This window comes from Macaca nemestrina, chromosome 7, assembly GCF_043159975.1.
Source record: "Macaca nemestrina isolate mMacNem1 chromosome 7, mMacNem.hap1, whole genome shotgun sequence".
Classification (NCBI taxonomy): Eukaryota; Metazoa; Chordata; class Mammalia; order Primates; family Cercopithecidae; genus Macaca; species Macaca nemestrina.
The window spans coordinates 131,715,638-131,785,775 of NC_092131.1; the positions used below are offsets into that span (position 1 = coordinate 131,715,638).

Genomic DNA, 70,138 nt, shown 5'->3' on the forward strand with positions numbered 1-70,138 from the left:
TTTTGAGCTGAGCTCAAGCGCCACCCTTCCAGGAAGTCTTTCCAGAACCGTCCTTCTCACAACTGTTCTTCCCTACTTCATACTTTATAGGCTTATTTCTTGTGGCTTGTCTTCTCAGAAATGCTATGAATTCCACTGTGGTGGCCGACAGATCTCTCTCTGCCTCTATCCTCTCCCACCTCACCCCAGGGTTAGCTCTGAATTGCCCCTCCCCATTCCTTCCTTCCCGCCTCCTGCACGCTCCAAGGGTCCTTGGGCTGCAGGGATGCCCAAGGTCATCTGAGGACCCTGATAAAGTATGGGATTCCCAGAGAGGGAGAGGAAGGCCCAGTGACCTCAGGAGGGCCTTCTTGAGAGCCCAGAGGAGAGGAGTTGGGTATTCCCACCTGGGCGTGGCTGTGCCTATGCAGAATAAGGTTAGGGCTGCTGCCTGGCTTGCTCCCACCAGGGCTTCCTAGCCTCTCCAGGCACACAGAAAATATTGGAGGAGTTGAATCACCCAGATAGTTGTGTGTTATCATCATGGCCACCACAGCTAACTGTTATCGATCACTTAATGTGCCAGGTTCTGTACTAAGTACACCACATGCATTATCTCCATTGATTCTCAGGACAATTCTCTCAGGTACTGGATTGTTATCTCCACTTTACAGATGAGGAAATGGAGGCTTAGCAAGATTAAATAAGTACCCCAAGGTCACATAACTTGAATCAGTCAGAGAATGGTAAGATGGAGTTGGGAGACCCTGGAAAGTTCTCTCCCTCTACTAGCCTCTGTTGCCTTCCCTGAGATGAGGTGGCTGCAGGATGAGCTCCCTCTGGGACCCTCTGGGGCCCTCCAGGTTCCTGTGGTCCCTCTTGCAGCCCTGGCCTGCATTCTCAGGAAAGCCAAGCTTGTAGATACAGCAGGGCATAGTAGTTAAGGGCAGGGACACTGATGCCCAAATGCCTGGGTCCATCGGTCACTGACGTGATCCTGGGCACATCATTGTACCTCTGTGTATCCATTTCGCCATCTGTAAAATGGGGGTGATACTCATGGCACCCACTTCATTTCTTGTGTGAGTATTAAATGTGTTCATATTTGTCAAGTGCTTAGAATAGCACTGCACACAGCTTGAGCACTATGTAAGAGTTTGTTAAATAAATAAAAATTTCCCTTCCTTTTGCTCTGTGTTGAGGTCCTTGCTTGTGGAGGAAGGTCTGGAATGCCTGGTGAGTGGAGGGGTGGGGTAGGGGGGACAGAATTACTCTAGTGATGAAGACAAAGCCCAAGAATCAGAGGAGCCTTATAGAATCAACCGAGGGAGCGGGGCATGGTGAGGGAGATTTCTGTCCTCTCTGAGCAGTTCCAACAAGAGGCTTCCAAAAATCAAAGCCAGTGGAAAGGATGACATGGAAAGGTTTGCAACCCCACACATGGCACTGTGATCAGTTCCTCAAATAGGTGACCACAGCCTAGTGGCTGGCCTGAGCCATACCCTTTAATTCCTAAGAAAAGGGGTAAAACATATATTAACTCAGCTAAAGTGTTTGACGAATATTTTAAAAGAATCAGAGAAGTGGCTCCTCAGACTGGCAGACAGTCGCTCACCAGCCACCTTGCACCCCAAATGAGGGGCTGGGGGCTGGGGAGCCGCTGCTCTGTAAATCCAGGCCGGGCTTTCTGTCTCACCCGGGTGACTTTTTTTTTTTTTTTTTTTTAAATGTGCCAGGAATTCCTCTCCCACGTGGGGTGGACTCCGAGGTACTCAATTAAGCAGCCAATGAGAAGTCAGCTCTCCGGTAGCAAATGACCCTGACACTTCTTGTAACATAAACAGTTGAAACGTTTCCAATTAGAACTGGAGACAGAGACGTTTGAACTCTTTCTGTCGACTCCCCTCCTTCTTTAAAATAATTGTCAAGCCTTTGGACGGGGTGTTGTATACATGTTTTTTATTTTCTTTTCTCTTTCTACAGCATAAAAGACATGCATTTTTCTCCTTGTTTTTCCTAATTTGTGGGGTGGCATGTGGGGGGTGGGGGGGAAGGGGAGATATTGGTGGTAAGCTTAAAGGGATGTTGGCCTGGTTCCTTACCTCCCTGCCCCCTTCCTGCTCAGGGTTCGGGCAGCCGGTGAGAGCGGGGAGCGATGCTGGGTGAGGAGTGAGTGGGAGCTACAGGCAGGAGAGGCCTGTACTCCTAAAACCAGGCTCTCAGTAAGGGCTGGGAATGAATGAATGAATGAATGAATGAATGAATGAATGAATGTCTTTTCTTCAGCAAAAACTCTCACGTATCCAGCTTGCGCAAGCAAAGGGGTCGCTGAGGTTGACCATTAAACTGGATTCGAATCCTGACCCTCTGCCCAGCTCGGGGCAAATGACTGAGCTTTCTCAGCCTCTCTTTTTTGCTCTATAAAATGGGGTCCCCAGCCAAACCGCTTCCCTCGGGAGTGAGGTAAGGGAGAGGAGAGCGCTGCCTGGGTAGCAGTGCCCTGCCTTGTACCCAGTGAGCACTCAAGCGCTGTTCTTCCCGACTGCGTAGAGTGGTTCTACCGCCCGGCTCTGCGGAGGAGGCGGCGCTCTGCAAAACCGCGTCGGGGACACTCAGCCGCGAACTCCTCCAGCGTGCCGGGCTCGGCGCTGGCGCTGGGGCTCACAGGTGAACTCGACGTGGGTCTGCCGTGCGGGAGCGCTCTGGCTTGTGTGGTCACCGGGGACGTGGACATCGGGGCAGGAGGGACACCCGGGCCAGAGACAGAGCTGCTGTGGTTTTCTGTGTGTACACAGTCCTCTAAGACCCGACCTGGGGGCCCCGGGGCTTCTCAGCCCCCTGCGGGCGGGCGCCGTCGGAGCCAGTTCAGAGGGAGACTGAGAGGGAGGCCCGGCGAGGCGCCGCGTCCCTGGCATCTTAAAGGCATTGTGTTTAATAAATTTAAGCGAGACGCACACCCGCTCTCAGCCCCCTCTCCTCTCGGCTCCCAAATCGAGACCTGCTCTAGGACCCCCAGTTTACGGGGTCTTAAAACCCCCTCTACTTTGAGTGGCAGCTTCAAAGAGCTCTCTTTAAAGTTCGCCCCATCCCCCGCCCCCACGTCCCCTTTTACAGGCCACCCTTCCTCCACCACTCCTTCTAGACTTCTGGAGGACGACGACAACAAAACACTAAATGCAAGTTTAAAGGGGGGAGCGGGGAGTCTTCAGGCTTCCTCCAGAACGTGGGCTGTAGAAGTGACCTGTTTCGGCGTGCGCAGGAGTCGCAACAACGTAGAGTTTGGGTTTTCTTTTTCTTTCTTTTTTTTTTCCCTCTTTTCTTTTCCTTTTTTTTTTTTTTTTTTTTTGTTTGTGTGTGTGTGTGTTTTTACCTTTTATTATTTAAATTGATACGTTTCATTACTAGGGAGAAAAATAAAATATTCCTTTGATACACAAAATCAAATTGATATTTAGCCTCTGCTTACTTTTTTATGCATGGCTCCTTTATACCACATGGTAGTGACAGATTGTTTGAGCTGGAAGGAAAAGCCATTCAAAGCTAATTAAGCAGCCATTCCAAGCACTATTTGCAAGCGGGAGGCTCAGAAGCCTCGGCATTTGTCAGCGCTCCCCCACCCCGCGTGGTTTTGACTGACAGCTCTGGCCGCGGACTGACAAGGCCCAGCAACTTCGCCAATCAGCAACGAAGAGCCCCTTCGGCGGTCCGTGATTGGTGACGCGCACCTTGCTCGGAGGCGTGGTCGGCGTCCCCCACGTGGGGCTGGAGCGAGAAAGGGGCGGGGCGGGTAAGAAGCGGGTGCGCCCACCCGTGACGTAAGGGGGAGGGCAGAGAAGGGGGAGGGGGAAAGGAAGCTCCTAAGAGGAGCCATTTTGTGTCTAATGAATGCTGCGGCCAGATGCTCGCATCTGTCGAGCCGTGCTTCTCCCTCTTTCGTCTTCGGTGCGCGCCGAAACACGATTTATGTTTTTATTTAGGAGAATAAATAAATGAAGAAGGGAGCGCAGTTCGGGGCTGGCGGCCGGAGTGGGCGCGGGGAGGTTCAGTTCTGAGGCGGGTGCTCACGTGTAACTCCCCGCGCTCCGGCCTCCGGGCGCCCGCTAGCTCTCAGCTCCTCATTAACATGCAAAAGCTAACCTCCGGCTCCTAATGAGGGGAGAATATAGATCCAGGGGCGCGCGGTCGCCTCGCGCGCGCCCGCCGCGGGCCCCGGGGTGCGTGCGGGCTCGCGGACTTGCCGGGGAGGGCCCCGGGGGTCCCGCCTTGGCAGCCCACCGGGCCGTGCGCGCTTCGAGGGCCACTCCCTGCTTGCTCGTCTGCCCCGCCGTAACCCCGAGCGCGGGAGGGCGAGGCCATCGGTTTGCGGGCAAGCTGGCCCGGGAGTCGAGTGGCCTGTGCGACCAAGCGGGGAGTCCGGGGGGCGCGGGGCAGGGGTGGGCGAGGCGCGAGTGGGGGAGCGTCCGCGCCCCCCGGGGTGCCCAGGCTGGCGACCTAGACACCTACAGGCTTCCGCCAACGCCGTGACGCTGCCGGGAGCAGGCTGAGCAAACCAGGTGGGAACTCGGAGTTCCCGGGCCTCGGCCGAGCAGGGTCCCGACCCCTTCTCCAACCCCCTCAGCCTGGGGATGCAGTGAGGAGCCCGAGCGGCGAGGCTACGGCGAGGGTGAAGTTGTCCCCACCGGGAAGGCGCCCCGAATGGGGCCAGCCGTGGCTGAGCCTGTTGTCCAGGGGCAGCCAGGCCCTTCCATCTGCGCTGCCCGCCAAGCCAGAGTCCCTCAGACTTCTCGCAGGCAGCCGCCGCACATCAAAGGAGATGTTTATTTGGCTTTCTGAAAAGAAGGGCGAGTGAACAAAGGAGAGCTGGGGGCTATGGGGGGGAGGCGGGCAGAAGAAGGGGTGAAGAAAAGGGGACATCCTCAGTTACAAGCAAATTTTTAAAGGTCGGAGGCAACTTTAGGAGCCACCATTTTATCAGTCCTAAATCTTTTGAAGTGAAAACATTAAAGTGACAAAGTGATTCTGTTTGTTTTATAGTATCTAATTGGGCTGCTTTGCAGACCTAATGAGATTAGAGGGAGGAATCGTTCGCCGCCGCTGCAGAATAAACTGATACATTACTACCAGCCACAGGTTTTGAAGATTGTACAGCCTGTCTTATTTTCTTTTGTTGTTATTCCTCTGTCTTCCCTCTTTCCTCCTCCCGCCAAATAATTATTTGCTAGTAGATCGTGGGAAAAAAAAAAGAGGAGGAAAAAAACTCTAGCAGCCCAGGACTATAATATATATCTATTTATTATATGTCTTTCGGTTAATTCCTGATCTGAGGAGCGCTGTTTTTCACTCCCATGCGAAAGTCACCAGCGGGTAGGGCCTGATTGCTACTTTTCATGCATAGTTTTAGACACAAGAGGGCATTGTGACGTCGCGCCCAGCGGCACCCAGTAGTAGGCCGAGTCCCGCAGCCCCACGTGGGGGCCCCGCGCTCCCATTGGCCAGCGCCGGACGAAGCTGCCACATTATTTTGTTACTTTTCAGTCCCTATTTGGAACTGCTCTCGCGGCAGTTCAGACCTCGTGCTCGTCCCCCTCGCCTGTCTGTGTGTGGTATCCGTAGGTCCGGGGCACTTTTTTTTGGTGTGTGTGTGTGTGTGTGTGTGCGCGCGTGTGTGTGTTGGGTGTGTGTGTTTTGGGGGTTTGTCGGGGCGCGGAGAGGAGAGCCGGGCCTAGGGAAAGGAAGGAAGCCGCAGAGCTCCCCGGTCTCGGGCTGCGTCTCCCTTCCAGCGCTCTCCTGCTTGTGCGCTCCAAGGCGGCAGCGGCGGTGGCGCCGAGCGCTCCTCGCTGGGGACGCGGCGCTCAAGCTGGGAGCAGCGAGAACCCTTTGCGGAGGCTTCCCGTACCCGCTGGAGTTAGGATGCCAGGGCGTTTGATTTGCACCTACTGAGCCCGGAGTTCCTCCCCGGCCCTGGGAAGGGCTTGCAGCAGCAGCGGCGGCGGCGGCGGCGGCAGCGTCAGTAGCAGACTGAACAGCAGGCTCTCCTCTCCGAGGGGGGGCGTCGAAGCGCCCGCGCCGGGCTCCCGCCCTCACCCTCCGGCGCTCCTGCGGCCCCAAGCCACCACCTCGTAGCCCGCCTCCTTCCTCTTCTCGCAGCGAGCCCCAGGCCCGGCCGCCTCTAGGATCGGACCCGCGCGTCTCGGATGCTTGGGGCTGCCCCGGCGCGCCCCCCTACAGGCGCGACGCGCTGACTGACCCAGAGGGGGCCCGAGCTCGCCCCAGGAGGGGCCCCCGGCCTCGGGACCCCGCGCCGGACCTGCCGGGGTGCCGACGATGTCCGCGCAGTCCCGGGCACTGACGCGCTCGACGCAGCCCAGGGAGGGCGGCCGGCCGCTGCCCGCCGAGCCCTAGGCGCACAAAGCCCGCGCCCGCCGCCCGGCCCCGGCGCCCGCCGACGACTTTGCCGCCTGCTCCGCGGCTCTTTGTCTCCACTTGGGGCGGGCGCCCGACTCTGGGATTTCGCTGCGAGAACGAGCTGGGGGGGCCGGGGGCGAGCTCTCGGTTTCCCGGCCGCCCCCCGCTCGGGCTCGGCTCCCCCCTCCCCCGCACCTCCCCGGCCCGGGCTCTCGGCGCTTCCACGCTCTCGGAATCACGACCCCTCCCTGCCATGTATCCGCAGGGCAGACATCCGGTGAGTAATTGCAACTCGGTTTATTTAAGCATCTATCATGGCAGGGTAAACGAGGCAGTTTATCTGGCACCTCCATTTTGCTTGTTGCTACCTTTATGGTGTGTGTTTGTGCGTGTGCTCTCACACAAAGGGGATGCGGCCGGGGGGCGCCGTTGAGAGAGGAGGTTAATTCCGCGCGAGTGGCGCGGGGGGCTGCCTGTGTTCCAGGGGGAGCTGTTCACGCGGTCCCCGGCCCAGCTCTTAAGTCTCCCAACTCACCCGGCTTGTCTCCCGCCCCCGCCTTACTGGGGAGAGGGAGGCCCTTGGTGAAAGGCATGGGAGCCCCGCTGCCGACTGGGAGAGATGGGGCGCCCCCCCTCCTCCCTGTCGGAGAGCTGAGAAACTTGCTGGGAAGGTTCTGGGCTGAGGGTGGCCTCTCTGGTTGGGCGCCGTCGGGGAGGGGCCGGGGCCGCGGCCGCTCTGAGAGCCGTCTCATGCCCCTGCCCCCTCCCCTGTCTTGTCTTCGCGGGCTCCAGGCTCCCCATCAACCCGGGCAGCCGGGATTTAAATTCACGGTGGCTGAGTCTTGTGACAGGATCAAAGACGAATTCCAGTTCCTGCAAGCTCAGTATCACAGGTAAGGCCGGTGGGGGCCGCCCCGGGGCGGGCGGGGAGGGGCGGCCCCTGCGCGGCTCCTGCCATCCCCCGCGGGGACGGAGGGGGCTCCTGACCCAGGGGCGGCGGGGCAGCCCGGGCCTCCGCCTTTTGTTTCCCCTTTCCGAGCGCGCCGCCTTAACCCTTTATTGCCCGCAGCCGCCCGGCTCCCAGCGCCGCCTGTGGGATCCCCGAATGAGGGTCTAGGTCGCGGCGAGCAGATTCACTCCGGGTTCTGGGTGTGGGGAGCCAGCGTCAGGTTCCTGCTCCCCTGCGGCCGTGATAAGTCCTCTGACTGGGCCGCGGGAAGTTTCGAATTGTTTCACATCCCCCTCCCCACGGTGGGGACCCAAATCCCCCCGTGTCCCCTGGCTGTGGGATAAGAGGGCGCCCCCGGAGGGTGTCAGGGAAGTGGAAAAGTGGCTCCCGAGGCCCTTGGGTCGGGGCCTCAGAGGAGGCTGCCCAGGCGCCAGGCCTGAGCCGGCTTTTTCTGCCCTCGCAGCCTCAAAGTGGAGTACGACAAGCTGGCAAACGAGAAGACGGAGATGCAGCGCCATTATGTGATGGTGAGATGCGGCAGTGGGCCTGGGGGGCAGTGGGGGCGCCGACCCCGGCCGGGGGCGCGGCGTGTATCTGGGGAGATGAGCGCCAGGTCCCCACCACCGCCCAGCCGCAGGGCGGCCTTAGTAGAGGGCATAATCTGGTCTTGCCCTCCCCTTCCCCAGCTTCCATTGCCGGGGCCACTTGGAGGAGGGTGAGTGAGGGGAGGGACAGAAAGAGAAACCCCGATTCCAGGCCGGCGACTTCTGTACTATCTTTGTGTGCCTTTAATTTGTGTTTTGAAAGTTGCTCAGGGGCCGATTGCCATTGCCCTATCTTGGCTAGTAAGATAGGATTGGACCAGCCCATGTGAAATTAGGATTGCTAAAAATCTCTCTTAGTGACCTCCTGGGAGTGTTTAGAAACTTTTCTGCTTTGCAGCTGGGATCTAGCCAGAGGGGGACAGAAGCCCTCCTTCCCCAGGATGTTGTGAGGAGTGGAGAGGCCTTATAAAGCCCTCTGCTTTCACTCCCCTCCTCAGGGATCCCCCAGCTGGGTATCTTGTCCACGCTGGGGCAGTAGGCAGACTGTCTTCCTTTTGCCCAGTGTCCGTTTCAGCAAGTTTTAATCTTCATTTGTGAGAGGGCACGGCTGCCTGCACTGCTTTCCACATAAGAGGCCTTCGACACAGTGCTAAATAACTCTCAGAGGACAAGAGGGTCCCAGTGTACACACGATTCCCTGTTGAACCTGAACCTTGTATAAACAGGATATAGGGCACATGTGGTGCTTGTGGGAGGGAGGACCCAGCTCCCCTTACTACCACATATATAACGTTCTGTTGAGATGAGAGGAACACTCACCCTTGTCAGCTCTTAAACCGCTCTGTAAGCTGGCTTTGGGGTTTGATTTAAACTTCTTTAGCAAATGTATTGTAAAAGTATGACTTGGGCAAAACCTTTCCAAGAAAAAACTGATTTTCAAAAATGATCAGATTTCTGTGTTGTCTGTTAATAGCCATTCTTTTTACTTTTAGTACTATGAGATGTCCTATGGCTTGAACATTGAAATGCACAAGCAGGTAAGTGCTTTTCTCTTTTGAAAAATATATTTCATTTTTTAAAAACTTACATATGTGGACGTCTTATGTTCTCTCTTGTTTGAAAATGAGCCTGGTTCTTCTATTCCTCCCCCTTCTCCTTGAAGAGTGAATGGATCAAGTCCTTGAAATGCAGGGTCTGAGGCTTTGCTGATTTTTTTTTTAGACACGTTGAGCTTTTAGCATTCGAGCTTGTGAAATTAGTCCTGGTCTTGGATCCTGGTGGAGGATAAAGGACCAAAGGGAAAGTTGTACCTCCAGGATCTGCTTTACAAACTCCTGAAAGCCCAGAGGTGGCTGGCTGCTTTTATCTGTTTTAATGTAAAATTCTCAAGAGGAAATACAGGAGGATTTTTTTTTTCTTTCTCTCTTTTTTTTCTTTTTGCAAAAATGTGATGTTCTGCGTTGATAAGATTAAACTTCAAGAGCCTTAAAAGCCAGGCTGAGCTGTCGAAATTTAAGGGAATGAAGCTGCTAACTGCTTAAAAATATAAAGCCAGAATGAAATACAACTTTAATGCCTTGCATTGACAAGGTGGTTTTTTCATCTCTGTCTTGATTTGAAGGCAGCCGAATTCCCATTTTACAGAGAAGGAAGCTGAAGCTCCTGGGTGAAGTAACTTGCCCAGGGGCAGCCTAGCCAGGACTTTTGAGATGGCTGGGGGTTGAGCTCAGCTTTGAAATCCTGAAGTCAAACCAGTTTAGCTAGTGTGGTGTCGTTTGATGGATATGTAAACTACCTGGTATTGTCACTCTTCTAATAACAGTATACCTCAAACCGAGCAAATACAAACACCCTTTATCTCAGTGCATATCAGTAACTAGTCCCGGTGCTAGGCTGGGCTGTGGGAGAGGCCTGTTTGTGTATTTGTGTTCTGAGGAAAGGCTGCCTATAATTTGGCTTGGCCAACGATTAGAGTTGACTTGGCACGTATAAATGGAGCAGGCAGGCCGGTTGTTCTTTTTAACAATTGGTGTTCATGAAATCTCAGAAGACTGTTGACTCATTCTAGCCTTTGGTGACCGTGACTTGAATGGATTTTCTGCTGTAAATTAACAGTCGTTTACAAGGTTTCAATTTTGCTCTTTAAGGAGGCAGGACCCAGGGCAGGTGAGAAGGGCAGGTGACCCTGGAAAGTGGGCAGATTCCTACCCACTTGAGTGGCTTCCTGTAGAGCCTTTGGGATCTGTAGTTTCCTTTCCCCTCCTGGAGGGAGCCCCAGTGTTGGGTGAAGGGAAGCCAGAAAGGGGCCTGAGTTTATTGAGCAATGTGTGGGAAGCCAACTTGTGGCTTCCTGAGGGATTAGTTAGTCCCTTAGGAAGGCATATGAAGGCTACCATGTTTTTACTTCTTGACACACAGAAATAATAAACAGACAGGGCTTTATACGTAAAGATATTTCTCCTCGGGAAAATAGAATCGAGACAGGTTCTGCGACTGGAACGGGCCAGGTCCCGGAAGAATGCTTGAAATGGAACTGGGGTCCCAGGTGTTTCAAGGACCTTGGGGTGTATGCAGGGTGCCACTTCCTCCCTTTGTCTACCCCGCTCTTTTTTTTTCTCAACGCTTAGTATCTTGGGTGTGTTTAAAGAAGGTAATTGCACCCAGGTTTAAAATTTATAGCAGCAGTTATTGTAAGAGCTTGGTAATTAAGGTGTAATGTCTCGTTGCATGTTGAGGTCTGCATGGGTGGTGTTCCGCATGTCTGTGAATGGATGGTGCTTTGGCACTAAGAAATCCACCTTGGCTCGCAGCAGATCTGTTCTGTGAGTCCTGGGGATGCTGTGAACGCAGGAAGAGTTAAATATCTTAACGCATTTGATGGTGGGGTTTATATAAAGAGCAGCTGTGTACATCTGGGATTTCTGGCCATTCCCCAAACAAGGTTCTTAAGGGGAGAATGCCTGGGGTTTGGCTACGTTGTCTCATTTAATCCTCTCAACTGCCGGTGGTGGAAAGAGGGATTCTTTGCCCCCTTTTTATAGGTGAGGAAACTGAGGCTTCAGGGAGGCCAGGAAGTCAGAGCTGGGACTCAAATCCAGCCCTCTGGCTTTCCCACTGGGCACTTTACCTTGCTTGCCACTCACCTTTGCCCTCTAGCCTGAGTTCCCAGCCTGAACATGTGTGCTCTGAATGCAGTGGCTTCTCAAGCTTATGGCAATCTCTGAGTTGGGTGAAATCACCCTGTGGCTGTGGAGGAACAAAGAGGCAAGGAGGTGAAGAAACCTGTGCCATGAAATGCAACCCTAACCTAATGGAGTTGGCCACTCCCTAGGTTTGCAAGGGTTCTGGAGAAGAAAGCCCTGCCACTAATTGTAGTGTGGGTCTTGGGTGCATTTGGCGAATGGTGGTTAGGCCTGAGCAAACAAGTTTATCAGCTGACCTGTTTAGCGGTTGACTGGTGTTTTATCTGCACACACAATCAAGTGACTGGAGTGCTTGAATTATTCATGCAGTGTCCTGCCCTCTAGACTTGACTGTTCGTGTGATTACATCTGCCTGGAACAAACAGGCTGGATTCTTCATCTTTAAGCTGGGGTGGGGGTGCGGACTGTCTGTACTTTTATATAATAGATGATCTACAGAGCTAGCACCTTGGGAAGTGTGGCAGTCCTCAGCCTGCGTGCGCATACGCTCACACGCACTCCACCATCACCACCACATATTTTTTTAAAAACTCTCCTTTGCTGGCTCTATGGGAAATGCCAATTAGCTGGGAACCTCGAGTCCTGCCAGATGGGCCCGGGTATTGACAGAGGGCAGCTGATGAGGTGCGTCCAGCCCATTTTTATTTTACTGAGAGGTTAAACTCACTGTGGCTGGCTCCTTCTCTGGCTGTTTCTCTGTCTCTCTCTTTTTCCAAGCTGTCAAAATCCCAGAGAAGTAATAAATGGTTTCTCCTCCTACTCTTCTGCCTCCCTCCCTAATTACGGTAAAGCAAAGATTACAGGATCACAGGCCTGGCCCGGGACTTCAAGAGGTCACCCACCTCCACCAAGCCCCCTGCTTTCCGTCCAAATGTCGAGGGTGGTTCAGAGAGGCTGGGGAGGCAGTGATGACTGACTGGCTCATCAGTTGCCATCTTGTTTGTGCAGAGGCTTTCCAGTGTCAGCCACAAATAACAAAGCCAGCTTAGAACCAGGGGCCCCAGAGCGACTGCCATGCGTTGGATTTGAGGCACTGATGCTCTGAGAAGCTGGGTCAGGCAGCCTTTTCACCCACTGTTGGTGAGCACTGATGTTTTGAAAGTGGACTTGAGCCATTTTGATTTTGGGGCAGTGTTGTGCCAACACGATACAGTCACCTTTTTTTCTGTAAACTGAACAACCTTTCCTGTAAGTTTCTTTTTGAATCTTGGAACTGGAAGAGCCCTTTGGGTTCTCATGCAAACTTTTCAAGTTACAGATGAGGAAACGGAGGCCCAGAGAAGGGAAGCTGATGTATCCAGTCATACAGTCCCACGTTAGTGGTAAAGCTGCTACCGCTGCTTCCCTTCCAGCCCGGGACTCTTTTCTGTCAGACTCAAGAAATGAAGAGTGCTCCTTTTCTAATGTACTCTGTGTCTTTAATTACTATTGCTTCTTTCTGCGTTATTATCCAAACAGGCTAAGACTACAAACCTGGCCCCACCAGAGTCCAAAGTGCCCCATTTCGGGTTGTATAATCATATCGCCGAACCCTTATTGTCCACAGTCCTGTTTTGAATTGCCAGCTATTTGCACAACTAATGATTTGATGTGTGTAATAATAATACATAATGCATAACTAGCAATCCCAGAGGAAAGATTCATTGACAGAGAAGGGAGGTACAACCTGTGAACTTTTTACCCTAGCCATGGGGTGCCATAAACACAGAGCTGAGGTGGGAAATGGAAAATCCCCATTTGTCACTCCCCTCCCCTCCCCGCTCTGGATCTTCTCATCTAAAGGATAAGGGGCTCGGCTGGAAGATCTTGAGGCACACAGAAGTTCTGTGACCACGGTGAAGGTGCAAGGTACAGGTGGCCAGAGGGAGCTACCAGGTGATGAGGTTACAAAAGACTCTGCCAAGGAGTTGAGCCTGTCTTGGTAGGGGAATGTGGGACCACTTGCAAAGTAGAAGGGGTCAAAGGTCCTTAGACTAGGGAAGTGCCTATTTGTGTGGCATCTGAGTTGAACTGTGAAATTTTTTTTTCTTTTTTGCCAGAGTTCTATGCCCTGGTATCCATCTGACTTTTCCTGCCATATTGATCTTCCCTGGAACAGACTGTAATCACGAGTCCTCTCACTGAGGGGGTGCCTGCCTCGCTCAGCTTTGGGGTCTGGGGGCTCCAAGCTCCCTGCATGCTGTCTAGCTAGAGGGAGGCTGCCCAACCCCTCAAGACTGCCTTTGGACCCCTTTTCTCTAGTTGCCAGTGGGAGTGGTAGAGTGGCGGTTTCAGTGCTTTTGGGGTCTTTTCCTTCTTGTGCATTTGTCATTGAAATGACCCTGGGAGATGAGCAAATGACCCCTTGTCCTTACTTTACAAATCAAGGGGTGGGAACCTGGCTCCTAATTCAGGACTCATTCTCTGAACTCTTTTGGACCAGGAGCCCACGGCAGACGGCAGCGTTCCTCCTTTGCTTGAACTCCTCCTTCCCACCTTGCAGAGGAAGGCTCTAGGCTGTTTGTTTCTATTTTGTTGAAGGAGGAGTCCCTCAAGGAATAAATCTCCCTTTGCTTTCTCCGTGGGAGAAAGTCCTTCTATCTCATTGTACAAAATACTGGGACACCAGGGGCAAAAAGGTGACAAAGACCTAACCTCGGCAGTGTTTTCCCCTGTGATCTGGCACTCATTCCTCATCTCATTTTTGTAGGTACGAAAGAAGCCCCTCTGCTGAGGGCTCTATAGCACTTAGTATATAATAGGTGCTCACTAGACATCTTGGTTTTTCTTCAAAATTTCCTCAGGTTATCTGAGAATAGAGTTGCGATTCCCTGAACTCTGAGTAGGAAGTGGGGATTTTAGCTGTGGGCTGGCCGCCTGCTCTGCAGGCTTCCTCCTATGGCCCGGCATCCAGTTTCTTCATCAGTGAAATGAGGGGGTTGGATTCATTCCCAAAGCAGTTATTAGGGGCCTGGGATATGCTGGGTGTGGGCAGAGGTTGGTTACACAGCCGAATAAGACACCATTCCCTCTGCGGGGGAGTCGGATGTCTAAATAAGTAATTGCAATGCAGTGAGGTAAGTGCTAGTGTGGCCCGAGTGTCACAGGAGGAGCACCCAGCACAGAACAGCTTATTCTTCCTGGGAGGGGAGAGTGGGGTGAGAGCGGACTTCACTGAGGGCTTTACTTGAGGCAAGTCTTAAAGGGAGGGTTTATGAGGCAGAAGTCGGCAGCGGAGGCCCCTCCAGGGTGGCAACAGCTCGTGGCAAGGCAGTGAGATATGTTCTGGAAGCCACACGTCTTTGGAATGATGTGGGGCGGGGACTGCACTTGGGAAGTGAGGCGAGGTGGTGACATTTTGCAGCAGAGTGATCTCCAAGGCCCCTCTGCCCTTGCAGTCGCGGCTCCCAACTCCGTGGCTCCCTCCATCCCTGCATGGCTGGCTCTCCAGGGCTGGCCTGAGTCCATCTGCCTCGGGGTGGGGGCGGGGGCCCGCTCTGGGCCGTCTGTGGCCTGCCCTGCCTGCTTTCCTACCGTAATGCGCTGCTTTGAACTTTATTCCCCAAAGTGGCATTGTCTCCTTTCTCATATTGGTAATTCTGTAATGACTGGTTATGACCCGCCCCCTCCCCCATATTTAATTCTCATCAGCCCAGCTCTCCACTTTGCTATTAATGATAGCAGCCAGCAAAATAGCTTTCAACATGCCATTGACAGTCTGGTTTAAGAGAGCACTTGAAGTAGTGCTAGACAGCTGAAAGCACCCATAATTGTGTACCAGAGTGAGAACTGCGTGCTCAAGGGCCTTGTTTTTATATGCTTAAAGGGACAATATCTTGTTTTCAACAAATGCTCTCTGAGACGCACAGCCAAGATACTTTCTTCCTTTTTTTCCTTTCTTCTTTTGACTTTCTCTTCTCTTTCAAAATACATAGTTTAAAAAAATTCTTTATAAAATAATTGTTCCCTTCAAGTTGGGGTTAAGGAGAAACTTAAGGAAGGGGGAAATGTCCTGCCGCCATGTAAGCGGGGAATATTTGGTGGATTTGTTGTTTTGAAGCATCGTCCTTTGCAGGCAGCAAACTGTGGGTCAGGCTTGCCCTACTGAGAGTCCTTAGGACCTTGTGTTTCTCGAGGTAATGGGGGAGTCTGAATTCACATCAGCATTGATTTTGAATTCTTTTGTTTGCTAAGGATGTTGCACAATCAGTGGGCTGCGGAGCTGTCACTGTGAATGTTTAGGCAGAGGCCACCTTCTGGGGGAGGGCTGGAGGAGAGGGGTCACCTTGTTGGAGAGTCAGGGCAGGACTGCTAAGGAATTAGATTCTAGGAGGCTGTTCACTGCAGAGTTGATGGCCCAAGAGGCCCATCTGGAAATCAACAGGGTGGGTAGGACAGGGACTTCTATTCTTAAGTAGAGGTTCATACCAGGCTTGGAGGGTTAACCAAGGGGCCCGTCTAGTCCACCCCGAAGATTTTATCTGAGAACAAATACCTTTCTCCCCTTCACACCAGCCGACTTCATTATTGCTTTGAAGATGCAGACCTTTGGAAGAGGTTTCCTTTGCCTCTCTGTCACCAAAGCCTCCCATTGCCGATGTGTCCTGTGAAGGGAGAAGAGAGAAGCAAGTTCCCATCTGTGGGGCCTGAGAGGCCAGAGAAACCCTGTTAGGGCCTGGAGTCCATGTTGTCCTGTTCTCTCTCAGGCTGGCTGCTGTTGGTAAAGGGTAGGAGCATGGATGGGCTTGGCTGGTGTCTTAGGTGGTTCCTTCCATCACCGTGTGAATGATAGGATCCAGTGTTCTGGCTGCTGCCACCACCAAACAATCCCAGGGGAAGTACTTTCCTGAGGACAAACTGTTTGAAAAATTTGATCTTCCAGGTATTATAGATTATAATGAAACCCCTTAGAATTTCTGTAGCACTTGATTGCAAAGCAGATTTGACATTTTCATCTTAGCAGCTAAAATAATGGGTATTTGGGTCCAGGACAGACAGACATAGGATAAAAGCATCAGAGCATACCCTGAAAGCTTGGAATGTGAAGATGGCCTGGGTACTAGAGGGCTATGTTCTCAAATTGGGGTGGGGGAGGTGAGGCCTGTGCTGTGACAGGACTGTGAGTTTCATGAGGGACAGGACCATTTTGTATTTTTCACTAAGGGCCCTGAACCCTGAGCAGTGCTTGGCCCATACTGGATATACAGTGTGCATTTTGTGGGGACTTGAGGAGGGAAGGTAATATTCCAGCTCAGGGTTCTCTCTTACCCTGAAGAGTGTTATGGACTCTTTGGGAAGGACAGAAGCTTTATTAGTTTTCTGACAGAGGCCTGTAGGCTGCAAACGTTGTGATTATAGAAAGAGTTGTAAAGGTGTCATGAATCTTTATTTAAAAGTGTCTTTAATGTATCTTAGGCATCTTTTTCTTTTCATCTCACACTATGGACAGTTTAAGTGCAAAAGGGGAAGAAGGCAGGGTGGGGTGGGAAGAGATAACTGGGAGGGAGAGATGACAAAGCGGAGATGGGGAAGAGACAAGTGCTGAGTGAGTGAATTGGTAAACTCAGCTTGCCAGGCCTTGTCTGTTTGGGCATGGAGTTCCAAGTGTTGTGTGTGGCCTGATCTCATGAGGCTTTTAAGTCTGACTATTGTTCACAGCTCTTCTACTGCTATTTTTGTTTGTTAATTTTGAATGAAAACTACCGCAGGCCAATAGAAGTTGCTTTTTTGTTCGCACTGAAGGCTGATCCTTTCTTCAAATGGAGACTCAAATGCAGAAGAGCTCTTCCCACTAGTTTTTTAGCACTGAGTACCATATGCAATTTGGGTGCAGGAGAGGGCTCTCCCTTCCTGGTCAGCCATGAAGACTTGAGGTTTGGACTCCTACATCACCCAGCCAGCTATATGACCAAAAGTTTGGAGGAGGCGACTCTTCACCCACTCCCCAAATCTTTCCCTTGGGCTAGCCCTCAACAGGTCTTTGCTGAGTTTGGATCTGAAACTGATTAATTCTGATAATACTGGCAGGGGCATCCTTTGGAACCAGTGATGCTTTGCGATTTCTGCTGGGGAAAATTAGAAGAGGAAGGCAGTTCAGTGCGGACTAGTGGACAAGGGATGGGAGTCTGTTCTAGCTCTCTGGTGGGGGTGGGGTACAAGAACTTCTATTAACCTTCCTGGCCTCTGTCCAGGGAAAAGTAGGACACTCAGAGGGCTCAGAAGCAGCAGGTGATGCCAGATGGTCTGGAATGAGGGTCTAACTGGTTGGGTGGGATAGAGGAAGGAGGAGCAGGGGAGATAGAGGAAGTGAGCCTGTTGGTACTGATTGGTCAAAATAGGTCTTTAGCTCATCCTTAAACCCTTACTTGCCTATTTTCCTAGAAGGAGGCCCCTTCCTCTGATCTCCATCTCCAGTGAAGAAAGCTAAAGTCCAGTTCTTATTTTGCTTTGCCTAACAGCAGAAGCCCTGGGGAAAGACGGGACGAATTCCCCATCTCCCATCCCTCAATTCCTGGGATCTCATACTTTATCCCAGAGAAACGGGGGATCTCCATGAAGCCAGACTTGAAATGGGGGAGAAGCAGCCTGGTTTAGAGCTCGAAAGACCTGCCGCTCCCCCACAGGGTCTTTCTGCTGTTGGCCTGGTTTCAGCCTCCATGTCACCTAGTCCTTGTGTGTGGCACCCACAGGCCCGGCCTGCAGGAACTTGAGAAGTGTCTAGATACCCCTTTCTCTTTGCGTCTTGGGTTTTCTCACTGTTCTGTTACCTAGTTTTTTACCTTACTTCTTAAGAGACCCCTACCCAGCTCTTCCTCACTATCCATTTGCCCAGGGATATTGGGCAAACTCCCTTCTTAAACTCCCGGGACGCTGAATGCCCATTGGGCATTTTCCAGGCCTACTGGGTGATGGGTGGGGTTTTTCTTGCCCAGTGAATTCCGTTTCTCCCTCAGAAGATCACAGGTTCTTGCCAGGTGATCCTGGAGAGTTACGTGTAGAGCACCAGGAGCTGGGAGATTTGTCTCTATGGCTAAGAGGTTGACTTGGGAGTCAGACAAATGTGGGTTTGAGTCCCAGATCAATTCCTGTTGGTGTGTGACTTTGAGCAGACTGACCTCTGTGATCTTCAGTTTGCAGTGGAGATAATAATAACACCTGCCTGTTGGGGCAGTGCTGCCCGTAGAACTTTCTTCAGTGATGGAAATGCTGTGTGTCTGCACTCTTCAGTAAGGCAGCCACCAGCCACATGTGGCTCGTAAGCACTTGAAATATGGCTACTGTGACTGAGGAACTGAGTTTGACATTTAATTTTAATTAAATTTAGCTAGCCACAGGTGGCTGGTGGCTTCATAAATTGTATAGTTACAGTTATAGGGAGTGCCACGAAGGATGCATATAGCCTGCTTAGCACAATACCTGGCACATGGAAAGGCCGAAGCAAGGTATTCTCACAAAGGAACAGAGTCTCCAAATTGTGAAGACCTCAGACATAGAGGACAAGATCCTTGGTGTTGCATATGTTGTAAGATTTCTCAGAGCCCTTTCCCATATGTGACTTGTTGGCTCTACAATCCTGCAGCATAGGCACCGTGGGCGCCACGCATCAGATAGCAGCACTGACGGTTAAAGAGGTTGAGTAACTTGCTCATTGTTGCACAGCGGACCAGCGGCCAGTTCAGAACTGGAAACCAGGCCTGCTTCCCTCGTGGACCTCAGTGATCTTTATCCACAGACCATATCAAGATGAGGTCTCCTGTGATCTTCCCCCGTGTCCACCCCCAGACCACCGTACTATAGGCATTGATTCCAGTGCTAGGAAGAAACCAGATGAACCCTTGAAGAATTCAATAAAACCTGAGTGTCAGCCACATGTGGATCAGGGATTCCCAACCTGGGTGCTGTTTACATTCGGGGCTGGCTACTTTTTTGTGGTGAGGTTGTCCTCTGTGTTTAGGATGTTTAACAGCATTTCTAATCTCTTCCCACTAGTTATCTTTATCAGTGCCCCAGTTTGTGACATCCAGAAATGTCTCTGGGCATTGCCAGAATCCCTTGGGGAAACAATTACTATTGGTTGAGAGGCCTTGATATAGAGGGAAGAAGTCTGGCTCTAACCTGGGAGATCTGCTTACCACCTGGTCTTCCTGTGTGGTCTTCCTGTGTGACAGCTTCTTGCCCACTCTGGGCCTCATTTGCCTCATCTGTAAAATGAGAGGTCAAATGGTGTGACTTGGGAGGAGGTCAGTTTGAGAAGGAGCTTATCATATAAAATAAGTTTCTAAATGACTGATCTTGATTTTCATAGCCTAAGAAATGCCATCACTCCTGCCTTCCTTATTTGGAGAAAGAAGACCCTCTAACCCTTTTTCTTTTAATTTATGGAAGAGGTATGCTCTTTGGTTGTGAATAAGATGGTGGGTAGATAGAATGGGGCTCTGTCTCTGCCCACAGTCAGTCTTTCCTCTTCCCCTCACCTTAGTCTTCCCTCATGCCACTTGGGTTTCCCAAAGAATCCATGCCCTTAAAAAATCCTAGCCAGCATTTCATTTGTAGTGCTGACCTGATGTGGGGAGACCCCCAAAATTTAATGAGCTGTCTCTGCAAGGGTAATGTGACTTTTACAGCCTGTTGAGGGGCAAGGGGAGATTTGCATAATGTTCCAAGGGGGATTAGGTGGCTGGGGGTTGCCATGGCAACCCCACAGGGATGAATTGAGAATTTTTCCTCCTGGCAGGAGTTGGCCAATGGAGTCTGGGAAGGTGGGGGAGGGGGCAGGGGGTTATCTGAGGGGAGGGAGGAGGAGAAGAAGAGAGGGAAGGGTGGGGGTGGTGTGCCTGGGATGAATGGGCAGTGTTGGGGGAAGGTGTAATCTGAAAAAGCACTCCCTGTTCTGTCTGTACAAGCTAGCTCTTTGAGAGCCATCTCCCCTCACAAGTAGGGGTGGGAGGCAAGCAGAGTTTAGTGTTTGGGAACCAAGAAATTAAAGTGAACAAATATTTAAAGATTATTGGATCTTGTTAACAGGAAGCCCGGTAGATGGAAACTGAGAGTCTGAGGAATGAAACTCTTAGAGTCCCAAAGCCGACAGGGACTTGAGCTGTCATATAGGCCCTGTGGTGCCTGCCTCCAAGTCTCTGTTGGGTCTCCATGGAATGCTCCCAAGGGCAGGGCACTCACACAGCACCTAATTCATTTTTGAGAGCTCTGATTATTACACTGGACTCAGATCGGCCTTCTTTATTCAGTGGAAACTGAGGCCCAAGTGCAGGGTGGATCTGGGCTAGGAATACAGGACTCTAGACTGTATGTTGCCACCTCTTTCTGGGATTGGGTTGCCTGGATGCATGCTCACTCAGCCTCACTATCCCCAGTTCCCTTACACCGTAGACCCCTGGAAGAAAAGGGGAGGTGGGATTCCTTTCAGGGAAGTGTGCAGAAGGGTCGTCCCAACCTCAGCAACCCCAGAGTCCCTTGCCGTTGGTTGGTCCTAGCTGGGGAAGAGTGAGTGCGTTTCCTTCTCCCTGCCCTGGATCCTCACTGTCATCCTTACCCGCCTGTGGAGGGCACAGGGGCTGGTGCCCAGAGTGTCCTCACAGGGTGGCCCAGGCCAGCATCCCTGTCCCTCCCCGAGGAGACAGATCCTCAGGGTCACGCTGAGGGGGCTGGGCCTTTCTTGTACCAAGTCCTCCCTGCATAAAGAATTCAGCAGGCTTCCTCGGAGGGCATAAATATTTAATGGCGTTGTAGTTATATATAATTTGATCAATATGTCAGTGCTAAAAGGGCCTTTAAGAAGGCTCACCTATCATTGAGTGATCTGTGATGTGAACCTTCACCAGCCCCTCCAGTAGCGGGAGGGGCTACATTTCCCAAGGCTACTGCATGGATCATTTGTTGACCCTCCTCCCCTTCTTATATTGTAGCACTGCTTCCTCTCAGAGCCCATGGCGTGCATGGAACAGGGCCTGGGAACCCCATCCCAGCTTTTGTTGGCTGTCCCCCGGCCCCCCATGGATTTCTTCCTCTGTTGATAAAACACCCGCTTGCTTTATTTCAGTGTTCTCTGAGCTCGGCCTAAGGAGAAACTACCTGGCAAGGAATATCCTCTTTTAGTCAAATCATTCAGGGGCTATCCATTTAGTATTGCCTAGGAAATGCAATGGGATATTTTAAGTTAAATGCCCAGACGTGGTGTTCTGAATCTGGGTGATTGGCGCCTGGCTGCTGGGAGGCTGCTGGGAAGGTTGGGGCCAGGGCCACCTCTTTCTGCATAGCCTCCCACCCCAGCCTCTCCCTGCAGCTCTGAGATTTAATTCGAGATGAAGCAGACTGTTTTCAAATCCCAAGGACTCAGTCAGAGAACCAGGTAAAACCTGATTAAAATTTAAGAACCTCAGAGCTGACTGAGACGACACCCCTAAACACACGCATTTTCTAGAGGAGTAACCTGAGGCCCAGAGGCCTGCTGGGATGAAAATCATCACTTCCCCATGGCTTTGCAATGTAATTCACCTTTCAAATGGGCAGGTCCCTTCCTCATCTCATCTTTCACGCACATCCACAAACGGTCTCTAGACTCACAGTACCATGCTCTTTGCATGACACTGCCCTGATTTTCCGAAGAAGAAATCCTCATTTCACAAATGTAACTAAACACCTAGTAGCATGGGATGGCCGCTTGCCTGTCTAACAGACATGGAATTCCTTCCCACTGAATGCAACAACTTGGAGAACCCTGGCCTGGTTGTCTTAGCCTCACCAACCAGTCTTCCCTTGTGAATCACAGAAACTGCACAGTAGGGGCTTGACACTTAGAAATATGATATCATTGTTCTTGCCTAGAGGCTCTTCCGCAGCGAAGCGCAGTTTTGCTGATGGACAAATTTGAATGGCTCGTGCTCTGAAGGCTGGTCCTTGGGACCCAGCCCAGGTCAGCCAGCTGCCCAGCCAGCAGCCAGCATCCATCCACATCTCAAGGTGGCTTGGCTCTTCTCCACTGGTCCTTTGTAAATTCACGTGATGCTCTGTTTTATGGATCTTTATGGAGGAAATTATAAGCTGCACAGCAATTTGGGAATATTTAGGGTTCTAAAACTCTATAAGTTAGCGCTCCTGGATCTTAATACATTATCTAGTTAATCCCTTCATTTTGCAGACGGCAAAATTAATGCCCAGAGAAGGGAAGTGATTTGCCCCAAGCCACACAACTAAATGGGGGCAGAATTGGAGGTAGAGGCCAGCTCATTTCTGTGTGGCACTGGAGCATACCACATTCTTTAAAGGGGCAGCTTTCTCTTCTCCTTGCCCTTATTTGGCTGAGTTTAAAAGGAATTGTGCATTCAGAGTCCACAGGTGCACAGGACAGGGCAGTTTAAAACTAACTAGCAGACAGACCCTCTGGTGGAAGTCACTCTCGACTGTGTGTTGAACACAGTCACCTACATTAAAAATAAGGGCAAGGACTGGCTGGGTGCCGCAAGCCCAGGAGCAGGAGGTTGCTGGGGGGTACAGATCAAGATCAGGCTCCATCTCCCTTAATTTAGTATCTTGGGTCAAGGGCCAAGGATAGTCCGAAGTAGCAGCAAACGTGAATACTAGACTGTGGTTAGAGAAATAGACTTTTAGAATGCTCAAGTACCCTCGGTTTACAGCAAGATGTTCAGAGGTCCTGCTTTAATGAGGAGATGATCATGCAAATGGGAGCTACTAAGACGCATGGAACAGATTGCTCTTTGGGAAATTACCCTTGCCCCCCACTATCTTGTTTTCTGTCATTTATTTGCCTAACAATCTCGACAGAGATGCAGGGCAGATGTTACTCGCAGCGCCCAGTTGGTAGTGCAGATTCTGAATGTAGCAGGACCTCTGTCCCCATTTCTCTGAACTGCTTCTCTGTCTGTATCTAGTAGATTAGTCCCTTCTGAGGAACAATGTTTTTCCACCAACAAAGCCGCCTGCTTTGAACCATACTTGAAAAGAAACTTTCAAAGGCGGCACCAGCCTCCTTGAACACCTTTTCCAAAGTGCTTTCCAAAGGGAGCCGTCTTCCCACCTCCCACCACCTCTCAGGTTCGCTTCTGAAGACCCGGCTCAAAAGCAGTGGCTTTGTGGGACCGGGATGGAGGGAAGGATGGAGGTCGGCCTCTGGAAACTACAGCCGCCTTATTGATAACAACGGATTGTGCCGAGTTGCCAAAAGGAATTTTCCAACGTATGATCGAGTTCCAGTTTGTGATTTGTGACCTGTCCCAATTGTTGAAGTCACACTTCAACAATTTTTTTTTCCCTTTTTTGGAACTGATGTTTAGAGCTTGTTTGAGTTGGATCCAATGCTGTTTTAACAGCTGTTCTAATCAGAAGTGCTGTCAATTATTAACCTTAATGGTGGTTTTTCTTTCAAAAATATTTCTCTAAGCTCTCTTGAAATGTCAAAATTCGGCTTCTTGGTAAGAAGTCATTTAGTGAGGTCACTTAATGGCTGGGCATCAGTTTCCCCATCTGAAAAGTGGAGATGTTGACAAGCGCCTTCTCTGTGGGGTTATTGTGGATGCACACATGGCAAGTTGGGTGGGCGATGTCAGCGGCCATTACTGTTGTTAGGAGGGCTTCTGTTAAGCCAGCTTTTCCTTTCCAGGAACTTCCCCTCCCCCAAGCGCCACCCTCCAAAAAATAAACATGTCTTAAAAATGTTGAGCAAACAGCTTTCCTGTTCATGCTTTGACTCTGCAGAGTACACACAGCCCATTCTCAGGGTAGGGCAGCCTTTGTAGAGATGGGGGAGGACCAATCCCTGCTTCTACTTTGTGGGGAGACCCCAAGAGGGTACTAGGAGATGATGGCACAGTGACAGCTGGGAGGGATGGGATGTGCTTGCTTCACACCCCTTTCCCAAGGGAGGGGCTGGGTTTATGTTAGGACAACTTTTACCATGAACCAGGAGGTTCTCCCAACGTAAACCCAGCCCCTCCCCTCTGTCTGCCTCAACCCTACAGAGTCCTGTCTTGTGACGTGCCAAAGGCCTTCCTGCCATGCAGAGAGGCCTCTCTTCATGGAACGTGGGCCTCAGGAAACACAGCCTGAACGCCACTACCCAGGCTCGTGGAAGGTTCTGAATCTGTGTGGCGTTGTTGTGATAGCCCTCAGTTGATGCTTGTTTGTGGTGCTGGGAGGCAGGAACTACTTTAGAAGGGTGGAGGGGTGAGAATGAGAGAGAACTTGGCCTGAGCCACCCAGCTGTGGTCACCTGGTGGCCCAGATGGCTACATAAATCCTGGGAGACCCCTTGTCCTCATAACCAGAGTGAGCTGGGCTCCAGACCAGCCCTATGGGAAGATCCTGCCTGTGGGAAGCCTTTGGCCATGTGTTTGCTGAAGGGTGTGGGGAAGGGCAAGGTCAGCTACTTTTCTTTTTTGCCAACTCCCAAGACCCTGACCCTTGGCCTGTTTGCCAGTGGAAGGAGGCCACAGTCAGAACCTTTTTATAATCACCCTGCCCTCCCAGAGACTGTGAAAGTTAATAGTTGCTGAGGAGGCCAGAGTGACTGGGGATGTTCTGAACTTGCCCCCTGCCTTCCTGGCCATGGGGAGGGGCAGTGGCCAGAGACCCATCTAGGTGGCTTGCGATTGGCCTGGCTTGGAGGTGCCGCCCCACACCATTGGTGAAGGGCTTGGGCCACTGGCTACCCACCAGCCAGTTGTATGTCAACACTCCATCCACCACGGCCCCTCCCACGGATGCTGCCCACGCTGGGGCAGGCCCAGATCCACAGCCAGGGGTCACTGCAATATGAAGTCTCAATAAATGCGTAGATGCCAGTGATACTATTCGTTGGGCCAAACATTTATGGAGCACTTACTGTGTGCCAGGCACTGCTCTATCATTGTTTGAGATAACGGGCCTTGGACCTGTGAGCTTCCTCAACAGTCAGGTTGGTTTCTTTTGTTTACTTTTGTTTGCTTTTTATTTTTACATATCTTTCTATTCTTATTTGGCATGTGAACTCAAAGGTGAGCGAACTTGTTACTCTGTGCAGGTTTGGAGTGAGGTGCAGCCTATGCTTGTTTCTAGAACTCCTGCCCTATCCAACCCGGACTTTTTTGCTTCATTGAACCCCATTCCTACTATCAGTTGATTTAGGCGGGGAAAAAATAAGCAGAGTGAGGAAGGACTCTGTTTGGGAGAGTTCTTCCCACTTAACTAGATTAATAATTTATATAATGATTATTTAGTAATCCTTCTGGGTTCCTTAGAGTATGAATGACGGGTGTCTAGGAGGCGGAGAAGCCAGGGATGCTGTTAAAAGCCCTACAGTGCACAGAACAGCTCTACACAGCAGTGAATTATCTAACCTCAGATGTCAATAGCATGGCGTTTGAGGAAGCCTGATGTATGGTGTCCTGGCTAGAGTGCCCCACACATGTGTCAATGTGAAGTCCCAGTGGGTCTGAGCTGGGCAGTTCGGAAGTGGGGGCCGTTGTTGACACAGTTGGCCTGGGATGTGAGTGACAGTCCTTCATCACAGGAATTGTCTCTCCCCAAATGCCAACAGTGGTGCCGGCTGGGAAACACTGACTCTGTTCCTGAGGAGCTGGAGTGTTCCAGGCAGAAAGCTGACAGCAGTGATTCCTGATCCTCTCCCCACCAGGATCCCCCACTGTAGCGGACAGGCTCTGTAGGTTGGCGAGCCCTGCCACCATGGCTGGCAGCCCAACACGCAGGCCTGCAAAAGCCCATAAGGCTCTTTAGTTGATGGCTTGCCTTTCCACAAACCAGAGATGTCCTCTTTAGTGGCCAAGGGTGGAGGGGGTGGAGGGTGTTAGCCCCAGGAATTCTCCTGAAGTCCAGGGTCTATTTGTGCGCCTTCAGATTGTTTTTATTTTAAGTGCACAAGGATTTCTCATCCAGAATCATTTGACATGCAGATACTCACAGATTTTTAAAGGCTGTTGTCATGGTTTTGTCTCTGAAAGATTGCTATGTGCTGATGGGAGCTTTGAAGCCAGCTTTGGGACCTTAGTCCTGGCCGGCTCAGGATTCAGAATGAGATAAGAAAAGCAATTCTGAGAGTCATCTGTCAGTGGTTCTAGGCCTTTCTATCTGGACTCAGTTAACCCTTATAGCACCACTCTTGATCTGAGATCTAAAGTTTACATAGGATGCTGGTGGAAACTGTTGACTTTCTAAATGCAGTCTTTTCTGGGGTGTTGGGAGATGAGGCAGAGAATTGATCTGCGTTTCTAAGATTGACTTCTGTGAGGGATTAGGGATCTAATGAATTACGTCTCTGAGCAGCTTCTTAGACAAGGCAATGCTGTATCCTAAAAAATGAAGTGTTGGCCGGGTGCGGTGGCTCATGCCTGTAATCCCAGCACTTTGGGAGGCCAAGGTGGGCAGATCACTTGAGCCCAGGAGTTTGAAACCAGCCTGGACAACATGGCAAAACCCAGTCTCTACAAAAATACAAAAATTAGCTGGGCATGGCGGTGCACCTGTAGTCCCAGATATTTGGGAGGCTGAAGTGAGAGAATCACTTGAGCCCAGGAAGTCGAGGCTGCAGTGAGCCAAAAGCATACCACTGCACACCAGCCTGGGTGACAGTGAGACCATGTCTCACTGGAAAAAAAAAAAAAAAAAGAAGGTTTAATGGTAGGATTTTAGGCTGGTAGCATATATATGGGGTATGGATTGATCTTGGTGAGGGAGAGGCTAGTCCCAGGGAACCCTTTGCCACATAGGACCACTTATCAGCTCTGTCCCATTTGTCTCAGAGCTCGTGTCCTATTGGCACTGGGCACCAGCGGGCAGAGCAGTTCCTCTCTCACTAAACTGTGTTCCACTCTTATAATGGATTTTGCTGGGTTGTTGGGGGTGATTTTTATTTCATTTTGCTTTAATTAGGGATTCCATCCAGAGGATGCAAACTATATTCTGATCCAGACATATATACCACCTCTGATGGAAATTGGAGCTCCCCAAAATGTAGGCAGCCTGGCTGTGAGGGAGTTGAAAGAGATTTCTTCATGCTGTGGATTTAGCTAGAGCCTCCTGGCAGGAGGCAGACTGAGGGCAGAAAGGATGGAGCCCCGTGGAGAGGGGCTGTGGTTTGGGGGGGAGTTTGCATTTCCACTTGTCTGTGACATTTCAGTGACTTAATTTATTTGCCTGAGCTTCATGTGGTCTCCTTGCCTTTGCAGACGGAGATTGCGAAGAGACTGAATACAATTTTAGCACAGATCATGCCTTTCCTGTCACAAGAGGTAAGACCTCCTTTTATTATTTCTTCCTTTTCTTTCCAAATCAGCCCAGTGGCTGGTGGGGTCTCACTGGAGCCTGAGCCCCAGCCCTAGCCCCAGCCTTAGCCCCTGTCCATTCATACTGACTGAGCTGACAATCTGGAGATTTCCAGAGCCTTCTCCGGCCAGTCTGAAGGCAGGGGGCCGTATCAGAGGGACCATTTGCTCCTTCTTCTGATACAATTGTTTCTCTACCATTGCCTGAGTCCAGAGATGGGGGTTCTGGCGTGCGACCTAACCATCAGTGGGCAGTGGGTGCCTCTTTCCCATCCAAACTAGCATCCCCAGCCCAAAGGGGACCTTAGTTCCTGGTACAGAGTGTCCTTGCTGGGAGCATGACTAGGTGGTCATGCCACCTTCTAAGCCTGCCTTCCAAGGGACCTCCATTTGGGACAGCGGCTGGACCAGTGCCTGATTTGAGATAAATGCCTCCAAAGAAGTCCCCTGGTGCCGACCAGACAGATGGGCCGACTTTAGCAGGCTCTGTTTCTGTCCTGATTTCACTCCAGCCAGGGCAGGCCCTGCCCTCTACTCCCACTCAGTGGCTGGGACCATGTCAGCTCCATCACGGACTCCTGGGTCTTGGACACAGAGTGGTGACCAATAAATGATTGAATTAATATGTAAGAATCAGATACGACAATGCCCTCAGAGCTTGCAGCCCAGTAGGGGAGAAAGCTGTGTATGTGGCTGGTACTACCTCAAGGCCAAAGGGAATTAATGCAACCACTTTTTAAAATAGACTTTATTTTTTTAAGAGCAGTTTTAGCTTCACAGAGATTTCCCATATCCTCCCCAACTATCAACATCCTCACCAGGGTAGTACATTTGTTGAAACTGATGAATCTACATTGACACATCATCACTCAAAGTCCGTGGTTTAAGTTAGGGTTTATTTTACCACTTTTTCTTTCTTTATCTGTTTATCTGGAAACATACTTTGTTTTCTCTCTATTTAAACAGATACGGGTAAGGTATATGTAGATACACTTTTTCCCCAAATCCTTTGAGTGTAAATTGCAGATATTCTGACAATTCACCACTAAAACTATAACTGCATCTCCTAAAAACAGGGATACCGTCCTTCATGATTACAGTATTGTTACCGTGTTTAGAAAACTAATAATCATCCTGTAATACCATCTGATATCCAGCTCATACGCAAATTGCATGAAAAAATTTGTGTGTGTATGATTGACTAATAGCCATCTTTTGGCATGCGTCTTTATTTTAGAACTTAAAAAGAAGTTTCAATTACAAAACTAATACATGCTCATTGACAAAGGTCTAAAAGAGAAAGGAAAATCGCCTGTCACCCTCCCCGCTGCTTGTGTCCTATGCCTGTTCAGTGGGGCTCCTCTGTCTGCTCTGGGCCTCTCCGAGAGTCCCTGCCAGTGCTGCACAGTCCGTCACCTCCTCTGTCCAGGAGAGTGGCTGCATCTAACGCACACCCTCTTCCCTCCAGCACCAGCAGCAGGTGGCGCAGGCAGTGGAACGCGCCAAGCAGGTCACCATGACGGAGCTGAACGCCATCATCGGGGTACGTGGACTCCCCAATCTGCCTCTTACCGTGTGTATAGCCCTTTTATTCCTCTCATTTATCATAACCAGAGATTGACCCTGACCTTAGCTGGCCTCAAAGAATGGCAGCCCCAGGGCTCCGGCTTCTACAAACACCCCAAGGGCTTGGACCCCTGTGGGACTGTTTCCCTATTGACTCCCAGTTGCCTCCTAGGCCTCAAACTAAAGGGGAGCCAGGCATGCCTCAAATCCACCTCTTCAGCCATCTGCCTCATCTTCCACTGGCTTTTGGTGTCCTTGCCATTGAGGAGGGTGGGGGCCTAGGGTCACCTTCAAGGCCAGGCCAACTGGCCAGTACCTGGCCACCTCCTCACACTTACCCCGGCGCCTGTCTGCCTCCTCCCTGGCAGAAGTCTGCCCTTCTTTGGCCGCTGGGATCAGAACAGTCTCTGCTGTACTGTTGATGTGCATCGTGCTGTGGAATTTGGGTTTACGTCTTGCTGTCCCATGTGCGAAGCTGCCTGGCTGAGCATTCATCACGTACGCTTGTGAACTCCAGCTGGGGAGCCTAGACCAGTTTTCCTGACTTTCTAGAAGTCCCATCTCCCCTTTACACAGGAAGACATACCCAAGAGTGCTCTGTGAGGCCCACTTCCGGATTGGCCCCTTAGTGGAAAGGGGAAGCTAGGTCTACCTGGCTTGTATCTTTAATGCATTTCTTAGGTTCAAGTGGCATCTTTCTCCTACTTGCTGCTTTGGTGTGAGGCTAGTGACATTTAAGATAAGCACCTGAGGAAGAAGAGTCTTTTAAGTGTGACTTTGGGCAAGGCTCTTACCCTTGGGGTGTACCTGTCCACCTTTCATCTCTAAAATGAAGCGGGTGGACGGGATCACTGCTTCCCAGTCCACGGAGGAGCTTCTGGACAGTACAGATTCAGGGGCACTTGCACCAGAGGTCTTTTCCATAGGTCTGGTGATCGGACTGGAAATCTGTGTTCCTAATGATTTTTAAATCATTCTAAAGTGTAGTTAGGCTTGGGAAGCAGTAGACTGATTCAACTCTAACATTCTGGGAACCTGGTTGGTCTTCTTTCCTCTTTCTGTTCTTATGGGAAGTCACTATTTCAAGGTGGAACTAAGGCCCCAGAATTTTCCTCTGCTTGATGGGATACATGATAACTCTTGACTTTTCTGCCTGGGGCAGAAACCTGGAGGTCTGTGTTTTAGTCATAGTTGTTCCCCCATGTGACCTTTGGCAAGTCCCTTCTCTTCCTTGGGCCTCAGTTCCTGTATCTGTAAAGGGAGAATGTACACCGGCTCATCTCTTTGGGCACTCCTGACTCCTACCAGGAATGCTGGGAGGCTGGAATCACAGAATGACACTTACGGGCACCGACCCCTCCATCACGCTGTCAGGACCCGTGATGGTTGCAGAGTCCTTTGATGAAGGCAGCCCAGTGGGTTTGCCCTTCTGGGCTGAGCCCATAGGGACACTTCTCATTGCTGCTTGGGCGGGTGGGGGTTGCAAGCACTGGCCTGGTTTGAATCCTGGCCTACTGTGTGGAATGGGCAGAGAGGAATCTTAAAACTGGAACGTGAAGAAGTGTTCAGTGCTGGAAGGCAGCACCCCAAGAGGAGAAATCATGATATTTTAATGTTTGAAGTATCATCAGAGATCATCTAGCCCAGGAATCGTCAACCTTGACACCGTTGAAATTTGGGGCCAGATCATTCTTTGCCATCCTGTGCATTGTAGGATGGTCAGCAGCATCCTTGGCCTGTAGCCACTAGATATCAATAACACCCCCGACACTTGTGACACCCCAGAACATCTCTAGATGTTGCCAAATATTTGTAGGAGGCAAAATGGCCCTTGGTTAAGAACCTCTGATCTAGCTCAATGCCCTGGTTTTACCGAGAGGGGTGGTGATTATGATGTTTAGGAGCAAAGCCAGGCCAGAGGCCCAGGTGGCTGACTCGCAGTCCAGGACTCTTCCCCTGACTCTGGTGCAGCCCTGGAGGGTGGCCTGTGTCATCTGTCTCAGTGACCAGCTCTCAGCTTGGTGGTTCTTCTGCTAGTGGTAGCAGGGGACTGCAGGAGTAGGACATACCTTGTGAATTCTGTTTTCTGACACTTCTCTTCCAGCTCCTCACCCCTATCCTGTTTCCAACTATCTCCTTGAGGTTTCCAGGCCAACTCCTCCTACCCTGCAGTGGCCACAGCAGGGTCCCCTCTCCCCCTCTGCCTCCCTCCCTCTTTGGGATTAAAATCCTTTTTTTTTTTTGAGACGGAGTCTTGCTCACTTGGCCGGATCTCAGCTCACTGCAAGCTCCGCCTCCCGGGTTTACGCCATTCTCCTGCCTCAGCCTCCCAAGTAGCTGGGACTACAGGCGCTCACCACCTCGCCACCTCGCCCAGCTAGGTTTTTGTATTTCTTAGTAGAGACGGGGTTTCACCGTGTTAGCCAGGATGGTCTCGATCTCCTGACCTCATGATCTGCCTGTCTCGGCCTCCCAAAGTGCTGGGATTAAAATCCTGTTATGAAAATAATTTTTTTTTAAGTTTTAAGAAAGGAGTAAAATTGGGAGAGAAGCACTGCTTGGATTAGCTGTACTTCCTTTAAGTAGTATTTAGGAAGCTACAAGTTAGGTCGAGGCAGCTCGAGGCAGACATTGGAATTCAATTAAAGCCAACGAGTGGGGCCTGTGACCCCCATTTTCAAGGTAATTGCTTCTCCAGCTCTGAGTGAATGCAGCCATCACCCTGTCATTAAGCAGGCAGCCGTCTAATCGCTGCGCCTGACAGAGCCTCACAAGGCAGGAATTACGGACAGCCGAGGCGTGCTCGCGCTGGGGAGCCGTGCTTGACTGCACTCCAGCGAAGGAGGCCGCTAATCTAGTCAGGGCGTTCTTTATCTCCTCCTCGAGGAGAGCAGAGAGCGAGCCTGCAGCTGAGCTGCCTCTGGGAAGCGAGGTGAAGAAGGATAACAGGGGATGCAGAGCCACCGGCTGAGCAAAAGGGCAGGTGTCCTGGCCCCAGCAGGAAAGGGCAGGAGAAAGAGGGTCCCAGGAGGCTCTTGGCAGCTTCCAGTGGCTACCCCCACTGCACTGTTGGATTTGCTGCTCCGGAAGGAGACCCTGGTCTTGGACTTAGAGGAGGGCTTTGGGCAAGTCGCTTTGTTCCTCCAAGCCTCAGTTTTTCCATCTGCCCTACTTGTTTAGTGGCTTTCTTGCTCGTGGAGTTGAAAGATTCTGAGGTCGTGGCTCAGCTCAACTCAAAGAGAGTATCAGATGCCTCTGGCATGGGCTGGGAGGTATCCAGTGGCATATTTATCATGAGGATTAGAGTATTCCTGGGGTCTTCCTTCCTGGTGAGAAAGGGCAGGATCCAAGGTCAGGATGGTGTGTGTGAAAAGGGGAAGGAAAAACAGATACAGGGAACTGGGTTCTCGAGCCAAGCCTACCCACTCCCTGCTGGACCACAGGGAACTCAGGTGTCCACCAAGGGAAGAGAGGAAGAAGACTGTCTGTCTTCTAGCTGGGGCCTGGCGAGACTTGGTTACAGTAGCCCTGTTTCTTTTACATGCTTCTTGGATAAAATTAACAGGAGGGGCTTTAGAAGGACAAGATTCCTGAGCACGAGGAGGGAAATTTGACCCTTGGTCAGCAACTTGCAGAAGGCAACATCTGTCTTTCCCAGGCAGATTTAAGACCCTGTGAGCTGATGTATCACCCATTTCTGGAACCTTCTTTTTAAAATTGCTGTATCATGGCTCAAGGTCTTGAGACTGGAAAGTGGAGGAGGTCTCATCTGCTTACGCACTGACAATTTGGTCTTCATTCCCTTGGAAATTAATAGTAGGGGAGATGTCACAGAGCATTGACTTGATTTTTCTTTTTTAAGTGGGAGGGAGGGGAGGAAGAGAGAGGTTGTAGCTTGTCACAGAATACACAGGATATTTTGAAGCGATACCTAAGGTTCTTGCATTCACTCCAAGATGTGGATGAGCTGCATTCAATTGACTGAATTTTGTGTGAGAGAAAGGATGGCCAAGAGAATGTGCCTTAGGATCCGTCTTTCAGCCAGGCAGCTGTGGTGGAGGGGGGTAACGCCGAATTTGAGTCTGGGCTCTGGTTGCTGCTGGCTTCATGAAGCTGTTCAGCCTCTCGAGCCTGTTCGCCATCTCTGAAGTGGGGATCACAAGGGTTGTTGTGAGCACTAAAAGCTATTACCAACCCCAGAAGCTCAATGCGCACGGAGCTATGGTGCCCACTGAGTGATGTGAAAGAGAAGGAGCAGTTGGGGGCCTGGAGCTGTTCTCGCTGTCCTTGGAGAGCAGAAGGGTTCATTTTATGGAGTCAGGACTCTGTCTTTGCCTCCTCTGGTGGGAGCCCTTGGTGTGTCTTGGCCCTGGAAATGCTTAGACAGCTTCACTAAGTTCAACCCAAATTGTGAACCTGAGAAACACAGCATTAAGTTACCTAGCAAAGGCCTAAGGCGTGATGTGCATAATCCAGTTACACATACTCTGCAAGCAAGATCTTCCCTTCAGCCTCTCCTGGAAGTGACCGCACCTTCTGAGCCAGGCCACAGGCGCTTATCACTTTTGTGGAGTACATGTTTGTTGTCCTGTTTATGCTCTGGCAGGAAATGTTCAAGGAGGGAAAAGTGAATGCCCATGCATGGGCTTGGTTCCAGGCTCCTAGCCCCTCTTTGGGGTTAGGGGTGCAAGAGGGAATTATTGACTTCCTTTCATATTGTGGATGGAGAAGTTCCCATGGTATAAGCTGGAGACAGGCATTCTCTGATGGTGGAATTGATTCCATTTCTCTGCCATGGGGAAAGCTACCCAGTTGCAAACAGTATCAGCCTCCCACTCAGACATCACTGTGTTTGAGCACATTGTGCTCTGAAGCCAACAGACGTGTTGCAGGGGATAGGAATACAGCCTGAGGACAGCTGTGCCCGCCTGCCTGCGGAGGTGCTGAGCTGTGATAGGGACAGGGGTCAGGTGGGGCGTTGCCCGCTGGCCCCCAGACCTGTCAGGGAAAAATCTTCGTTTCACTTTCTGTTGTACCCAAGATTGTTGTTAGCAGACCCTCCATCTGACAAGCCCTGGCATCTGCTCTCGCACTGAGGAAGGAGCCTTGGAGTTTGGCTCTCCTGCCCCTGCTTCCCAGAGTCTGCTGGGCCGGTCCTCGCTGTGCCTTCAAACCACCCCAAGGAGACCTCGAGGGAGTTTCTGGCTCTTTGCAGCAGGTTGCTCTTGCACTCGGCAATGAGGAACGCTTCAGTTTGCATGGGAGATTCCTTTTCTCTTTTGCAAAGAGGACGCTCTTACCTGACAACACTAAGGCAGAAAACCAGCCTCTCAGCCTCGGAAGCTTAACAGCTTTGAAAGCCACTGCCTGCCAAACAGCCGCCGCTGCCTCTGTTCCAAGTTTCTGACGTTGGTTCTCTGGTTCATGTTTTGGGCAAGCAGGACACCTCATGACCCCATTGATGCTTCCTGTCCCAACTAACTGTTCTGGCTGCATCTAACTGGCCTTGGAGGGAAGGCGTGGAGCTGAGAGGCGGTTGGCACCTGTGGACACCATTTCTCAGCCTCTTCATACACCTTTTCCAAAATTTTCACTAATTTACTTAGAAGGCATGTACTAAGCAAATATGCTAGGCACTGTTAGAGGTGCTAGGATGGAGAAGACACAGTTTCTGTTTCTGGAACTCACAGGTTGCCAAGCAGTGCACAAAGGCAAAAGAAACAGTTTTCACCTGGGGTCTGTCCATTTGCTAAGACTGAGCACCTACTCCGTTTTTACCTGCAGTTACACATGTGATCCTTGCACAACACAGAGAGGTCGGCTGACTTGTCCAAGGACTCATAGCTGATAAAGGATAGAGCTGGAAGTCCGCCTTATTCTGCCTGGCTCCATTGTCTGAGCCGTTAGAGCTTGTAGAACAGAGAAATCCATTCTAACCTGAGGTGGGAGGGCATCCAGAGGAGACAGCCTTTGAACTGAGCAAAGCTGAGCCTAGAGGGTTGGGTAGGAGAAGAGACCTTTCCTGGTAAGATAAGAGTCAGGGTGCGTGGAGCTATTCAACTCCATCTTTCCTTGGGTACAAATGTTCAATGCACATTTTCTCTAGAAACAGACTTGTTCGTGAAAGGAGTTAGCTGTGTCTACAGGCAGCAAAGCTACTTCTTTGAAGCCTTCCTTCCCCTCCTCTTCCTTGTCTCTTCCTCGAGGGATCTTATTGGCTCTGCACTATAAAATGCGGCTTAAATACCTCAGCCTTTGCTTTCTGGGATTTTACTAAATAGTTACCACCAGCAGAATTAACAGGCCTACTAACAATTGGTCTAAACAAAGGGGCCCTACTGGAGACTCACTTTAAAACCAGGTATCCAGATAAAGTTGTATTGTCCAACCACACCAGGGAATAATAGGTAGCCATTAAAAAGGTCAAGAAAATTTCTTCAAAACATTCCTAAATTAAAATCAAGCTGTATAGCGGTATGGTTCACAAGAGTTCATTTCTGTAAAAATACATTTGAAATGTGTAGATTTTCATAAATAAAAACCTAGGCAGATTTAATAGTAGAATCTTCCAAGGGTAGGATTGAAGGGTAATTAAAAAAACTTTTTAACGTCTACTTGTTTTTAGTATTTTCTTAAAATGAGCATGTATTAGTTTTGTAATGAGATATAAAAAATTACATTTTCTTAAAAAAGAAAAAGTGGAGGAGCTCAGAGCAAGCTCCCATCCTAGAGGAGCTGGAGTTTCTTAGCTGGGAGGGGTTGGATCTCCGCATTGGACTCTGTGATGCTGGCTCCAGCGGCCCCATAGCTTTGTGTCAGCCATAGTGTCTCAGTGCAGATGTGGGGTCGGACCACCCTGGGACAGTGCACGTGAACTGCCTAGCAGCAGACGTCACAGAAGTGCTCTGACAGCTTTGAGCGACGGCTGCAGTGCCCGCCTTTCACCCAGAACTGACAAAGGGAGCCCTCTGGGGCCAGGAGAGCCATGGCTACTGTGGCTGCCATTAACTTTGGGATGAGGCCAGGTGGCAGTTTGTAGCTTAGCTGGGGGAGAGTGGGGCCCTTTATCCATCACCTGAAATACTTACTGCCTCCTCCTGCCGGAGCCATGGGCCTTCGCCGTGTTCTGTTATCTGTTCACAGTTGCCAGAAAACCATCTCATATGGACAGGCGAGCTCCCTTAGTAAGGCGTGAGATCTGGAAGCTTCTCACATCTATTCTGTATGGCACTCTCCGCCAACCCCTCTTGCTTTGGGGATCTTGTTAGGAACGAACATTCTTAGGGTGAGGGGTGGTGGTTGACAGATTTACTAGTGGTGGGATTTGGCCAATTACTAGCTACCTACTCCAGCCCCCTAAGCATCTATTAAATGGGCACAACCCCTCCCTTGCCAGGTGGTTGGAAGGTGCCCAGGCATTCATTCAGGCATCCAGTAAGTGTTAGTTTTCTTCTCTTGCACAAGTTGAGAAGAAAGATGTGTGCATAGGTGAATACCAGCATACCTAACTTCCCTTGCAGTAGTGGAGAAGAAGTTGGGTGTGGCAAAGGGAGAGGAAAGAGAAGCCCCTGAGGCTAGTGTTGAGTAGGGAAGCTGGGCCTCTGGAGCCAGGGCAGCCGAGTCCTTGACTGGGGAGGAGACAGAGAGAATTGCATTGTTGTTGTTGGTAATACTGACTTGCTGCATGGCAAGTTTTTAGAAGGGTTCAGGAATCCATTTTAAACTCATTGTAAATATTAGCTGCTGCCATGAGGCTTAGTAGCTGTGTGCCGTGAGCTGCTGCAAACATTATCTTACAATAATCCTCTGGGGTCTGCTGCTTTCCCCTTTTACAGATGAGGAAATTTGAGGTCCAAGACTTGAGGTAACCTGCCCCAGGCCACACAGCTAGGAAGTGCCAGACCTGGGATTCCAATCCTGGTCTGTCTAGTTCCAAAGCCTCCACTCTTCCAGTTACCCCGTTCTCCACTGATGTCCGGTGACGTTAGCTCTCATTCCACTGGCCTCCAGCTCATCTGGCCCTGGGGCCTTTGCTGTGATGACCTGTCCTGCCCCTGCTCTGTAAGGCAGGCTTGGAGTTCCTAAGAAATAAGGAGACTTCCCCAGAGTCCAGCCTCAGGGTGGGAGCTGCCGGCAGCTAATGCTGAAGGCATGTATGCATGAGCAAACACTGCCAGGGCTGCGAGCTTAAAAATGGATCCCTCTCTACTCAGAGGGAACCCCGTGACTCTGTGGTTTTTTGATGCATGCATTATTTATCTCAGGCTTGGAAACAAATATTGAGAAATTCTTCCTGAAACTGGGGTACAACGGGTTGGGGGGTGCTTGAAGACCTAAATCTTTACATTGCAGTCTATTAACAGACTCCCTTCAGCGAGACATTCATGTGGACTGAGCTGGGGGCAAAGGTTTTGGGGGTGCTTCCCCCTACCACCCACCCAATGAAGGAGCAAGAGGAATGGGAAGAGCCACTCCCTCCCTCCCTCCCTCCTGAGGTGGCCACGCCTCCCCTGCCCTCCCCAGCTCAGCTGTACTTACCACCGACTTCATTGCAGCAGCAGCAGCTCCAGGCGCAGCACCTCTCCCATGCCACACACGGCCCCCCGGTCCAGTTGCCACCCCACCCGTCAGGTCTCCAGCCTCCAGGAATACCCCCAGTGACAGGGAGCAGCTCCGGGCTGCTGGCATTGGGCGCCCTGGGCAGCCAGGCCCATCTGACGGTGAAGGATGAGAAGAACCACCATGAACTCGATCACAGAGGTGCGGCTGGGCTGGGGCAGAGGGTGGGGTGGGGCAAGGCTGGGCATGGGCACTCATAGGCCTCACAGTGAGTGGACCCAGCAAGTGCTGTCACCCTAGGACCAAGAGTTACCAAGGATTTGGAGCCATCTGTTGAATACTTGGTGCATGGAAGCCAGCGCCATCCGCATCCCATGCACCTTTTCCTAATCCTTGGTGTAGGAACTCCCTGTCCTGAAAACCCTGTCTGTTCATCTGGAGCTCCCTCCCATCTTCCTACGACACCTATGCCTGGCCTTCAGGGCCCAGCCCCAGTCCACCCCTTCAGGATGCCTTCCTGGTCAGACTAGGGGCCTTTTTCAAGTTCTCATCAGAGTTTAAGAGTTGGGAAGCCAAGGCTAAGTCCTTGTTACTGTCCTCTTACATTCTACCCCTGGAAAATGTCTTGTGCTTACCATGATCATTAGTTCCCTAGCACAGGGCCAAGTTCTTGGGTGTTTTCCTTACATCTACATCTCACCAATGCAGAAACCTGGGAAAGGTGCACAGTCAGTGCTCAGGTAAAGGTTTGTTAGCTGGCTGCCTGTACGTGGGGGTAGTGCACACCCCAGCAAGAGATCACATTGACTTGGAGTCAGAACTTGTTCCCTGACCCTCTGTGAGCCCTTACCATGAGGACCCAGGAAGCTGCACCGAGCGTGGTCTCAAGAGTGGTTCATTGGATCAGAAAAGAGAAACGCCTGGCTCCCTGGGAGGCTCTTTTCAAAAACTGGTGCCAAATGCACTCTGCCCTTAGATACGGTGTTTACCAGGGCACATAGCCAACACCTTCTGAGCACTAGGGACCTGGAATGTCACCATCCTGCCTTGGCCCAGGCCACAGGGTGGTAGCCGGTCCCGAGAACTGAGGCTACATTTTTTTGTCTTACAGTGGGATGGTCCTTTTGGCAGAGGAAGAGGGGCCTCTCCACAGCAGACAGGAGAACTGGGGAGCTAGTGCTTAGCTGGGAAAATTATCAGAGGCTTCAGCTTTTAGGGGCATCCTGACAAAGAATAAGAGAATGGTGTTAATTTCAAAAACAAAATTAAAGAAACCACTCCTAAATTCCTTTTTATTTTTACAATAAAGTTCTTAACTCCCAGGTCCTGCTGGTATTTTGTATGGCATGATCCTTCCCAAGCTTGTGGTCTTAAGACCCCTAGTCTGCTAAAGAGTAAACTTGGTGCCCTTTGGCATGACAGGGAGAACTGGGTCAAAGGCCTCCCTTCCCCACCCTGGGGACTGGAGGGGTGGGGGCAGCACTGGAATTTGGGTGGCGAATTTCCAAACCGAGAAACGCCACCTAATGGCCCTGCCTTGGCTGATCCACGGAGACAGCGATCCAGGCCTTCTGCCCATTTTAAAACCAGTGCACTAGCAAATCACAAAAGCCAGCTGGACTTAGACTGACCTTTTTCCTTTCTTTTTTGTGTTTTTGTCTCGGGGTGCCTGACATTCCTCCTGTCCTGGCCTTCCTTCCCCAAAGAGAGAGAATCCAGTGCGGTAAGTGTTGGCACTCTGGAAGCCGGAGGGGTGTTTGGGTGCTGGGAGGAGGTGGGACTTGGGGCTCCCAGAATCGTGGGCCTGAGACCAGTCAGTTGGTGTCCAAAGCTGGCTTCTGGGTTCCCGGTTCTGCTCTGTGGGTTGAAACGGGGGGTTTTGTTGTTTGTTTACTCTTGCCGAGCTAGGAGACCTGGCTTCAGTGCTGGTGTCTTAGTCCAGAGCCAGTGGTGGTAGTGGCAGGGTGAGGGGTAGTTACTGTAATAAAATGGGAGCTGCTGTCGTCACCTGTTGAGAGTGACCTTCAGTTGTGGAAGCCCTTCATCTCCCCAGGCTTTAGGTCTGCCATTTGTCAAATGAAGAGCTTGGGCTAAATGAGCTCTAACTCCCTTTCATATGAGAGGTGATACTCTGAGAGGTCAGCTGACTAGCCCTGGGTCTTCCATTGCAAGGGGCTTTGTAGAGTCTCTGGGCTAAACCCAGGTCTAAGGACCGAGGTGTCCCATGTTGAGGGCCAAGGTTCTTACCCACCCCCCAGCTAGGATGCCTCTGTATCATCTTGCATCCACCTCATTCCCTTCAAACGCCTGCAGTTTCTCCCTGCTCTGGGCTTTCACTCGATTTAAGAAAGTGCTAGCAGGCGAGCATTAAGGCCAGGCCGCCTGCGTGTCTGCCAGCTCTGAGATTTGTTGTAAATCTTTCTGATCACACTGAGGCTCCGAGGTTCTGTTTCAAGTGAATAAGCCTTCTGAATAAGCGCAGTGGAGTCTGGATAAAAAAAATCCTCCAGCGATTAGCAAAGCTATTTTATTCCTCATCGCCGTCCTTGTATCTGGGGCCATCTAATCTGTTAGGATGGCTTTGGTTATTACCTCGTGTTAAGTAGGACTTGGAAGGTCAGGCAGTTAACTAACCATCTAGACAGCAGCTTCCTTGGGCAACTCTCTCCAGTCCAACCCTCCTTCCCTTCCTGGCCCTCCCCCAACCCAGGCTGACTTTTTAAACCTCCCATTGGCAGTGAGGCTGGCGTCGCCTCTTGCCCTGCCTACATGCTCAGGAATCCAGGACCACATTTGGGCTGAGGAATGGCTAGGTACCTAAAAGAGGAGTCACTGAAGCTGAAAATCCATGTTCACTGCCTCCGTACTGATCCTCTAACAGTGGCATTTTTGGAGAGGCAGTTTGCCTAGATAGAAGGAGGACTGGATTGGACATTTTAAGACTGAGGTCTGGTCCCAGCTTTATGAGACCCTGCGTAGTTCCCTTGGCCTCTCAGAGCCTCAGTTTCCTTATCTATACCATGGGAATAATTCCTGCTTGGCCAACCTCTCAGCTTTGTTTAGGAAGACCCATGGTAACTTGACTGAGGATCCAGATTACCTGGCTATCAGGGACCCACTGCAGTGGAACTGGTGGGGGAGTGGGAAGGCCAGCACTCTCTAAAGAGCGTGAGTCTTTACCTCATCCTCATCCCTATTGGCTTCTGGCTTTGTGCCCCATCTGTGAAAGTTTTCTGCTAAAAGACCCTCTCTGGGAACCCCCAAGAGCTGGGCTCTTTACCATGCTCACTGAGGTTCAGGCATGGCACACATGGGCCACAGGAAACTCCAATGGGAATGAATCAAGATGCTGGGCAGAGGCAGCAGTGGGTAGCTCAGGGCTGAGGCTGTGCGCATGGCATGTGGTGTGGTGACGGTGTCAGGGGCGGTGTAGACTGAAATAATCAGGCTTTGGAAACCAGGTTGTCAACAGATGAGGCCTACGGCAGGAAGGACAAGGCTGTGTCAGAGTGGGAGGGGGGATGGGGGACGGGCTGGAAGCTGTCCCAGAGGGGTTAGTCTGGAGTCCAATTAGAGGTAGCTTCATTCATATTTCCTTGCCTAGCCGAAGCAATAAAAAATACTTAGTTTTTTGGCCGCCTGCCAGCCAGAGGCGGGCTGGATCGATGCCGCTAAATGCCTGACATGACTCTCCGGTAGCGGCGAGGGTTTTCAGCCTGACTGCATGAGAAGAAAGAGCTCGCTGTTCTCCCGAGCCGAGCACCGGGTTGCAAGGAGAAACACGAGCAGCCGCACGCCCCCTCCCCTGCCCGCCCGCCTGCAAGGGGCAGCCAGTGCGAGGGGCTGGAAGCATTTCTGCTTAGCACAGGGTGGCCGCCACCGTCAGAGGAAATGAAATGAAATGACGGTGATTTTTCTGCCGGCGATTGCAGCAGCTAATTGAATTGCGGCTGTGCGCGCATCGCCGCCGCTCCTGCACGGCTGTGGGGAAGGTTGAGCTGCAGTTCCATTATAACCTCCATTTTTTCTTCAAGGCTTGATAACTCTGCCATTTTAATTTGCTTCAGGCAGAAACTTGGCAGGGAAGGGCTGCCCAGAAACCGGCTTAGGAAAGGAAATTAAGTTCTGAGGCTGGTTGCCGCACTATTCCCACCGAATACTGCCCAGCTCTGTTCCCTCCAAGTGGCCCTTACCCCTGAGCCACCCTTGGCCTCTGAGAAAGTGGAGAAGTGAAGCCTCATTCCACTTGCCCTCTGATGCTCTTCTCTTCTGAACAGATGTCCCTCTGTGTCTCCATGTGACCTCCTGTGTTGCATGGGGACTGGGACTGGGGATGGCCTGTCCTTTTCTTCCAGCTCCATCATAGCTGGACCATAGCTGCTTTGGAGGGCCAGGATTGTGTCTCGTTCATTCTGCCACTCCTGGCCTGCAGCACCAGACCTGACCCAGGGCGGCTGCTTGAAAATTGGTGGGTGGGTGAAGGTAAAGTTTGGGCTCTTAGGAAGGAGTAAACTTCACCAATATTGTAGAGGGGCGTTGGTCCTGATGTTATTCTCTGGACACAGAGGTTTGCTGGCAGGTGCCCTTGCCAGTAGCGCTTCCCTCCCTGCTCCCCAGCTCGGTGGTAACAGCCACATGGTGATTTCTGACCACTATCAACCCCCAGGACTGCTCCATCATCTTCCCTCTTCCCAGGCCTCCCATCCCAAAGGCTTCTCATCCTCATTTGCTTTATAGTTGAGGGAGAACTCACGAAAATTTGGGGTTCCCTTTGTGCCACCTTCTGCTAGGGGAGCTTGGGCACATTCGCCAACCTCTCAGGGTCTCCACTTGGTAATGGCTACAGAGGCGGTGACTGTCCCTGCCCTTGCGCCTTTTCCTGTCTCTGTCAGAGGGGAAGGCTTCATGACGTGGCATTTTTGTTTTTTCACAACCCTGGTGTTTCTCCAGAGTGCTGACAGCCTTGCCATGGAGGCGGGGGTGTTCACACCGAACGCTCGGCTGCTCATCTCCACTGGGAAGTTGGTGGCTGCCTGACACCCTCCTTCCCTGTCAATCTCCCCATTCCTATTGGGCTCAGCAAATGAAGTATTGCTCATGGCCCCCGCCTGTCAGCTCAGATCCATCTTACAAGACTCAGTGCAAATTCCACTCACCCGTCCTTTGAGCAAATGAGTGCGGCAGGCTCGAGATGGGTGGTGAACGAGACCCAGGTGACCCTCGCCCTCACGGAGCGTAGTCTCACAGGCCAGAAGGCAGACGGCTCACTGCGGGGTTAATTATTTAATAGCAGTGCGGAGCTGCAAAAGAGAATTGGGGGTGCTCCCAGGGCATCTCCCCGGGAACGCAGTCTGGGGAGTGGGGAAGGCTTCCCTGGCAAGGCTCTGATGGAGCCACGATCTGCAGGGCAGAGAGGAGCTCAGCTTCTCTTCCCTCCTCTGACCTCCCTGTCACCTGCACTTAGCAGTGTGTGGATGTGCGAGTTGTTACACACAGCAGAAAGTTTTAACCCCAAACCCTCTTCTTCCTTCCAGAATAACTCTGTGTCACCCTCGGAAAGCCTCCGGGCCAGTGAAAAGCACCGGGGCTCTGCGGACTACAGCATGGAAGCCAAGAAGCGGAAGGCGGAGGAGAAGGACAGCTTGAGCCGATACGTACGTCCGAGGGGCCGTGGCGCCACTGGGCTTTCTGTTGGGGAGGGCAGGGGGTGTCTGCAGGGCCCAAGCTATGGCCAGGGTCCTCTTATGGCTGGCAGGGAGTCAGAGCAGCACAGGTGGCAATAGGCGGCCCCATTGAGGAGGGCAGGGTGGGGACGGGGCTGGGGTGAAGTTCACACACTGTGAGTATGTGAGCCACTCCAGGGCAAAGGTGGACGGGGAGGTCGTCCTGGCCTTCATGGGGTCTCTTCCCACAGATGGGCCAACAAACCCATGCTGCTGTCACGGTGCTGCCAGAATCCCACTTGGCTCTAAGGAGCTGCTCCCGATGCCCCACAAAATGTGGACCCTACAGTCCTCTCAGTCAGCCCCAGGCACGCACTCACTTGGCCACCCAGTCATGTCTTTCATTAGCCTTTTAATGGGAGGCCCCCGGCACATGAGACCCTAGTGGAAGCTTGGCTGTTGTGTTTCCCCTGTGCCAGGCTGTGCAGGGCTGAGAGCTGGGACAGAGGGAAGGGGAGGATATGATCAGGGCCTCTGCAGTCTTGCACCCAGCCCTCTTCAGCTACATGGCTGCTGTGTGGCTTCGGGCACATTGCACACCCAGAGGGCACTCAGCTGTGTTTCTGGGAGAGAAGGCAAGTCACTATCCCACACGGAGCGGGGGGAATGACCAGGTGAGAGCAGCACACTGACTGTGAAGGATGGTGAATGTAAAACCAGCTGGGAAGAAGGTTCTGGCTTCAGAGAGAAGCAGAAGGGCAGGCTGTGGGGGCAGGGGCTTAGAACTGTTATGATGGGGTGGGTGTCAGTGTGGCTGCCCAGTGGGCACAGGAGTGGAGTAACCTAGGGGCTGGGGTAGGGGACAGCCTCACAGGGGGACCGTGTTGAGCTGGAGTGGAGCCTGTGGAAGGGCAGGGCTGGAGTAGAAAGCATGGACTTTGGAGTTTGGCCTGGCGTCAGGTCCTGGCCAGTAGAAGGATAGGGTGGTTTGGGCCCGGTCAGGGGTGGGGAAAGTGTGGCCTCTTACCATTTGGCTTCTCTCTTGGTTGCAGGACAGTGATGGGGACAAGAGTGATGATCTGGTGGTGGATGTTTCCAATGAGGTATGGGCAGGCCCGGTTGAAGGGGGCTCTTAGTTGGGGATGGTTTGGGATTGTTCCTCCCCAGGGTGGGATCTGTTCTGTCTGTTCTAATATTGCTGGCAGCCTGAGCAGGGAGACAAGGCCTCCAGTCTTGAGGTCTCAGGGGGCCAAGAGGAGCAGGGCAGGGCTTTGCTGCATGGTGTCCAGGCATTTATGGGCCCGGAGGGCCTCCTGCAATGCGTCTCCAGAGAGAGACCCCCAAAGATCCCAGATAGGGGCCATCTTCTATTCCCCGTGAGTGATCCTCCATCCCCCCCAGGGGCTCAGCCTCAGGGGCCTGAGGAGGAGGAGCTGGAGAGCATCCACACTCGGCCAAACCCAGGCAGGCTGATTGAAGTCCTGAACTTGTGTTTGACATTGGGCAGATCACCCTTCCACCCTCCCCAGGCCTCAGTCGGACCAGATGGTTAAGAGTTAGTTTCCCCTCACTGTGGGACCCCCAGTCTTTGAGTCAAGCTCTTCTTCCCACACCCATGCCCTTTCCCTTCTCACTCCCAGAGCAGGGAAGCCTCAAGGCTGGCTGTTGCTTTCAGTGCATCTCTGCATCGCTTGTGTTTTCAGGACCCCGCAACGCCCCGGGTCAGCCCGGCACACTCCCCTCCTGAAAATGGGCTGGATAAGGCCCGTAGCCTGAAAAAGGATGCCCCCACCAGCCCCGCCTCGGTGGCCTCTTCCAGTAGCACACCTTCCTCCAAGACCAAAGACCTTGGTCATGTATGTGGGGTCTGGGTGGAAGGGAGTGGAAAGGGAGCAGCAGGGACCAGAGCTGGGATGGTGCCAATTGGCGGGCAGAGGGGTGGAGTGGAAGAAGCTGGATGGGTGATTGGCCCAGGTTTACCTCCTGTGCCTGCTGGGCCTGTGCTAATGAGTTAACATTTTCTGAGCCTTGGTTGCTACATCTGTAAAATGGGAGTGATCACCCCAGTCCCTGCCAAACAAGGTTGGGTAAGGATTGAGAGGCTGTTCGGCAGAAGCTTCCTACGGGGCTGGCTCTGGGCTTCATGTTGGGACTGGCACCAGTTGTGCCCGGCTCCTAGGAGAATGGAAGCCTCATGGCCTCCCTTGTTGTGCATCTCCCCTCTTCAGAACGACAAATCCTCTACCCCTGGGCTCAAGTCCAACACACCAACCCCAAGGAACGACGCCCCAACTCCAGGCACCAGCACGACCCCAGGGCTCAGGTCGATGCCGGGTAAACCTCTGGGCATGGACCCGATAGGTATAATGGGTAGGCACCATGGGCTGGGTTGATCTGATTGGGGGGAGGGGGTCTGCCCCTGGCCAGGGCAGGGGTCACACACACCCATGGGATAGAGCACAGGCAGTGTCTCCCAGGGCCTGCCCTTGGGGACTTCATGGTCAGATTTGAGGAGGAGGTAACACCAAGGCTTCTGGGGCCCCTGCTGGGCCAGACATATGAAAACAGCATGAGACAGGTCAGGGCTCCCAAGATCTGTTCCCACCCCTGTCATTAGTCCAGTGAGGCTCTATGCAAGCCTGTTTGGGCCTCCATATCCTGCTCTGTAAAAACAGGTGGGTGCATCTGCCAAGCTCTAAGTTTCTTTGGCTCTGAAGGCAGGGATCCCAGTTGTGTGGGTTCAGTCTGAGGGGACTGCCTGGAGCAGGCAGCTTGAGAATGCAGGGAGGGCTATTGCTGGGTGAGGCGGCCGTGGCCATGTCCCAATCCCCCTAAGGCCCACCTCCCTGATGCTCACCCCCTCGCAGCCTCGGCTCTGCGCACGCCCATCTCCATCACCAGCTCCTATGCAGCGCCCTTCGCCATGATGAGCCACCACGAGATGAACGGCTCCCTCACCAGTCCTGGCGCCTACGCCAGCCTGCACAACATCCCACCCCAGATGAGTGCCGCTGCCGCCGCTGCAGCCGCTGCCTACGGCCGATCGCCAATGGTGAGCTTTGGAGCTGTACGTAGACCTTTTGGCTCCTTTCTTGGGGACTGGGCGCGGTGTGGGGAGCTGGTGGGGGTTGGAGGGGTGCTCCCCACATGCCAAAGGGGGTCTGGGGGCCCCTCAGGGTCTCGAGGCCAGGCAGCTGACCCTGTGGGGAGAACGTGTATCGGAAACAATTGAGACTTAGCTGGAAGGGCACATGCTTTGGGGCCAGCAGACCTGGGTTCCATCCCCCACTGGCCTACGAACTACCCTGTGACCTCACGCAAGGCAGCCTCCCTTTCAGTCTGCAAAACGGGGCTGCCCCTGCCTTTCCCAGCTCTGGGGGGTGGGAATCCCAGGCGAGTCAGGTGATGTTCATGGAGCAGGGGTCTCGTAGATGGGACTGGTCGTTACAAGACTTTCTATTGTGGTGAATGAATAATAAGAGTTAGGGGCCTGGCATGGTGGCTTAGTAATCCCAGTACTTTGGGAGGCCAAGGCAGGTGGATCACCTGAGTCAGGAGATCGAGACCAGCCTGGCCAGCCAACATGGTGAAAGCCTGTCTCTACTAAAAATACAAAAATTAGTTGGGTGTGGTGGCAGACGCTATTCGGGAGGTAGAGGCAGAAGAATCCCTTGAACCCGGGAGGCGGAGGTTGCAGTGAGCCAAGATTGCGCCACTGTACTCCAGCTTGGGCAACAGAGCAAGACTCCATCTCAAAAAATAAAAAGAAAAAGAAGAGTTAGGGTTGGCGGAGAGAGGGGCCCTTTTTCAGGAGATAGTTTTCCTTTTTACCTCCTGGACCTTGGGTGGCCTTCTCTCCACTGGCAGGCCCACTAGGACCACAGGAGAGGAAAGAAGTAGGGCAGGGCCAGCTCTGCCTTGCAGAACAGGGAGGATGCTGGTTCAGAGTGGGGTCTACACACTGTCACCCCCTCCCTGCCACGGGCCTTCCTGGGCCTGTGTCTCCTCTGAATCAATGGGCTCTGCTCTGCTCAGCTTGTCTCTTGGGTTATAAAGTGGCAGAGCCATGCAGGTAGGACCCCGGGTGGGTGGTGGAGGAGGCAGGGGTGGGGGTGTGTGGCAACACGGCTGATGGAGGGCTGTCTTGCCTTGCTTTACAGGTTGGTTTTGACCCTCACCCCCCCATGCGGGCCACAGGCCTCCCCTCAAGCCTGGCCTCCATTCCTGGAGGAAAACCGTAAGCTTTGGCTATACTTACTGCATGCTTTGTAGGGTGGGGAGGAGAGAGCACTCTACCCCTCCTTCCAACAACACACGTCATCCCCTGACGAAGAATTTGCCCTGGTGCATGTCCCTTTGGAAAGGTATCTGTCCCTCTGGAGGCACCGAGGCCTAGTTGCAACCCCAGAAAACTATAGCCAAGCCATGCTTCTCAGCACCCACAGAAGCTCCCTCCAACAGAGGAGCCATGGGGTTAGCTAAGTACATGGCCACTGGGCTGGGAGACAAGGAACACTCCTCACCGAGTCACCTGGAGCTGTGGTGGGCCTTGCCGACTCCTTTGGGCTCTACCTGCTGGGAAGGCCCCAGTGCCGCTGGTCGCAGGCCCTTCCCTGTCAGCAGTGCTTTCCTCCCCTGGAGGGCACACTCTCCCCGGCCCTTCACTTCCTCGGGTTGCTAGGAAACTAAAAGATTGAGCCTATAGATAATGCGGAGACACTGCCTGACACAGTCCTCTAATTGTCCACGAGAATCTAGATGCTGATTGAGAGGGCGCCCACCAGAGCCGGAAACAGCAGGCAGGCCAGGCTGGCTCCCACCGACTCTGACACGGACTTTCCCATTTGCTATTGAGGGGCAAGCAGATCCCTTCCCTAATACCGCCGGCTCCTAAAGCAAGAGGTGGCATTTCAGCCATGCCCTTTCCAGGGCTGGCTTGTTGGGGGAATGAATGGATTGTGGGAAAGGGCATTCCAGGACATCTGTGGGTTTCTGGTCTGATTTGGAGCAAGGATATATAACCGAGTGTAAAAATCAAAGCTGGTCTGTTAAGCACTCTCCACCCTGGTGGAGCCCTCCCAGTACATGGGGTTACTGGGTTCGAAAGGTTTCAGAGCAGAGGGGCCTGGAGGCAGGGCAGCCAGTCGGGGGCGGTGCAGGTGACCTGGGCCAGGCCTGTGGGAACTCTGAGGGGCCGGGGTGGATGGCAGCAGTGACGGTTCTCACCTTTTCAGAGCGTACTCATTCCATGTGAGCGCTGATGGGCAGATGCAGCCCGTGCCCTTCCCCCACGACGCCCTGGCAGGCCCCGGCATCCCGAGGCACGCCCGGCAGATTAACACACTCAGCCACGGGGAGGTGGTGTGTGCCGTGACCATCAGCAACCCCACGAGGCACGTCTACACAGGTGGCAAGGGCTGCGTGAAGATCTGGGACATCAGCCAGCCAGGCAGCAAGAGCCCCATCTCCCAGCTGGACTGCCTGGTGAGAATCCCAGGGCCACCGCGCCTCCTCCAGCTGGTGTAGGAGGATGGGGTAGCCTGGGCCACGGGGGAGAGCCCCAGGGCCCGGCTTAGCATCGTATTGGCTGAGCAACTTTAGGCAAGCTGACTAACCTCTCTGAGCCCCAGTTGTGCCTTCTGTGTGTGGGGCTGATACTGACCTCCTGGTATTCATGAAAGATCAAAGGCTTGTGAATTTGAGGAATGGGGACAGCCAGGCAGCTGCTGGGTATAGGGGAGGCTGTAAGCAGGGCTGGTGAGGGTGCTCAGTATTGCTGGACAAGACTCTCCTGGTGCCCACGAGGGGAAGTAGGCAGCACTCAGCCCTGCCCCTTCTCCCTCCAGAACAGGGACAATTACATCCGCTCCTGCAAGCTGCTTCCTGACGGGCGCACGCTCATCGTGGGCGGCGAGGCCAGCACGCTCACCATCTGGGACCTGGCCTCACCCACGCCCCGCATCAAGGCCGAGCTGACGTCCTCGGCTCCCGCCTGTTATGCCCTGGCCATCAGCCCTGATGCCAAAGTCTGCTTCTCCTGCTGCAGCGACGGGAACATAGCTGTCTGGGACCTGCACAACCAGACCCTGGTCAGGTGAGCCGTCAGGAGGGAGCATTAGTGCCTCGTCCTGGGGAAGTTTTTACCCACCCTGCCTGGTCTTGTTTGCTGTGACCTTGGCCTTGTCTGAGGTGCCGTGGGGTGGCCATAATCGTTGGGATGAGGGATGCACAGGTGAAAAGACAGCTCTGCCTGCCTTATTCGAGGGACAGAGGAGGGAGGGCCATTGGGCCCAGGAGCTTGGAGAGGGCTCTGGGAAGAAAGTGGAGCTAGAGCATGTCTGGGAAAGTGGAGGTCAGATTAGTGGAGCAAGCAGAGAGGCTGGGAGAGAGGCCCAGAGACCAGATTGGGGAGACCTGACTGGGAAGCCACATCATGTGGTGTCTAGACAAGCCTTAGGACAAAACTGCTGGGTTTGAATCCTGCCTCCACTATGACCTAGTGCAAGTTGCTGAACCCCTGCGGCTCAGTTTCTTCCTGTGTAAAACAGTGACATGGAGCATCTGCCTCTGACAGTGCTACAGTGCAAAAGCAGATGGGGTGCCTGGCCCAGCTGACTCTTATACATGGGCTGTGTGTGTTATTCAACGTGTTCATGGATGGCCTCAGCCCCATAGTTCATGCAGGGTGAAGAGATAGATTAAGAGGGTAAATTGAGGGCGCATGGAGTGCGGGCTAAGGAGCTGTGTCCTAAAGGCAGTGAGGCCCTGCATTCTCTTTATCAGTCATCTCACACATGGCTTCCCCAGGGCCTTCCTGAGCCTCCAGCTCCACCTTCTCCAGAGGCCCACCCTGGAGGGATTCAGTCTCAGAAGCCTGGTGTGAGGTCCCCTTTTCACCCCCCATTTCCCATGGGACTTGTCCCGGGGCAAACCCTTCTGTGGAACTGGAAAGAGGCCAGAGCTAGCTTTGCTGCAAGCTCACTAAGGGACCATGTGCATAGTGCACTCTTCTGGGCCTCAGTTTCCTCTTCTGCTCAGACTGCCCCTGGGATGGCTGCCACTTGGCAGTCTGTGGTTCCCGGGGCTCATCCTCCTCCCTGCTTGGATTTCATAGGCAGTTCCAGGGCCACACGGACGGGGCCAGCTGCATAGACATCTCCCACGATGGCACCAAACTGTGGACAGGGGGCCTGGACAACACGGTGCGCTCCTGGGACCTGCGGGAGGGCCGGCAGCTACAGCAGCATGACTTCACTTCCCAGGTGTGCGGCCCAAGACTCCTCCCTTCCCAAAGAGCAGTGTGTTCCCTCCCTCCAGGGCCCCAGTGGCTGGGTCAGGGACAAAGGGATCCTCACAGAGTGACCATTGCCAAGAGACTCGGGACCAACCTGAGCCATCTGGGAAGGCTTCTGGGAGGAAGCAGCAATGAAACAGACAGAGATGACCTTGGGGTTGGACACTTTTGGCCCAACTGTAGAAATTTGATTTCTTTCTCCGCTGCTATTGAGCACTTTGTCCTTGGCGTCCTCATTCACAAGATGGAAATAATAGTAGCACCCTCCTAGGTCTGATGTGGGCACTGAAATGATCCCTCTAAAAACCGTAGCCATAAACCCGACTCACAGAAAGCATTCGGGAAATGCCAGGGATTATTATTTCTTATTTGCATTCCCCACTTTAATATTTTAATCTTAAATGTTTAATATTTTAGTAGGCCTTTTTTTTTTAACTCAGTTTTTTCTTAAGGAAAGACGAAAGTCACAGAGACAGAGTAACTTTGAATGCAAAATGTCTGTGCTTTCTCACCTATAAAATGGGATGGAAAATGACCTCCCATACTCCTGGGTTATTGGGTGGGTAGGGAGGGACCCTGAGCCTCAGAGGACCTGAGCAGCACCTTTGGGAGCCGCCCTCCTCTTGAGGGCAAAGAATGCTGAGCTCAGTCCGTCTCCCCTCCCACTGCCTGCAGATCTTCTCGCTGGGCTACTGCCCCACTGGGGAGTGGCTGGCCGTGGGCATGGAGAGCAGCAACGTGGAGGTGCTGCACCACACCAAGCCTGACAAGTACCAGCTGCACCTGCACGAGAGCTGCGTGCTCTCCCTCAAGTTCGCCTACTGCGGTGAGCCTGGGATGGGCCCAGGCCTGATGGAGTAGGGTGGGGAGCCCAGGGCAGCCTGACCCAACAGGACAGAAGAGGGGCCTAAAGCTTATAGAATGAGCCAGGCCCCGGAACCAGGCCTCCTAACCCCTGGGCTGGTGCCCCTTCAGCACCCTTTAGTGATCTTGTTCCCCATCCTTGTTTCTCGGATGCAGATGTCACCGTGAGTTATTGAACTCTCAGGACACTAGGCCAGAGCCAGTTCTTGCAGGCTTGGGGCAAAGGAACAGGACAGTAGCAGTGCAGGTAGTTCCTCTTGGTGGTTACAACCAGTGGCTTTGACATCTGATAGCCTTGGATGGGAATGTCTGCTCCTCCACTGACAAGCTGTGCAGTCTTGGACATCTCACCCTCTCTGAACTCTAGTGGATTTTCCTCTGTGGTCCGGAATAGCATGGTGTTCATGGCTTTCAGGGAGCAACAGAGCTTTAACACATGTAGAGCCCTGGCCGAGTGCCTGCTTGGAGGAAGGGCGCCCACTGACTGCTGTCTTCAGCCAGGTCTCCAGTCTCCCAGGGCTTGGATATTTTTGGTATTTCCCGCCACCTTCCAGTAGTAGAATTTAGAAAGGCCAGTCAACCTTAGTGGCTTTAACAAGAGTCTTTCGGGGCAGTGTTATCACTGCAATTAACTTCAAATCCTACCTTTTCCCACCCTAGCCCCGCCCAGCCCTCCCCCTGGATTTCAAAGAAAGGCCTTCTCCAGGTATCCACGTGTCATTTGCAAAATGCCTCTCGAAATTGAAGTGTCATACTAGTTAGCAGTTCTCACTGCTTTTCTATGGCAGCTGGTCATGTCTGGGGCTGGTCTTGCTTTAGAGGGCAGCGAGCTACAACCTGATCATGCCTTTGCATCCCACCTGCAGGCAAGTGGTTCGTGAGCACTGGGAAAGATAACCTTCTCAACGCCTGGAGGACGCCTTATGGAGCCAGCATATTCCAGGTACTGCCCACCATCTGAGCCCTCCTCTGGGTTCCTCCCAGAGTTGAAACTTGGCGGTGGTGATGGGAGTGAGGATAGCAGGAGGAAGAACAGGAGGAGCCTGGAGCCAGGATCAGACCTGCCCTGGTCCCCTCCCCACCCCTACCTGATGGGGGAGCAAGATGGGTTCTCCCAAGGACCTGGGGACTCCAGCAAGACATATGATCTGCTACTAATGGCTTCTGACCCCCGAGGGCAAGGGCGTTTAAGCAGGGGTGCTTGTCGGATTTGCTTGTCGGATTTGGAGAGCGAGGAGTAGCATAAATGTTTCTGCTCTGGGCTGGATGCTGAGCACCTGCAGGAGGTGCGCTGGGCAGCTTCCCTCCTGGAGTGAGTGTGTGTTTCCACCTCCATTCAGCACCAGCAGGGACATGGACAGGAAAGAGAGGAGGAAAGGAAGAGGCTTTTTATAATCTACCAGGATCTGGGGCCTGCCATACTGCACTTTGGCACACACACGTATGCACACACACACGTGCACTCTTTCCCACACATGATCAAACTCACACTCATTTACTCATGCACACTCAGTCTCCCACACATACTTTCTTCCTCTCTCTCTCTCTCTCTCGTGCGCGCGCGCGCGCGCACACACACACACACACACACACACACACACACACACACACACACACACACACACACACACACACACACACACACACACACACACACACACACACACACACACACACACACACACACACACACACTTGTGTTCTCTCTCACTCCCTCAGCCAACATACCACTTTCTGGACCCAGACTGAAATGTCTGGTGTCTAGCATGTCAAACCTCATTGTTAGGGTCTTTAGTTACAGCACATGCTTCAAACATCAGGTGCCAATCCTTTTCCTAACTCATCAGGCTGTGGGCCTGAGCTGCTGACGCCAGCTCCTAGCTCGGAAATGCTTCTTCCTATTTGTAAACTCAGAGAAGCTCGTGCTAAAGCGTCCTGTTGTGATCATTAGGACTTACTGTAAAGATCACATGGGAGACTGTTGCTGAGCTTTTCATTGTGGAAAAGCAGGTGGGAGGGGAGCTCTACCTGAAAATGCTTCATGGGTGGTTTAAAGCCTCCCCACCTCCTCTTCACTGCACTGTGCTCCAGGTTGGAGCATCAGAGAGGGGCAGAGGAGGGCGATTGTTTCCAAGAGAACCGAGATGGTGTTGAGCACTGGAAAATGAATTCCTGTCTTTTTTCTCCCCGCACCCCACGCCTTCCTGCTGCTTCTCCTCGTCTTCCTCCTCCAGTCTAAAGAATCCTCGTCTGTCTTGAGTTGTGACATTTCGGCGGATGACAAATACATTGTAACAGGCTCTGGTGACAAGAAGGCCACAGTTTATGAGGTCATCTACTAAACAAGAACTCCAGCAGGGCTGTCAAACTCTGGGAGAAACCGACTCGGCTCTGACAGGGAGACCCCCAGGCGAGGGGCCCTGAGGATGGCGGAGGATGGGCCGCAAGCAGCCGCGCGTTCGGGGCTGCGCTCCGGCCGGCTGAGAGGGCACGTGCCCCATCACGATCTGGACTTCTGGGCCTAGATTGATGTGTCTCACAGACTCGGATGGGTTCTGCTCCTCCTCCTCCCCCTGAACAATGCTGGCAGTTGCTACAAATAGATTTATTGGAGGCTTATGGCTCCGGTTCCCCACAGACCCGCTCATGAGTCTCTTTGTTCTTCCCCTTTCTTTTGCCCTGTGCCCCACCTTGGGTCGGGGATGCTGGAGTGGACCACATTGTTGTGCTGGGGGAGGGGGTCTCTTTTTGCCGATTGTGCAGTGCACAAGTTTTGTGAAAAATGTAAATAACAGACTCCTATTGCGGACTGACCAGTGGGAGAGGCCCCTTCCCACCGGAAACTCTGACCGTGTGTTTCGCCTGCTGTATTTGTAATCCACTCGTGGTGGTGGCTTTTTTTTTTTTTTTTTTAAATAAACAGATGTTCTCACCTGGGAAGAGGAGACAGGGAGAGGAACCAATTGAAGAATAAGGAGAAAAGTCTTAGATTGTGGAAAAGGCAACCAGGTTGGCCGCAAGGTACCTGCTGGAATACCTGTCCGTCCACACGGGTCTGGGCATCTGGACTGAGCACCAGCCGGCCAGACTGAGGGATGGAAGGCACTGAGATGGGGGTCTGTTCGGGCAGATGCCTGCAGAAACAGAGCTTTCTGTGGTCTCTTGCACTCTGGCTGCCTCTTGCCCTCTCTGTGTCTCTCTTTCTTGGTCTTTCCCTCTCTCCTCCTCAGCCTGGTCTTTCTCTTTGGTGCACACTTAGTTATTGTTATGAGCAATGGAAGTTCAAAGGAACTCCCTCTCCAGCTCTTCTGAATCTTGGGACACAGCCTAAAAAGGACAAAAAGTTAGAAGACAGCATAGCAACTCAGCTCAGGGAGCTACCAGAGAAAAATAGCAACTGATGTGGGTGCTTTTTTTTTTTTTTTTAATTTGAATAAAAAGAATTAGAAGTGATGTCCTTTTATAAAATGCCTTCTCCCCCTTCCTGCCTACAGCCTCTTCCTCTCCCCTTAGAGGGGGGAAAGTGTTTAAACCTACAGGGTTGTGAGTCTGAAAGGAGGATCTCCCTCACCTCCGCCCTGGGCAGGGCAGTGGGGGTTGGGGGCTGGGAGAGGGGGACACAGATCTGGCACACTGTGGATATTTCTTGCAGATTGCAGTCTCTCGTGGCCCAGACAGGTTAGGTAGACTATCGCCTCTGGCAGGTGCCACCTTTCGGTACCATGTTCTAAGGTGTTAGGATTTGGGTTGTTTTTTTGTTTCTTTTCCTTTTGGTCTTTTTTTCTTATTCTTCTTTTAAAGAAAAGCTAAAGGCCGCTGTGAGTCCTGGTGGCGGGCTCTCCATGGATGTAGCATATCGAAGATAATTTTTATACCGCATTTTTATGGATTATTTTGTAATGCGTGATTCCGTCTGCTGAGGAGGAGGGAGGGGCTCCAGGGAACGCCACCCACCTTCAGTGAGGTTGCTCCCCAGCTGAGCGCACCGGGCATGGGATGTGGAGGCTGGCGCCACACCCTGTGCCTCTCCAAGGCTGGGCGCGTGGGGCATCCGGAGTCTCTCTGGGCCTCAGATGTCCGTCTGCCACCTCTTGCTAAGGCTCTAGCCAGAAGGGAGGGTGAGGGTAGAAGAAAGTTATTCCTGAAGAAAAAAAGAATGAAAAGTCATTGTACTGAACTGTTTTTATATTTTTAAAAGTTACTATTTAAAGGTTGGTTTGATTGTTGCGTCTTAATTGCCTCAACCCCCAGTTTGTCAGTCCCCCCCGCAGGAAAACAGCCAGGCCAGTGTCGCTCTCACATTCTGGAGCCTGGGCCATTTCCCGTCCATGTGAGCTCTTCTTATCTCACAGCATTCCCACGCGCTGCTCCCCCCGCCCCCCAGATACCCAACAGCGCAGCGGGGGTTTCACAATCCCACACTGCGTCACCTCCCATCCAAGCGCCAGGGAGGGTGTGGGGTAGGAGCTAAGACTTCCTCTGGACAGATGGACAGGGCAGAGTTCACTGAGGGGAAGGAAGACCACAGGTTAACACCAAAGTATTGTACAGCTGTCAATGCAAAACTTTTTTGGAAAAAAATTAAATGTAATGAACTTGAAGCGAAACTGCAAAGTGTCTTTGAGCATCTGGACCCTGGAAACCTGCACCATTTTATTTTAAACTTAACATGTTTAGGTGGGACAAGGAGATCTTCGATCTCTAGTTCACAAGGGCGTGTTTTTGGATGATTCAGAAGGAAGCATTTGCAGAAGGGGCAGACCCAGAAATGCAGGTCATTGTCCCCAGGGAGGGAGTTGGGGGCTGGGAGGGAAGAGGAGAATGCTGGTGCCCATTCCCAGGGGCGGTACCCAGGCGCTTGGATTTCGTGCACCCATTAGCGAAAGCGCTCAGGGCACTGGAGATTAACATGATTTCCAACTCCTTATTTTGTCAAAGTCATTCTCAATCAGCACAATTGCCTGCTGTCATTTCATACAAGAAAGGGAATCTAACATTAAAAAAAAAGAGGAATGACAATCTCAGCATACAGCCCCGTCTTTATGACTAGAAAGGACAGCTGGCCTCTCTCCACACAGAGGGGTCATTTAGCTGGAGAGGGAGGTCCTCTCAGGCTTATGGAGGAGACAAAGCCAGCAGGTAGAAGGGACCGGACTGAGGCTGCAGTGGGTTACAGCTCTGCCTCAACTGGTTGCAGGGGTGTGAGGAAAACAGTGCACCTTGGACCGTGCCTTTCTCGTGTGTCCATCTCTAGGCAATGCAAGAGGGCTGGGAGGCTGGGAGCAGGCTCCGGCCAGAATAAGACTGTGTGTTTGTCAAGAGCATGAGGTTACCCATGGGTGCCAAGATCAGGGTGGAATTGGGGCTTGCAGGCCCAGGTTTGGGAGAAGAGGAAAATGTCCTTCAGGGAATACTCGCCCTCCAGGCTTGTCCTACTAGAAAGCAAGACCAGTGTTACTCTTTGAGGAGAGACTGAACCTCTGCAAGGCTGTTCACTGAGATTTCCTGGGCACAGTCAAGGATGGAGAGATGACCAAGATTCAGTCCCTGCCATAGAAGCTCACTGTTCGAGATGGGGGAGACAGTACAGCCCCTTCCTTCATTTGACCTGTGTTCCCACTGCTGCTGTCCTTAATGCCAGCACACTGCGCCTCCCCTGCACTGAACCTCTCACTGCACATGCTTCCTCCTGCTGCCTCTCCCCACCCACCACCTCTCCATTGCTTTCCACCCAACCCTGGCTGGCGGCACAAACCACATCTGGGAGCTGGTTAGAAATCTAGAATGAGCTCCCTCAGTCCTACCGAAGCAGAATCTACATTTTAACACGCTGCCGCGATTCCTGTGCACATCAGTATTTGGGAAGCATTCCAGTCTAAGAGAAGGGGCCCACTCCATGGCAAAGCTATTTCCATACTTAATCCCCCCACGTTACCCCTTTTTACTTAACAGGGTGACAGGAGGCCTTGATGCCATTTTTCTAGCCTTTCTTTGTCACCCTCTAAGGGTTCCTTTCCTCTTATGCAGAAATCCAGGCTTGTAGCAACCATAGCATTGACAACATGGTCCCTGCACCTATTTGCTTGTCTCTTCCCACCTAGACTAACTTCCCTGGAGTGCAGTGCACAGGATCTCATCAGCCCAGGGCAGTGCTAGTGAATGATGAGCTTTCACCAGTTTGGGATTATCCTAATTCGCAGTGTCTGGTGTGATATCCAGGGCATCGGATGCTCAGTAACTGGAGCCCAGAGAAGGGAAATGATGTCTGGAGTGTTTTCAATTCTATTGTGCTGTTTTTGCTCAAAGCAATATATGTTTTTTTGAAAATGGAGGACCATAGTTGTCAGAGGCCAGGTTTAATGGTTTTAGTTCCCATCAAATTATAAACAAATGGGCTGGGCGAGGTGGCTTGTTCCTGTGATCCCAGCACTTTGGGAGGCCGAGGCGGGCAGATCACCTGAGGTCAGGAGTTTGAGACCAGCCTGGCCAACATGGTGAAACCCCATCTCTACTAAAAATATGAAAATTAGCTGGGCCTGGTGGCAGGCGCCTGTAATCCCAGCTACTCAGGAGGCTGACGCAGGAGAATCACTTGAACTCGGGAGAGAGAGGTTGCCGTGAACCCAGATCATGCCATTGTACTCCAGTCTAGGCGACAGAGCGCGACTGTCTCAAAAAAAATGTTTGGGTCATCTCTGGCAAGAGCTGAAAAAGCCACCCTTTCTAGCTTCCCTCTGAGTCACAGCACTGTTCCCTGCCCCCAGGTGGCCCCAACCCCAGCGTGGGCAGTAATTATGTAACTTGTAGGGTCTCTGAGAAGGTATGGAGACACAGAGATCTGGATGCTGGAGTGAGAAGAGTCCTTAGCAAACCTGCTGAATGTTAGATACTGGCCGTCAAATAGCCCATGATGATACAAGTGTAATTTTTTCCCCCGATAACTTATTCAGTGTTTACAAATGAGCATCATTTTTAATATAAAGCAAACAAATCTGAACTTTTAAAAAAATTGTATGATTAATGGAGCATTTTAAAACATTATACCAAAATTGGACCTTTCATATTTGAAGAGACATCTATACTAAGCCCAATTTTATAGATGGGGCAATTAAGTCCCAGAGAGGGCAAGTGACTTACCATGAGCAAGTGACTTACCATGACTCACAGAGTCCAAGCCAACATTATGATGAAACACATCCCCCTCCCCTAAACCCTTAGCACACTCATTTGGAGGACAGAAAGCTGGGAGGGAGCTGCCCAGCTTATAGGACTCGATGTTGCTTGGAGGATAAATATCCAGGGAATGAGTCTTCCTGCTGCTCTACCAACAGGACTGGTAAGGAAATGACTCATGGAAAGGAGATGGCCCAGAACAGTCATGGAAACCAGCCTCCTGCCTCAAGAACTTCCTAGAACTCACCCACCCACCCATCTTGCCCAGCCTTCTATCCATCTATTTATCCACCCATCTATTACCTACCTGCACATTTATCCATACACCCCTTCATTCACTCTTCCATCCATCTGCCATCCTATTCACCCATCCATCCTACCAATGTTTATATCGTGAGAATCTAATATGTGCCTGGCATGGTTCTCGATGCTAAGATGCAAAAATAGTGCCTGCCCTCAGAGCTCTCAGCCAACTGGGAGAAAACATAGAAACTGACAATTCCCACTCCATGAGATACGTGAAGGTGCAAACCAGATGCCACCACACATAGCTGAAGCATTGACTTGAGTATGGAAGGGCAGAGCAAGAGGGTCCTGGAAGGACCAAGAGTTAAACAGAAGTGAAGAATACCATGGGCATGGCAATGAAAAGTTCAAAGAAAAGTGTTCCAGGTGGAAGGAACAGCATGTGCTAAGGCCTGGGGTAAAAGAGAGCACAGTCCCAACAATGCATCCCTACCTAACCCATCTAGTTCTTGCTCCTCCCTCCAGCTCCATCCAGCCTTCTTACGTCCCAGTTCTTGCTGCAACTTCCCCACCCCTCACCCCCACCAGTATCCTCCAGGCCAGAAGCTGGGCTAGGATTCTTGCTGAGCAGGCAGGTGAAACCAGAGGAGGGAGCTGGGCAGAGACCACAGTTCCAGCCTGAACCAGAAGAGGCAGCGGAATGGGGAGAAGATGGAGGGAGGCTGAAATTCCATGTCTGAGAATGCCCATGATAATGCCCCAGGGCTCTGAGTCCCTAACACAATTGGCATTAGAAGACCCGGGGATCTGTGACTGGATCATGGTGTATGATCAGTTCCTTCCTTGGGTAATATACCTATTCTAAGCTCTCACCACACTCACACAGTTACCTTTTTAACTGCACATCTGGCCCCATCATTGCCCGGCTCGGAGCCCCTCACTGGCCCTCTGCACAGCACATCTCACCCTTAACTCATCCAGGTGTGGGCCCTGTATCTTTAAAGTCATCCCTCCCCACTTATCTTGTTTCCCTTCACACACCAGCAGCACAGTACTTCCAATGCCCTGAAAAGCAATGCTCTCCCTTTTTAGGTTTTGCGTGTGCTTCTCTTTCAGCTTGGAATGCGGTGCATCCTTCTTTGAATTTCTGCTCATTCTTCAGGAGTAGGCCTTAATGTCACTTCTTCCAGGAAGCCTTCCCTGACTGCCCACTTCCCTACTCCTTGGTGCTCTCAGAGTGTTCTCTCCCAACTTTAGGTAGCACATACCAAGCACAATGTTAGTATGACTACAGATGGTTCTACTTAGGACTTTCGATTTTATGATGGGTTTATTGGGTATTAAATGCTTTTTTTTTTTTTTTTTTTTTTTTTTGAGATGGAGTCTTGCTCTGTCGCCCAGGCTAGAGTGCAGTGGCACAATCTTGGCTCACTGCAAATTTCACCTCCCGAGTTCAAGAGATTCTCCTGCCTTAGCCTCCCAAGTAGCTGGGATTATAGTGCCCGCCACCGTACACGGCTAATTTTTGTATTTTTTAGTAGAGATGGGGTTTCACCATCTTAGCCAAGCTTGTCTCGAACTCCTGACCTCATGATCCACCTGCCTCAGCCTCCCAAATTACAGACGTTAAATGCATTTTTGACTTAGAATTTTTTCAACTTACAATGGGTTTATTGGGACATAACCCCACTGTAAGTCAAAGACCATCTGTATTACTTTAATGATATGTTGTCTCCTGATGCCCAACTGACCCTCCCACCACACAGTGGACTCTCAGAACAGCGACTTTGTCTTGTATTTCCAGTGCTTAGTGCATTGTAGGTACTCAGGAAAATGTTAGTTGGGTGAATCAGTGAGTGTGTGATGAAGATAATACACTAATATTTCTAGAGTGCTAGTGCATGTCAATCAGTGCTTCATAAATATTGTTTAATTTAATTCTCATAACTGACTTATGAGGTCATTGCTATTATTATACTCATTTTATGGATGAGAGAACCGAAGTTCAAGTTCCCCAAGGTCACACAACTTGTAAGGTTTCTATGACACTGCTGCTGGATGGATGGATGGATGGATGGATGGATGGATGGATGGATGGATGGATGGATAAATGAGTGGATGGATGAATGGGTAGATGGATGGATGGATGGATGGATAAATGAGTGGATGGATGGATGGGTAGATGGATGGATGGATAGATGAATGGTGGGATGGATGGACAGATGAATGGGTGGTGGAAATGATCAATGAATGGATAGGTGGATGGATGAGTGGATGAGAGGATTGGTGGGTGAGTGGAGGATGACTGGTGGACTGCCTGCCTCATGAGGACTGGAGCAGAAGCTTGGACAGAACTGATCCCATGGGCAGAGGAGATCAGTGATCTTAAGTGGAAGAGTATGGGAAGAAAAGCCAAGAGACAGAAGCTCCCCTGCCTAGATCAGACCTTCCTTACATCCATTTGAGTACCTCTGTGAATGCCCAGAAAACCCTACATGTGCTCAACCTGACCCGGACTCAGTGCCCCTCTCAGACAGGTCAGAAGTGGGCCCTTGGGAGCTGCTGACTGCTGAGGCAAGAGAGGGAGTGAGGATGGGGCTATGGCCTTGTCTCTCCAGGGTATCACAGATGGAAGCTGCCCTGTGCAAGTGTTTGGTGGCAACAGGTTGGAAGATGAAAAGATTGGGCCTAGAATTTCCAATTCCGAAAAATGAAACAGCAAGCTAACAAGGATTCCCTTTGACCATGTGAACACAGACATATTGTATAAAATTAAAATAAAACAATTTTGCTAGCCTACATGAAAGAAAAGGGAATCATTTAATGTGATAAATAAAAGACTTTAAAGGCAGAGTGGGGATCCCTAGCTCAGAACAATACCGAAAAACTACATAAAGCAAAAATGGACCGAATTACAAGGAGGAATGGGAAGTTTTATCATACCACTAAGAGGAACCGGTAGATCAAGCTGAGAGAAATTTATAAGGTTATAAAAGATATGAACAACATAATTAACAAGCTTGAGACATAGAACCCTACAAGCAACTATTGGAGGCCACAAATTATTTTCTAGAACACCTGGAAGTCTTGGGAAGTTTTACCAGTAAAAAGAAGCAGATAGAGCATTTTACAAAATTTAACACCCATTCATGACTCCCTTAAAGTTACAAACCAGGAATCAAAGAAAACTTTAGTCTGACAATGGAGAGCTATATCAGACCTGCAGCCAAATAATAGATAACAGTGAAGTTTCGCCGGGCGCGGTGGCTCAAGCCTGTAATCCCAGCACTTTGGGAGGCCGAGACGGGCGGATCACGAGGTCGGGAGATCGAGACCATCCTGGCTAACACGGTGAAACCCCGTCTCTACTAAAAAAATACAAAAAACTAGCCGGGCAACGTGGCGGGCGCCTGTAGTCCCAGCTACTCGGGAGGCTGAGGCAGGAGAATGGCGTAAACCCGGGAGGCGGAGCTTGCAGTGAGCTGAGATCCGGCCACTGCACTCTAGCCTGGGCAGCAGAGTGAGACTCCGTCTCAAAAAAAAAAAAAAAAAAAAAAAAAAAAAAAAAAAAACAGTGAAGTTTCAGAAGCATCATATTAAGGTCATAAAAACAATAAGCCAGGACAGCAGTGTGTACCTGTTGTTCTAGCTACTTGGGAGTCTGAGGCAGGAGGATCACCTGAGCCCAGGAGTTTGAGACTAGCCTGGGCAATGTAGCAAGATCCCATCTCTAAACAAAAATTTTTTAAACACAAGATTATTCATTATTACTGTTTCTGTTCAACATTGTGCTGGAGGATCTAGCCAATGCAATAGGATAACATAAAAAAAAAAAGAATAAATAAAAGTATCATGATTGAAGCAAAAGAAAAAAAGTTGTAATTAATTGCAGATAATGTGACTCGATATAAACAGAATATAAAACTGTTTAATAAGAGAGTTTAGTCAAGTTGCTGGATCCCAGATCAAATTTCATTAATCAATAGCATTCCTATTCATAAGCAGCAACCAATTAGAAAATGTGAAGAAAAATGCATTTATAATAGCAATAAATGCTACCTATGAGTCAATCCAAGTAAAGCTATGTAAGATCTTTAAGGATAAAAATACAAAATTATATTAAATATTTAAATGTAAAAAGACCTCTGTAGATCACAAATTATGCCATAGTCATTTATAAGAAAGTCATTTATGAGTTTTTTCATTTAAGAAGCTGTCTTTTACAGCTATTTATAAATACAATGTTAAACAAATCCAAATGGAATGTTTTCTGTGTAATTTGATAATCTGATACCAAAATTTATATGAAGAGTAAGGGACCAAGAATAGCAAATATAATTTTGAAAAGAAATAAGGGAGGAGGACTTGGCCTGCCAGATATCAAGACTTACTGTAAAGCTACAGTAAGCAGGAAAGTGTGCTCTTGCTGCGTGTGTAGACAAATAGACCAATGGAGCTGAATAGAGAGTCCATAAGTAGACTGCTGTATAGGTGAGAATGTGACTATCACATAGATGGTATTATGCATCAGTGGAGAAAAGCACTATTCAGCAAAAAGTTCTGGAGCAACAGGCCATCTTCATGGTGGGAAAATGGATCCCTACCTCACACAGTACACAAAAATAAATTCTCGAAGGATTAAGGTTTTTAAGCTTATAGTACAGAATATTGGAGAACAACCTGAGGACTCAGAGGATGGGAAAAATTATTGAACAAGACAGTAAGCAAAAGCTATAATAAAATAAAGAGAGATCAATTTGATGATATTAAATTTTAAAATACCTGTACAACAAGAGATACCATAAAGTAACAAAACATGAAAAAACATAAACACAATACCTGTAACTGACCGAAGAAAGTGGTGTCTGGAATAGATAATGAATTATTCCAAATCAGTACACTGAAAGCCAACAACTCAAGAGGAAAATGGGTAGGGGACAGAAACAGGTGATTCACAGGAGAGGAAGCAGAAATGCTCAATAAACACGTGAAAATGCCTCATCTCACCAGCTAGCAGGGAAATGCAAATTTACAAAACAAAATGAAATGGAACGACCTGTTCCCCTTAGACTGGCAAGTTTTCGAGTTTGATCATATGAAGCTTCCACGAGGGTGGTGAATGACTAGTATTGTCAAACACTTTGGGAGCATAAATTGGTTCAACCACTTTGTGGTTGCCAAACAACTATTACTATTACTAATATGTTACCCTTGCCAAGCAATTTGGCAATCATGAAGGAGGAATAGCACAACCCTGTGACCCACCAAATCTACTTCCAGGTATGCACCCTGGAGAAACTCGTCAACAACTCCATGAAGAGATATGTACAGAATCTTCATTGCCTCCTTGTTTGAGCAAATATAATTAGAAACAACCTGTCCATTAATGGATAAATGGATTTTAAAAGATCTATGCATTTTCCTATAATAAAATTGTACATAGGCATTAAAATGCATAAGCTAGATCTTTCTGTATCAGTTTGGATAAATCTCAAAAACACAATGTTGTGTGAAAAGAGCAAGTTGTGGAAGGAAATACATGATGTGATACTATTTATATAAAATAGAAATCCACAAAACAATTCTATATTTGAGCATATATATATATGAGTAATATGTGTATGTATATATATATGAGTAGAAAGAGCACCCCACACCACCAGGATAATGGTTATCTGTGGGGAGAGAAGAAAGGGAAGGGTCAGTGGGAGTCCAGCTGTACCTATCACATTTTATTACTTTTTAGAAACTCTAGAGAATGTTAAAATGTTCACATTTTAAAAATCTGCGTGGTGGCTTTAGAAGTGTCGTGTTATTTTCCGTACTTTGCGATGCTTGAAATATTTCATAATTAAAGATTTTTTTAAAAAGCCAAAAAGAACTCGCCCCCGTTATAGTTTCTGGTGACTCAAAGGGGGCCTTGGGTGGGGGTGCCCAAGCCCAGTGGCAGAGAGCAAAGCCCCGGGCTCACCACATCACCTTAGTCACAACACAGGATCTCTCCGGTCCTTGATCTTCTCATCCTTTATGTGTTGCTTGAAGGCAGGTGAATAATCAATCCCTGGGTCCTCTCCAGTGTGGCTGTTTTGTGGTTCTAATGATTTTGTGAGTGTGCAGGGGCAGTGCTCTCATGCAGAGACAGCATGGATTAGACTTGTTTAGCTTTTCATTATGAAAAATGCCAAACAGATAGAGAAGTAGAGAGAACAGAATAATGAATCTCCATGTGCCCATCAACCAGCTTCAACAGTTATCAACTCAGGGCTAATCTTCTTTTATCTATACCCCACCCATCTCCACCAGTCACCACCGCTGGAGTGTTATGCATCTAATTCCAGACATTTCATCATTAAATTAGCACATATTTTACTATTTCCAAAAGGTAAGACCTGTTTTGAAAATGTAACCAAATACCACTAAACCTAAAAAATAACTTCTCATATCATCAAATATCCAATCTGTATTCAGAGATCCCCAATTGTCTCATAAGTCTTTTTACAAAGTATATTTATTTGAATTAGAATCCAAATAAGATCCACACAGAGCAAGCACAATTGATATGTCTTTTAGATTCCTCCTTCATACCACATTCTCTCTCTCATACCACAACCATACACACATTTATTTACTGGGAAAAAAAAAAAATTGTCCTTAGAGCTTCACATAATCTGAATTTTGCTGATTGCTAAATTGTAGTTAGATCTTGGAGCTTGATTAGATCCAGGCTTGATTTTGGAGGGAGGCAGAATTCTTCATAGATTCATTAGGAAACACATAGTAGCTAGATATTTCTCCTTTTGTATGTTAGCAGTCACTGATGACCATTGTGTAGATTCATTAACTCATTAGGGGCTGCATAAGGATGATTCCAATTGCAATATTTGCTTGAATATTGCTATAAAGAGAAACTGCCCCTCACCAACCATTTGTTTACCTTGAAGTACAGTTCGTACAGGAAAGGCAAGATGAATGCTTGATTCATTTGTTTTATTTGCCAATTTTCAAAATAATAAGTTAATTCTTCAGTATCCTCAACAATTGACCAATGAGGTATTCTTTTTTAAAACATTATGAATGTGTGAATTTAAACATATTTGATATGTTTGAGGCAAGTGGAGTTATCTTTATTGCTTCTGAAATCATCCTATTTGGGGATCCTCTTGAAGATGTCTCCTGAGTCTTTATAATATGACCAGACTAGTCTTTGAGAGCTTCCATGCTTTCTGGTAAAAGACAATGTCCCTGGCTTATCTTGTACATTTTCCATCCTGGATGTGGAATTGGCCATTTTTCCAATGAACCTTGGTTCTTTTTAGTGGAAAATGGTATTCAGAGACCATAATCTGGGTGCTTGATGCTAATGAAATGATCATCGTTTCTAGGCCTTTTCAGTAGCAAAGCTGAGAAATGCATATGTGCTTATTTATATATTTGTTAACACCATGAGGTCTACTGAGGCTTCTAATTCAAATTCAGGGTTACAGGGTTTTTTACTTAACCTCATTGATCTGCTATCTGTATCTCCTTGCTAAGTAGATTAAATTCTGAGTGGTTTACATCTAAGTGAAGATGAATTTCAAATCCTTCCCTTGTTGCTATTCATTTGCTGCTTGCCTCATTTTTCCAACCAACCGTGAATTTCTTGAGGGCAGAGATCAAGTTTGGTTCACTTCTCTATTCCCAATTCCTAATGGAGTACCTGTCATGTGATAGGTGTTTGGTAAATAGTTACTAAATGCCCAAAAGAATGCTTTCAATGAAAAGTTTCCTTTCCTTAAAAGGAGAAGTAGAGTGAATAGAATCTGAAAATTAGTTCAGGATTGTAAGCCAAGCATATCGGCCCATACACCCATGCGTTAATTCAATAAATATAGACAGAGCAGACCTGGTGTTGGAGGCTAGGGGCATGAAATATACAGCATATTGTGGGGGTCCTCATCAGGGGGAAAGAGGCAACTCTCAGAAGGGTAAAAAAGGGCAAGTATTCATGAAGGCTTTCCAGAGGAGGTCACATTTGACTCGGTGTTTAAGGGTGCATCGGAGTTGTAGGTTTAGAGAGGGAAAGGCATTTTAAACATGCCAGTCCCTGAACTGCTTACCTCTCTGCAGTTCTGAGCTAGTTTGTCCTTGGATGAGCCTGAAGAGTTTGTAGATTCCTTGTGCTAGAGCTGGAGCTACTCCTTAGAGAACCTCTAGTGCCTCCCAGGAGGGTCAGCAGGTGGAGGGAGGGAGGAAGAGAGGAGGAAGGAAGCCCACAGTACTGAATCACTTTGCTGAACACCGCAGAGAGGCCATCCCTCTGTGCAGGGCACTATTTGGAAACTGCTGCCAACTGCTGTGCATGCACTATGTAGATCAGCTTGTTTGTCGACGAAAGTAATTTGCATTCAAGCTTGTTTGGGGACACACTCCCTAGTCTCCAGGAAGCCCTAAGGACAGATGTTACCCAAGACTGCTACTTGACTCACCATCACCTTTCTATCAGTGTGAGGCACCCTCCTCTGGCCCTGCTGGCTCAGTTCCAGGAGGCGCAGGTGTTCAGGACACTAAGTCCTGCCCACCAACATGGGCAGAGCTACCTAGATCTACTCAATCAAAGAATCGCAGTCATCTAATGATATTTGCCTATGATTTACCTGATAGGTTTTTAAAAATAAATTTACTTTTTAAAGCCTAAATGTAAGTATTTTAAAAGGAAATTTTATATATTATCATAAATAAAATACCAATATTCCTTATCTTAAATTTAAAAGTCTGCATACTTGTAAATGCAATGAAAAGAATTCTAAATAGCGGTGCCTCAAGTTCTTCTCACTCCTTCCTTTTTATTTTTATTTATTTTTTTTTTTTATTTTTTTTTGAGACGGAGTCTCGCTGTGTCTCCCAGGCTGGAGTGCAGTGGCGTGATCTCGGCTCACTGCAAGCTCCGCCTCCCGGGTTCACGCCATTCTCCCGCCTCAGCCTCCCAAGTAGCTGAGACTACAGGCGCCCGCCACCACGCCCGGCTAGTTTTTTGTATTTTTAGTAGAGACGGGGTTTCACCATGTTAGCCAGGATAGTCTCGATCTCCTGACCTCGTGATCCACCCGCCTCGGCCTCCCAAAGTGCTGGGATTACAGGCTTGAGCCACCGCGCCCGGCCACTCCTTCCTTTTTAAAAAAGGGAGATGACCCAGTGTTTGAGAGCTGCGCTGGACCCATTCGCACCCAAGTGAAACTTGCTCCTTGTCCAAATCAGAAACAATTGAATGAGAATTGGGAAGAGAATAATTTCCTGCTCTGCAGCCCATGGTTTTCAATGCCTTGTCATCTTTCTTACAAAACTCTCCGCCGTGCCACAGCTTGGGAAAGCCAGATCTAGTCCAATATCTTTGTTACAGATGGGGACACTGCGGTCCAGAGAGCACAGAGACTTGGAGTAGAAAGTTTCATGGAAGCAGGACCTCTGTCAGGCTCAGTCCCTCTGGTATCCCCAGTGCACATGCCTTGCACCATGTGCAGAACGAAGGAATGGGTAACTTCACACAACCTCCAGTCAAGACTGAAACGAAAACCCAGGCTTCTTGACTCTTGAGTGTTTCTGTGTTGCAGAGCTTCTCACCCCATCCCCAGCCTCCACCACCCCTCCTCAGCTTCCTCTTTCAGTTCTTCTTGGGGAATTCAGGGGATTGTGCATCTTGAGCAGGGCTGTGTGGCCCTGCCTGGATCTCATTCTTTCTATGCTGTCCCCAGCTGGTTATGTCCTGGTCTCTAGGTGGCCAGACCTGTGATGTGCAGCGGGAGAGAAAGGGCAACTGCCTCCCTCTTCCCTCTTTCTTCCGGCCTCCACAGTCAGCAGCTCTGAGGGTCCATTCTGAGCCAACAGCCCTGCCCTGCCACCTAGGGTGGGAGAGCTGGTGAGCACAGAGTGGGGTTGTATGGGCAGGAACTGAGGGGCTTCAAATAGATGTGAGGAGAGGCCCGAGCCGGCAGGAGGGTGGCTCCTGTCCCTTGAGCTTCCTGCCCTTGCTTTTCACTCTGAGGACACTGATCTCTGCTCCCATCTGTGGGCTCTGTTCTGCACTGTCCTGAGCCAGGCCTCGTGAGACAGTCCGTGTGTCAGGTCCTGTCTAGCCACCCTGGAACATACTCATTCAGACTCTATCCAGTCAACAGACATTTCTGGAGACCCACTCGGCTTGGGCCCCAGACTTCAGAGATGAACAAGACACAGCCCCTGCCCGCAAGCTGCTGCCAGGATTGGGGGTGGGGAACGGCTCCATCCCCAGATGACCCCAATGTTCCATGATCAGCGCTCCCCGGGCACGAACTGGCACAGGGGCATGGAAGTCCAAAGGATAGGCACCCACGGGCCCCCAGGGCCAGGATGGCTTCCTGGAAGAGGTAAGGTCTGAGCTGGGCTCTGAAGGATGAGGGGGATGAGGAAGGCCATGGAGGAGGGACAGTGTGGCATGTGCAGAGGCTCCTGAGGGACGGTGAGGGTGACAGGAGAATGCTGAGGACTGAGATGGACTCTGGGAGAACCAAGGAGCCTCCGACAGTATAACAAGGAGACTCTGGGTGGAATTCTGCCATTGGGAAACAAGGTCTACTTGTGGAGTCAGACAGGGTGAGGCAGAGAGGAGAGCGCCAGGCAGCTGGCGGCATGAACACTAGCATGGTGATGGTAGCCTCAGAGCATGCCACAGCCAGAAGAATATACCCAGTGCATAACCAGGGGAAGGCGGCCTGAACCCATCCTTCACCTCCCATGTCCCACTGCTGCTCAACAGGGCTCAGAAGGGAGACTCTCCCAGATGGGAGACCAACTACATCTGCTGGTGCATTGAACAGGTGCCCTGTTTCCTGCGGCTGACAAAGCTGGAAGCCTAGTGTTCTGGGATGGCCTGCGTCATTGCTACCCCTTGAAAGGCAGCTTACCCTCCTCAACCTTCTACCTTGTGGTAGCACAGATGTCAGCTGTGGGCCTCTGCCTCCAGCCCTGCCCCCTGAGTTTCTCTTGGTCACTGTGGCCAGAGCCCACCTGACACAGGCCAACCGTCTCTCCCCAACTCACGACATTCCCCCAGCAGCCCTGCCCTGTGCCTAGTGCTCCTTGCGTTGCCCCGTGGGCCCTCCTGCCACCACCCTTGATGCCTTCTGGGCCCCCAGGGTCTCAGGCCTCACCCTGGCCAACTTCCCTTCCCCTGTAGTCCAGAGTGTCCTCAGCTCCCTGCCTCCCTCTCTGCAGCCATTCCCAGAGCAGGCCTGAATTTTGGCTGTGCCCCAGGATTACAGGGTGTGAGTCTTTGCGCATCTGTGCCTCAGTTTCCTCATCTGAAACAGGGGGATGGAAATCAGACGTCAGAATCCCAGCCTCTGCCATGGTGGGCCCAACCCAGCACAGTAGCACCTTGGCCTTCCCACACCCCCATTCCAGATGCCG

General features: G+C 50.8%; 1 protein-coding gene across 17 annotated transcripts; it reads left to right on the plus strand.

Annotated features, from left to right (window-relative positions):
* The first annotated feature begins 5,291 nt into the window (after positions 1 to 5,291).
* Positions 5,292 to 55,510, plus strand: LOC105487712 (TLE family member 3, transcriptional corepressor). 17 transcript variants are annotated; one of them, XM_011751279.3, is made up of 20 exons: positions 5,297 to 6,661; positions 7,177 to 7,277; positions 7,797 to 7,860; positions 8,871 to 8,915; positions 27,254 to 27,316; positions 28,818 to 28,922; positions 37,474 to 37,675; positions 39,181 to 39,197; positions 43,009 to 43,128; positions 44,190 to 44,240; positions 44,841 to 44,993; positions 45,366 to 45,507; positions 46,005 to 46,204; positions 47,298 to 47,374; positions 48,372 to 48,621; positions 48,984 to 49,231; positions 50,252 to 50,399; positions 51,107 to 51,257; positions 52,162 to 52,238; positions 53,530 to 55,510. In XM_011751279.3, the coding sequence occupies exons 1-20, from the start codon at positions 6,638 to 6,640 to the stop codon at positions 53,635 to 53,637; spliced, it is 2,346 nt and encodes a 781-aa protein (XP_011749581.1). In that variant the 5' UTR covers positions 5,297 to 6,637; the 3' UTR covers positions 53,638 to 55,510. The 17 variants fall into 17 exon arrangements, with proteins under 17 accessions (XP_011749680.1, XP_011749581.1, XP_011749570.1 ...); XM_011751268.3 differs by having other exon boundaries at positions 5,298 to 6,661; positions 37,471 to 37,675; XM_011751286.3 differs by having other exon boundaries at positions 5,298 to 6,661; positions 37,471 to 37,675; positions 45,366 to 45,498.
* The last annotated feature ends 14,628 nt before the right edge of the window (positions 55,511 to 70,138 follow it).

What these genes read in the sequence shown, in the direction of transcription:
- LOC105487712 (XM_011751268.3), top strand. Translation starts at nt 6,638, where the DNA reads ATGTATCCGCAGGGCAGACATCCG. An exon ending in TGCAGCGCCATTATGTGATG is followed by an intron (nt 7,861 to 8,870) that starts GTGAGATGCGGC and finishes TTTTACTTTTAG; the next exon opens with TACTATGAGATGTCCTATGG. An exon ending in TGGTGGATGTTTCCAATGAG is followed by an intron (nt 44,241 to 44,840) that starts GTATGGGCAGGC and finishes TTGTGTTTTCAG; the next exon opens with GACCCCGCAACGCCCCGGGT.